We start from the raw sequence: 60948 nt of genomic DNA, 5'->3' as shown, positions 1-60948 counted from the left end.
AATTTGGTGTTGATCCGAATTAGGATTGTTCACCCTTGGCGGAGGTCTGCTCGCCACCCAGGACCATTTTGATTACTTATTCCCTTCCCCCCTGGCAAATTTTCTGGCTTTGAGACTTGCCCATTCCTCCCCCAAAAGATGCTGAGATTTTCCATTGAACTCAGTATTTATTGGATTGCGTAGTTATGTTGTTGTTAATGCATATTGGTCAAGCTTACAGACATTTTGATAAGTTGTACATGGAAGCAGCACAATATGTGAGCTTGCTGACAGGGTGGACAATGACAAAGTGGTGGGCCTTGACTAAGCAAGGTCAGTTATCGAGCTCACTCTGAAACTGTTTCACAAATATAGTTTGAATTTCTGAAAGGTTTTTATATCAATTAATATTTCACTGTGACAGAGTGGCCGTGTTGAGGGTGACAACATCCAACGACAACCATAATATGATGAAAAGTATGAAATATAAATATAAATATTTATTTTGCAAGACAAAATGGTGGTAGTGATTTCCTTGAAACCATCAGAGAGTGCCATAAAGGGGGAGTTATCCCATAATGACAGGGTACACAGCAATTTCAGATACACATGCAAAATGTTCCGTATAATTATGAAAATGCAAAATGACTTGCTGTGGGTAATAATACAATTGTTTTTGTCTTAATTTTGTGCCATTTAGCCACCTATTACACACACTGTATAGTTAACAGAGTGCTGTGTTTGTGGGACATGCCAAAATAATCATCAGTTTTAAAAAGAAATGTATACAACGAAGGAAATACATTTTGAGAGGCGTATCATTGTATTGGTATGTACGCAAATGTTTGGCTCGATCTCGGATTTCCATTTTTCTGCTGCATTTTGATGATAACTGAGAGATTCTGATGAGGACACCGAATCAATTTAGTGCAGAGCCAAATTACAGGGTTGGCGTTGGTGGAGGCCTGTGATCCGTTGGGTGCCATCCTGGTTGGCTTGAAGGCGTCAGTCTTGCTCAGCCAATCAGAAGTCTTGTTTTGGTGCTCAGAAAGAGAGCGAGAGAGAGAGGATGTGAGCCAGCAAGCAGAGGGTAAACTCAGCTGGAGCTTCTTTTCTCTCTCTCTCCTCAGTCCTCCTCAGCTCTCATCCCGCAACGTTGCAAGCGCTGCACACCGAGTGGACTTTTTTTTTTTTTTTTTTTTTCCCCCCCCAAGTTTTTTTTTTTTCCACTTCAGTCATGTTTTGCTGTCTTTGGGTCATCCTGGTTTTGGCGTCAGCGGACGCGCAAACTTCCAGCCGCTTCGCGGTGGGCTGCCCGGCGCGGTGCGACAAGTCCATGTGCCCCCGATCTCCATTGTCCGACTGCCCGGCGGGACAGACCCTCGACGTCTGCCAGTGTTGCCAGGTGTGCGCGTCCGGCGAGGGCGAGGCGTGCAGCGGCAGCGGCAAGCTCGGCGACCCGGTGTGCGGAGAGGGTCTGGAGTGCTCGGTGTCCGGCGGCGTCGGTTACACGGCCACCGTGCGCCGGAGGAGCAAGAGCGGCGTCTGCGCGTGCAAAGCCGCGGAGCCGGTGTGCGGCAGCGACGGAGTGTCTTACCGGAACATCTGCGAGCTGAAGCGGGTCAGCCGCCGGGCGCAGAAGCTCCAGCAGCCGCCGGTGATCTTCATTCAGCGCGGGGCCTGCGGGAAAGGTGAGGTCTCATCAAAGGGATGGGCAAAGTTGGGCCCGCGGGCCAATGCGGCCCACTCGGGTTTTTTTTTTTTTTTTTTTTTTTTTAGTCCAGCCCGGCAAGAGTCCTGCAAAATGTGTTGCATGGAGTTAGCCATTTTCTTCTTCTGGAAATGAATTAATTGTAATTTATTCCTCTCATTAAATCATTGGGTAATTGACTTATTGTCAATGAAAAAATACTAAAATATGACTAAAAACAATGCATTTATTTTTTACTTTTATTTAATGTTTAACTAATAACTTTTACAACTGTTATGCATATTCTATTATCCATATGTTCATAAAACAAAAAAAATATTTTTTTGCCCCTTTTTTTTGGGGGGGGGGGTTATTTTTTAAGATGCAGTGGCATGTACTTATGAACATGACTTTAAAAAACTGTGGATGGTAATTATTTACTCAAAATAAAAAATAAATGCAGTTTTCGACTTGGTGCATTTTAGGTAGCTCCGCACAATTTAATGACATTTCAATACAAGCGCAATATACAAAATATGACATTTTACAGAGGTCAGTAGAAAATCATGGGGTTAGGCTACTATAAGGTATCATTTAATTTAGATTTTGTACAATTCTCATCCAATATCATCTACGGCTTTTTGAGTAATGCCAAGTACTGTCATTGTCACATAATGCACAAATCCAACATCGGCCTGGCTCGAGTGAAGAAAAACACCCTCAGATGTCGTCCGGGTGACGTCCTGTCATGTCATTTCCCTTTCTTTAAATACACACAAAAGGCTGCCGAGTGTGACCTCATGAATGGACGTTTGTGGTTTGAACTGGAGTCAGTGACACACGGTGCCAGCTTGTCTTGGTTAGAACAACAAGCTCCTATTCTGTTGTTTTCCTGCACATGTTCTTCTAGTGCGCCGTTTCAACCTTTGACTGCGTGGATGAAGTCATGATGTAAAGCTCGATGCGGGCACGCTCATGACGCGACAGTCATGTGGACTTCATCTGCTTGATAGAAAACACACCGAATGGTGTACTAGTGGTTAACGTATCCGCCTCACAGTCAGGGGTTCCGGGTTTAAATAGGGCTATTCTGTTGGGAGTTTGCATGGTCTCCCCTGAGCTTGCGTGGGTTTTCTCCGGGTATTCCCGCCTCCTCCCACATTAAAAAAATAGGCGTATTACATTCATTGAAGACAAAATTGACCTTAGGCGTATATGTGAGTTAATGGGTGTTTGTCTGTGATGCGATTGGTTGTACAGGTGAGGCGAGGCGGCCTCGGCAAAATATCAGCAGCACATACATACATCAGTTCAGAAGTTTCCAACATGAGGATAAGTCACTGCTTTTGTATTGTATGAATGGACACCGCGTCTTTGGTAATGTTCAGCATGACTAATTCCACGATTGCCTTCCACCGGGCTGCTTTCCTGTCATGTGGGAAGCACACTGTGAAAATAAGGCTGCTCATGTAGTCTGTTTCTTTGCTGGAATTAAGGTCGACCGTCGCTTTAGTTGCTAGAGCCGCTAAATATAGTGACCAAATCGCTAAGTTGGCAACACTGACTGCGCTTTTGTAAACTCGCTCCTCTGTATTCGCAGCCATGTCATTAGAGGAAGCAGTGCACGTCAGCTATCGACGATGGATACATATTCAATTTAATTCAACTGGATTTGGTTCGTTTTCTCAGTCACAAAAACAACTGGAATGTTGTATATGTTCCTTTTAAAAAAAACAAAAAGTGTCTACTCCAAAGCACAACTGGCTTACAGAACAGCACGTCTACAAGCTGACATAAGTACGTAAACATCGTTAGCTAATTTAGCAACATTTTTTATTCACAGCTTACCACTGCTAGTTAGAATGTATTGCAATGTCCCCACAGGTCAAGGATATACATAGCATTCTCAATCGCTTTATTGAACAAATGATAACAAAATAAGCACATAAGCATTTGCATATACTAGCAACTACGGCCACAACCGATGCCCGGAGACTCAACGTGCAGGCTGACCATTTCCTGACTTCCATGTCACTCACCAGGCCAAGCCCCACCTTTTAAAGCAACACACACCCAAAGTCACAGATACTACTGTGTAGAACGTGAGGATGGCGACCCTAAGTGGACAATAATCATACCTGCCCCTCAGATAAATATGTTGTATAGTTGTTTGATAATGAAAGGTCAATTTTAATCTGATTCCTCGACTAGTCGATATTATATTCAGTAGAATACAAACACATGGCAAAGAAATTGAACTAGTGATGGCTCTTCACTCGAAAAACCCCAAAGTTGGGGCACTCTTAAGTCAAGATACCACTATAATTGCTAATCGCCATGGCATTTAGGGGTGCACATGGAAGTTAAGTTTAATTGACATTAAGATTATGACGTTGTTCCTTGGAAAAGGTTCTTTACCCTAAGGGGTCCCTGGAATCAAAAAGGTTGAAAAACGCTGCACTGGAGCGCTTACACATGTCGCCACGCTCACTAAACTGCACTGACATTGGTTTTACATGCTTGAGTCATTCCAGACTAGATGTACGAAGCAGGCACACTTCAGTGGCGGAAGTCCAACACCTGTCGTCTCCCACAGCGTAGAGAGTAGCCAAGGGCAGTCAGTCGTCCCTCTCCTTTCTGCCTGCTTCAACTTCTCAAGCTCTGGCGCTGCCCTCAAACCGTAAATCACTCTCGGCAGTCACATGACGGAACGTCTGCCTTTGATTGGAAGCCGCCGTCCCTCCTCGGGCAGACGGCACGAAGGAAAACACAAAATTAGCAACCTGTCATTTTGGGGGGAAGGCTGACACGCACATCAAAAAGATATGCGGGCGAAGCGGTTCGGACGGCCTGTCGTTTGTTTGTCACTCGTGAGCGAGGCGAAGGGTACGGTCTCGCAGGCTAGCCTGTGGCGAGGGCTACTGGTTTTCGCGAAGCTCCTGCAGCGAGAATTTCCACATCTGCAGTGGAACGAGGAACATTTTGTTTGGCAGCGGAATAAAAACGCGGCCCGACGCTGTAGCTACTCCCTCTCTGGAGATGGTCATGTTGAAAGAAAGTTTTAAAGCAAAGTAGGACAGTCCTGACCTAAATGAGCTCCCCCCTTACTCTCTTTATTAAGGTGCTCTGGAAAACAGAACCCACATGCAAAAGAAATGCATGATCTCACCTTCTGTCAGGGTGTTAATGTAAATGTAGAAAAGTATTGCTTTTGGCAGGATAACTAGGCCAAATGTTGCTCCTTCCCCGGGGATTACAGTCACTTTAAATTGGCCAACTTTGCTTTTACACACATTTGAAACACATTATGATGAGGAATGACGGTGATGTTAAATGAGGAAAATGGGCAATGGAGTGTTTTTCAGGAGAAAACTGAAGTCCAGACGCTGCAAATATTTTCGACAGAACGGCTGAAAATGCCAACATGAGGAATTTGTTTTGGATCTATTTGCATGCGGAGGATTTGCAGCCCCAATAATCACAAACAGTCCTTTATTTGGAGCAGATTTCTGAGCTAGATTATATTGCACAATGACCGCCACGACTTCTTCCTTCCATCTCTGGCTGAAAGCGAGTTTTTGTTTTCAGAATCCATGTTCTGTTCCCTGCTGCTTCTTTAAGAGAAAAACTGTGGTGAGGGTTAGTGTTTATGGGAGAAAGGGGGGGGGCTTCTTGTGTTTTTGGCTTAGACTTTACTGTCGATTAGTCACAAAGTATGAGAGGGGTTGATCCATGTATGACAAGAGGGAAGACAGGAAGAAGAATGGTTGGTTGATGAGTAGATGTTTGGATTAAAGTCCGATGGACAGAGGGTGGATAACAAATGGGAGGAAGCAAAGCTGGATAAAGTGATGAATGGGTGAATTGAAGGAAGGCTGGATGGATGGAAAGTGGGAAGAAAATAAGGATAAGTTAGATGAAGGATGGATAATGAAAGGAAGGAAGGATAAATTGATGAATGAAGTGACGTAAGGATGGGTGAATGATCGATAGAAGAAAATAAGTTTGGGTCCAAAGACTGACGGATGGGTGGATAAAAGGGCAGATGGATGCAGGGCGGATAATGAAAGATGGATGTGTTAATTGAAAGATTGATGAACAGATGAATGGCTAGAGCTAAGAAAATAAGGATTGATGAAAAGATGGGTGGATTAAAGGACCAATTGACGGTGGGTGGATAATGAATGGGACGAAGCAAAGATGGATAGATTAGACGCACATGTTGAAAGATGGATGGAAAGAAGAAAGAAAATAAGGATGAAAGGAAGACAATTTTGGCCATATACTATAGATGATGGACAGATTAATAATAGATGGTTGATAGAATGAAAGATGTATTGGCAGATTGATGGAAAGGTAGGAAGTCTGGATGGATGGATGATAGATGACTGACTCTTTAGTGTCAAATTGCTGCCAAAAGCCTCTCAGCCGGTCCAAAACGCTGCTAGTCAAGTGCCGACTCGAACTAGAAGACGAGAATGAAATTTCTCTCACACTATTTTCACCCTCTTTTACATTCAAAATTCAGGCAACATTGTACCTCAAAGACGTTGTGGTGCCTTACCTACCCTGGGTGGATGGATCAGTGAGTTCATACAAACATATAATTGTGTAGTCAGGTGAGAGTGATTTACACATCATAAACAAATTTATTTCCCCCTGCAGGCCCACGCTATTTCTGTTTAATTCTCATCTTTTACAACAGCATAACCTCCGTGCTTTCAAGTGCGACGTCCTGGGAGGCTTTTGACTCCAAATTCTTTCTTCTCCCGGGAGCCGTAATGACTGATATTTGCGAATCAAAGCAGCTTGTTCCGCGTCGAAGTTTTTGAGGAGAACGCTGCTAAAAGTGTCGACTGGGTACAGAGCTTAATTACCAGGTGTATCTCGCAACGTTTCCTGACTTGCCCAGGGCTGCGTGCATGAATGAGCGGTCGCTCGGTCGGTCGGTCGGTGGGCTGGGCTGGGCTGCGAAATTAGCAACCTGAATGTCTGTGAGGGCTACCAGGAGAAATGTAGACTATTTAAAACCAAGGTGGTGAGATTAAGGTGAAGGTGAGGAATGCCAGAGTTAAGTGTGTGTGTGTGTGTGTGTGGGAGTGTCACCATGTTGTCTGTATGTGTGGGTCTGCATGAGTACGTGTTGTGCGTGTGAATGTGAGTAAGTATATGTGAGTGTTTGTGAGCGCGTATGTATGTCAGACGTGAGCGAGACCATCCAAACCACACCAGAACTGTCATTTCCTTCCTTGTTATGACAAAGAGAAGTTGTTTGTATTCTTATGTCACTTAGCGTGTCGTCTTTTGACTTGTGTCTGTGTTTAATTGTCTCATATCCGACATGTGTGTGTGTGTGTGTGTGTGTGTGTGTGTGTGTGTCCTACTTTGCCTTTCCAGCACAGGACAATCCAGACAGCCCAAGACACAAGTACAATTTCATTGCCGACGTGGTGGAGAAAATTGCACCAGCTGTGGTTCACATTGAGCTCTACCGCAAGTAAGAAGCATGCACCTGAGTGTGAGTGTGTGTGTGTGTCTGTGTATTTTATTTTCTGAGTGTGTATGTGAGTGCTCTCAAATTTACAACCCACCCGTGTACTCAACCACCCGCTCACCAGAATGCAGAGCACTTTCCTCTACACACGTCTTTTTCATCATCCACCTTGCTGCTTCCTATTTTCTGCAACACCCAACACTTCCCTTTCGACACTGTCACCCGTGTTGCCCACCTCCTCCTGTAGCTTCTCCTGGTGTTGTTATTGTACTGCGACGTGTCTCGAGTCGGAATCATCCCACTTGAATCTGTCTTTCATTTAAAGTGCCGCTGCTTTTGTTTGACTTGACACCAGAGTTGCAAAGGGGGGGTTTTCTGGTCAGTGTCCAGGAACTTTCCGCAAACTTTCCACTGGGAAGCTTTTCTGGGTTTATTCATTTGGTTCTGCAATAAGCAGACAGTCATGCAAACAAATGTACATTAGAAAAGTCATATTTCTGACTTGAATAGTAGAAATCATAAGAAAAAAAAAACCATCCGAGTTACACACGGTGTCCCTCAAGGCTCGCTGCTCGGTCCCGTTGTGTTCATCGTCTGCATGCTACCCTCACAGTTTCATTGCAAAAATCTTTCACCCACTTCCCTGGACTTTTACCGTTTACACTGTTTTAGCCAAGCATGAGAAGTTTCATACCGAAAGCTACTACACATAACGTTTTATGAAAACATTTTTCTATTGTAATTTTAGCATGGATCAATTTGACCCACAACATAACATGTTGAGTAATAAAGCTATGCTGCTTCCCCCCCCCTCTCTTTTTCACCATTCCTGGTAAGGATGACGTACTCCAAACGCGAGGTAGCTGTGGCTAGTGGCTCAGGCTTCGTGGTGGCCGAGGACGGACAAATCGTGACCAACGCGCACGTGGTGGCCAACAAGCACCGCGTCAAGGTGGAGCTCAAGAGCGGCGCCATCTACGATGCCAAAATCAAGGACGTGGACGAGCGCTCCGACATCGCCCTCATCAAGATCGAAGCGCCGGTGAGTAGTTATGACACTCTAGTCGTGGGTTAATCCACTTGTCGATTGGAAGGCAGGATATTTTTCCAGACACCCGTAGGTGAAAATCTGTGGTATAGAGAGACCAGACAAAAACTTTTTTTTATATATATATTTGAACCCGCCCACATTTTCTGAACACATTTAAACTTATTAAAAAACATTAAAAAATATATTTATATATCCCTTAGCACCTGTTCACTTGCTCACATACAGTAGCTTTCCAAATAAGAGTCAAAGCGTGCTCGCTTCAAGATGTGTATTTGTCACTCCCAGTTGAGGTTTACTGTAAAACTGACACATAAAACAAAAGAAAATTAAACATTGTCAATTCAAACAACAAAATGTTAACCTAAACATTGTAATTTTGCCTAATGAAAGTCATCTAGCTTAATGCTAACATATAATGTGAAGCGCTGTAGATGGGCTTACAGAAATTAGCACAAATCTTACTGTTATGGTAGTTATTTTCACTTGTTACTTTCAAATAAACTACTGCTACTGTAACACAAACAGAGCAGTAGTGCCTATAAATGTCTAGACATTTTCTAAACCGTACCTGTTTTTTATCAGTTGTCCCTTAAAGGTTAAGTTCCAAACCTCCACACAACTCTATGTCTGTATCATGTGATTATTACCAAGGAAGCTAGACTTTCATGTGCAGGACTATCAAATTGCCACTTTTCGCTGCACTCAAACGAATCAACATGTGGTCTCACACTGCTGTGTCGTTCCTTATTTTAACTGCATCGGTGGTTGTCTGGTGGTGGTAAATCACTATTATGCAGACGGAGGGTAAAGTGTCAATGCAGGTAGAGCCAAAAATAATATATTGGCTCAGGAGCTTTTTGAGGCTCACTCATTACAATCCTAACATGACTGTACTCTAGACTGTACTTTTTATTCCTAGTACAGACATTCCTGTTATTTTGTAATTGGTTTGGTTTCCACCAAAATCAGTCAAACATCATAAAAGCTTTATTAACTGTTCAGGCAAGGTTTTTATAAGTAACAACATTCCTAATGCTCATACAAGTGTAAAAATAGGTTAACCACATTAAATTGTCAACGCAATAAACCACTCATTGTTTAATGACAAAGACTTAATGTTTTTTTTTTTTTTAAGATTATTAACTGTCGCACAAGTGCAAATTAAGTTATCCACGCTTGATAAGACAATAAAACTAAAGTATTACATTTAAAAGGGGCATATTACAGAAAATTTACTTCACTTTCTGAAAATGTGTCTGTGAGCGAGAGTTTCCAATTTTGCCAAATTGTGCCATAAATGTCGGAGGATTATGGGTAAATTAGCCAGTGGTGGCCGAATGCAAGCAGCGTTCATTTGCAGTCTGGACGCTCCTGCTTTCCAGAAGTCTCCAAGGACACCACAAAAGCGATCGATTTATAGATCGTCACTTTTGGGGGGAAAAGATCCACGAGAGGGATCGGAAAAGTCGCTGATGTAGCGTCAAAGTCAATAAGTTTTCAACACATTGTAACACCCTTGCCACGCCTCCAGTCGTCATGCTAAGAAAAGTCATATTCAGCTTTAGCATTAGACAGAACTGCCCCTCCCCCCCAAACCGAGTGATTTGAATCCATGTGACGTTGATGTTAATGTTACTGTGAAGCACTTTCTTTTGAAATTAGTTTTCACGTACAAAACAAGCAATTAATTATTTGTGTGATGTAATGCATTGCGGCTGTGCGAATTGCCAAGTTTCGTGCAACTTTGGAAGCTTTTTTTGCCAATAAACCCAAGTGTCTGTATGTGTATATCCGTCAGCACGGTACCCAGGTGGCCTCACAGTTCTGAAATTCAGGGTTTGAAACTCTAATTATGCCAGGAGTCAGCAAGCATAAAGACTCGACATTTTGACCGTCTCCCTTATAAAAACAAAAAACATCAGGAGCAACAAGACCATTTTGACATCTAAAATGAGGATAACACTCCATAGGTGTGAATGTGACTGTTAATGTTTGGTATGCTAGGCTGAACGCTATAGAAAATGAACTGATGGATGTTTACGTCAGTGTTTATGTAAATACTGAAGATAATTTAGAGTCTTGGGTGAACCTAGCATGTTTTTTGGAAGCTGGAGAAGTCACACAAGCACAGGGGCAAAACATGAAAATTCAGCACAGGAAGGCCCCGTGCCAACACTCGAAGCCAGTGGTTGTTACGAGGCGGCAGCGCCTAACCACTCAGCAAGCGTAATGTCACAGGCTTACACTTGTGTGTCAAAAGGACTGGTGGGAAAAAAGAGTATTAAAACAACAATGCATAGACTTTGCGCTAGCCCTCTTTCTATCCCTCTCTATCTCTCTATCACTCTCTATCCCTCTCTATCTGTCTGTGTTTATTTCTCCGTCTGCTGGACGTGAGGCATCCCCGCTACATGCTAATGCCTACATGCAGGAATGCGTGGCGGCAGGCCAAGGTCTTCTGCGGGGTACACATGTACCCATTTTTAAGATTTTAACCGATTTCTAAAATGCTAGAGCCCCCCCCCCCCTCCCCCCCCCACACACACACACACACACATGTTGAGGAAAAAAAAGTAACGTGAGTGCTTATAGTACGTGGTGTACTCAAGATGACACCACACACATAACCATATCTCTCGTAGTACCAAGACTGACCTGTGAGAGGCAGAATCCAGACTGCCAGAAAATACGAAGAAGGAATAGTAGTAGTAGAAGAAAAAAAACTAGCTATGGCTAACTGTGAGCTGAACTTCACTGCAGTTGCAAACTCGTCTCTAGCGCAAGCTTCGGGTCTCTTCCTGATTGGCTATCGTTCCGATTCAGAAGAGAGAATTTTAGTTGGGAAATTGTAGAAAATCTTAAGTACAGCGACAATTTAGTTGGAAATTGTCCAAAATGAGGGACATTTTAGTTAGCAACTGTAAAAAAAACAAAAACAAAAAACAAGTCAAGCACAATGGAAAATGTTGTTATTAATTGTACATATTTTAGGCAAGCAAGATAAGTCAATAGGAAGTTGTGCAATTTTTTTAGCATTACGGAGAATTTAGATGGAAATTGTACAAAATGTTAGAAGTTGTACATGTTAAGCATGAGGGAATATTTTGTTGGTATTTGTATATAATGTAAAGCACTAGGGAGAATTTATTTGGAAACTGTTCAAAATGTTAACTATGAAGGGGAATTTAGTTAGAAACTGGATAAAATGTTAAGTACAAGTATAAATTCAGTTGGAAATTGTTTATAATGTTAAGTATAAGAGAGAATGCAGTAGAAAATTGTAAAACCTCTTCAGCATGAGGGAGAAATTAGCAGCTGTACAAAATGTTTAGAACAAGGGAAAATGTAGTTACAAAAGCTGAAGCACGGGGGACAATTCAATTGGAATTTGTACTAAAACTCTAAGTACGGGGGAGGATTTTGTTGGCAATTCTACACTTTTTTAAGCACTGGGGTTGGGGGGGGGGGGGTAATCAGTCGGAAATTGTTCAAAAATGTTTAGAACGAGGGAGAATCTGACAATCGGGCCTTTGCTTACTTTAATGGCAAGGGAGTGAATATGCTCAAATTCGTCCCCATTGTAGCTACAGTATGTTTACAGATGTTCATGACAGCGACTGTACACAAACACGGCATGACCTTTTGAGTGTCGTGTTCTGCGACAGAGCGGCTTTCTTGCCTTTGTTTTTTTGTTTGTTTTTTCTACGTCTCGTCCTGTAATGAAGGCCAGCAGCCAAGGCGCTTGATGACAGGCTTTTCCCACTGGGGGGTTTCCTGCTCAGGTCATCTTGCATGAGACGCTGTGCCGCGGCGTCGGTGCTGTCATTATGTTTGTTTTTGTTGTGGAGCCACGATGATGAAGATGATCATGGTGTGTGTCCTCGCTAATCTAAAAAATAATTGATGTTGCATTTGACTGCTGCTGCATTCCAATGCATGACTTAACTAGTCACTAAACAGTGTAATTTTTGAAATGCCCCATAACTATAATGGGATGATTCTGATCAATGTTTTCCTTGTTTTAGCACTTTTAATCCCATATATCAGAGAGACTGAAAGAATATATTTTATTGATTATCAGAGTCTGAAAGAAGTTTTAATTTGAAAGTATCATGTGATAGGGCTGCACGATATTTTGTTTGAGCAATGGTATCGTGATTGTGTGCAACATCACATCGAAGGGTCTGCTGCGATGTTGGTGTACTGTACAAGATTTTCCTCATGTTTTTGAGATTTTAGGGTGAAAGCTGCAGCTGGCTACTAGTGTGAGCTGAATGAGTGGCATCAATAGGGAAATTAAATGCCAATATTTTGAGGGTAACAGCCCATCAGCAACATAATGAAAAAAACTTGAAAATTATGAACTATGACCTGAACTAGTTCATTTTAAGAATTTTGAACTGAACTTTGAACTAGTTCGTGTACAAAATGAACTTTCCCAACACTGATCCTGTATTATTTCACACTGCAATATATATTGCAGTGTGCAGCCCTATATCGTGCAGCCCTTGTGTGTCAATATATATATATTGGCGGCACGGTGGACGACTGGTTAGAGCGTCAGCCTCACAGTTGTGAGGACCTGGTTTCAATCCCCGGCCCCGCCTGTGTGGAGTTTGCATGTTCTCCCCGTGCCTGCGTGGGTTTTCTCCGGGCACTCCGGTTTCCTCCCACATCCCAAAAACATGCATCAATTGGAGACTCTAAATTGCCCGTAGGCGTGACTGTGAGTGCGAATGGTTGTTTGTTTCTATGTGCCCTGCGATTGGCTGGCAACCAGTTCGGGGTGTACCCCGCCTCCTGCCCGATGACAGCTGGGATAGGCTCCAGCACGCCCGCGACCCTAGTGAGGAGAAGCGGCTCAGAAAATGGATGGATGGATGGATGGAAGACTTGTAAGTCATAAATAAAAAACAATGCAATGAAAAGCAGTATGTATGATGGTAACTGAGCGTGCCTTTTTGTGCGTGACTATGCGTTGTTACCCTTTTGCCTAACCTAGTTTATTGCGCCCCATCCGTAACCTCAACTATTGGGACCGTCGTAAACTGAGAACCCCCTGTAGTACGCAAAGAGTTCTTTGTCTCATCCTCCATTGGTAAATGTGGATTTTATTCCATTCCCGAGGTTTGCGGTCAAGCCCTTAAACTCTGGGGAATACATTACGTCTGGAACTTTAGAGGATACGGGAATAAGGGGAGGGGTGGATGGTTGTTTTTTTGGGGGGGGGGGATGGGTTTAGAAAAAGGGGACAGGGAGGGAAAGGGAGCAATGCGGTCAACTGGCCTAGAAAAAGGATGGTCTGTGTCGTCTTTGAGGCTACTGTGAGCACTGTGGCACGTGGCAATGCACAATAAAGATGCACAATAAAGACTCGTACCATATCATTATTTCAGTCAAAGTGAATACATTCACTATCTTAGCAGCTTGGAATTGATTCATGTGTAATGGAAGCCCTGAAAATCTCGAAAACCTAAATTTATAATCCTGTGGAAGAGCATTTCACAGGCTGGCTTTTGTAGCATAGCTTAGCTTTTCTCACCGTGAAGGCCAAACATGGTTTTACTAGAGGAATAAAGCCGCAGATTCTTGGCCAGGACAGTACACATGTTCAAAGAACTCTCTTGAGTACAGGGAAAAAAAACATGAATAAAGAGATGATGAACTGGCATGTTTGCTTGCTCTTGTCAGCTAACATTAGCTTATGTGCATGGTTCTTAGTTCAGCATTAGCATCAACTGGTAACGTATGGTGTATATTGTAAAAAATGTAATAAAATTTAAAAAGACTAACTCATGAGTATTTTATGTTTATTGGTACAAGGATTATGCTGGAATAATGCTGAAATCCGGTGAAAGTGAGAAAGCCTGCTAGCAGCTAAAAGGCTAGCTAAACCAATGCAATTGTATTCCTCGGTATTTGGGATTTGTTTCTCTTCAAAGTGAGCTATAGAAAGTATATAGTAGGGAAAAATGATCTGTTCTGCTGCTCTTGCCAGCTAACATTATCTTAGCTGCCTTGCATGTTGATTAGCGCAGCCCTAGCATCAACTGATGACTTTATTTGAAGAAGAATAGGATCTCCGCATTTTTAAAAATAAAGAGAGAGACAATGTACGCTATAGTGTATTTTATATTTTGGATATGAGGGATTATGCTGAAATCCAGTGGAAGTGAGTATGGTCGCTGGCGGCTAAACGCTAGCTAAACTCAGTTGAATTTTATTCCTTTTTCTTTGAAATTTGCTTCTTTCAACGGTGAATGAAGTGTCCAAAAGTAAAAGCATTATAGACTGATATAGGAAGACCAACATAAATAATGTGGTGATTAAACACTGTTTTCCCACTTCTATTGGCTAAAATCAGCTTAGCTAGCTGGCGTACTGCTTAGCCCGATGCTAAAAAAATAATAATAATTTTGTCATTATAGAGTATTGTTTGTAGAATTTTGAGACGAAGGAAATGAATTCCAATTTGGAATAAGGCTGTAACAGCAAAATGTGGGGAAAGTAAAGCTCTGGGAATACTACAGATTTGCTTTAAAAGAGAGCAAACCAGCAGTCAATTACTAACATCCAATTATCAATGCCTCATCTTTGCATTGCAGTGCCTACAGGAACTTCACAGTGTGTTTCTACCCATTAATATAAACCTAACATTCTCTGTGGGAAATTTGCCTAGCGCTGGTTTTGTTTTTCGAGACGCTTTAGGAAACATGTCTGCGTTTATTTGTCGAAAAAAAAAAAAAAAAAAAAAGATCCTGTGTCCGTATATGCAACGTGCTCCGGCCATTATCTCGTAATCTGCGACATCGGGTAAACGTTTCCTCAGGAAATACGAGATTCCGACATCGCATCCCTGGATAATCAGTGGCTGCGGACAAAAATATGTGGATATTGTATGTGCGTGTGAGTGGAAGACGACTCAGCAGGGACATGGAAACCTGCAAGTGTGTTTGCCAGTGGAAAGACCTTCATAGACAGGCCAAGGAGAATGAATCACTTCAATTTCTCCCTCTGTGTGACCCCACCTTTGCTCATCTCCTCATCTCTTGTCCGAGTAAACTAAAGTGCTTCTAAAAAAAATAAAAAGAGGAAAAATAATGACTAAATTTAACACTCACGCTTTCTGTGTGGGTCCGATTCAAGTTTCTCACTTTCCAGGCGACAGGATGGCCTTAACGAAAGGGGTGCCCTGGTTATATACACTTAACTGGCCTTAAGAAACTGCTATTAGTCATTGAATAACAAGTTACCTTACATCTCGCCAAATAGTGAGCCGACCTACTGTTCATTCACTCAACTGCAGAGAGTACCGTTTATCTGAAGGAGGCATCAAGTTTCACCCAAATCCAAATTCTTGGCCCGCTGTCCAAAGACTGGTCGGAAGAGAATTGTTACAAGGGCAAAGTAAATGCATGACTGCCTAGCTGTTATTTATATTGTGTAAATGCTTTCGTACGGGGGACACTGCTGTCCATTGATTGGTCTACAGCAGGGCTGTCAAACATACGGCCACCGGGCCAAAACCGGCCCGCAATGGGGTCTAATCAGGCCTACGGATGAATTTGAAAGTGAAAAAATACAAAAGACATTGTGGTGGTGGGGACTAAGGATAATTTTGAGAATTATTATGCTTCTGTAAAAAATGGAATGGTAATAATTCCTTGTTCTTCATAAATGGATTAAATTTTAAAGGGCAATAGGAGGTTTTACGGTTCTGAATACCTGTGACTTAAGTACAATCACTGTGATCAGTTATTATGCGCACATTGTAGATGACAAACTGAAGCAGAATATTAAGAAATCTGAGGATGTTTTGTAAAATGATTTTTAAAAAATCATTAAATATAATGATTTTACTAATGTATTTGTTTTGCATTCAAACAAAGAGAAAAAAAATATTCTTATATCAGGTATGTTAGCGGCAGGGTGACTGACTGGTTAGAGCGTCTGCCTCACAGTTCTGGGGACCGGGGTTCAATCCCCGGCCCCGCCTGTGTGGAGTTTGCATGTTCTCCCCGTGCCTGCGTGGGTTTTCTCCGGACGCATCCCGAAAACATGGGTGGTAGGTTAATTGACAACTCTAAATTGCCCGTAGGTGTGAATGTGAGTGCGAATGGTTGTTTATGTGTATATGCCCTGCGATTGGCTGGCAACCAGTTCAGGGTGGACCCCGCCTCCTGCCCTATGATAGCTGGGATAGGCTCCAGCACTCCCACGACCCTAGTGAGGATAAGCGGCTCAGAAAATGGATGGATGGATGGATGGATCAGGTATGTTTGGATTTTAGTTGTCCCGTCCCTTTGACATCAAATTAGGTTTTATGTGGCCCTGAACTACAATGAGTTTGACGCCCCTGGTCTACAGTGAATGGTAACAATGGGAAATGGAATCGAGTGGTAAAAAGTGTGTCTCTACAAACTGGTCTTCAAATACAGGACTGGTGGCCGTCTTGCTTTTAAACTGACACGCGAGCCCCCTTTCTGAGTTTATAACAAATCCCAGCATGTAGCGCCATCCCACAAAGATGCTTCTCAAGTACATTATGATCAGGCGTATAACATTTCTCTCCCAGCCATTACTCATGCTGAGACATGTGTGCATACACATGTCCACATATCCATATCCACATACAGTATCCGCCCATGCTCAAGGTCACATGCGGCCGGTCAGCACCACTTAAGTGGTCCGCATAAGTATACGTTTGACTGTAAAGAAAATGGCCACACCATGCCTCATCTCCTTCTCATCATTGTGATTTGGGAAGTTCAAAGGGTTTCCTTTGCGGCGTCTCACCAGAGCTTAGACAACTTCAAACGCATATGTTTGCTCTTATGTGAACTGCTGGACGTTTAGCAGCTCCACAGGAAGGAGGCCCAAGTGCTTTTATGCGCCCGTGTCAAGAGCATAAGCGTGGCCGGGCTAACGGGATGTAGCGTAGCTGTGTGACCGCGGTGTGACGGCGGCTTTGACTAACACCTGCGATGTTTGGTTTGTTGTTCTAAGACACATTAATATACATTTAGCCTCATATACATTGTACTTTGTACTTCTAACTAAATAGATTGCCGATACATAATGGCCATATGTTTAGTGCAGTTTAGAACAAAAGAGTTCATCCCAGTTAGGACAAGTGGGTCCAGTCCAGTTTAGGACAACAGAGTCCAGTTCTGAGCAACAGATTGCAATCCAATTTATTTTATTGATTTGGTTGCTCATACGCGGCACAGTGAATGACTGATTAGCACATCTGCCTCACAGTTCTGAGGACTTGGGTTCAAATCTGACCTCGCCTGTGTGGAGTTGGCGTGTTCACCCCGTGCCTGCGTGGGTCATATTGTACTGAGCAGACAGACCATATCCCCCATGTCGCCAAGTTCAATTTGCTGTTCTATGGTTATTGTTACGCTTTTCCTTGCCATCGCAAATTGTCCAGTGGTATTTATTTTTAGTTGAGTTTGGTGTGGAAGAACACACCCATCAAGGGAAAAATCCAAAACAGTTTTTCTGGTCATTTCCATGATAACTGGTAGCCGTTATGCTTTCAGCTGCATGCCATTTACGTTAGCATCGGTGCACTAAAGTTAGTCTGTGTAAGCAACTGACGTCTAATTGACTGTAATATAAGCAGACAGACTCTTTCCTATTGTCTTCAAGTTCCATTTCCTGTTCTATGGTTATTGTTACACTTCCATAACCATGGGGAAAAAAACTATTAGCAAGCTTCTCTGGTCATTTACATGCTAGTTCCTACCCACTATGCTTTTATTTACATGCTAATTATCAATTTCCTGCTCTATGGTATGTGTTACAATTATCTTTCCCTCTTTTGTTGCAGTACTTTTGTCTCCGTCACGCAGTCTACTGAAACATGGTTGCAGCATTTGCCATTTGTTGCGCATTGACAATGATGTAGCATTTTCACCTGGCTTCCATTAAACGTAAGTTATGTAGTTGCTTTTGATGGTGCCTTGAAGCCACCAAGCCAATAAACCTTCCAAAACTGATGCTCTTCTTTCCATGGCAGCTGTTAATCTGCAGAGGACGAAGTAACTCACATATGTGCAAAGTCTCAAGTCTTAACCTTCAAATCCCGAGTTACTTTAGCAAAACTCACGTGTACACACTAGCTTTCAAGCAAGTCGAGTTAAGTCATTACTTGGGTTAAGCAAGTCATGAGTCAAGTCATACAGTCTTGCTCAGTCAAAACTTATTTAGAGTCGCACACGAGACACTTTGCGCTCAGTGTTTGTACTTGCGTTAGTTAGGCATACTAACACATTCACAATCACAAATCTTCAATTGTCCAAAATCAGTCTTTGTATTGTCAATTAGTTTCTTGTCTTCTCAATTAAACGCATAAAGCATAAACATAAAGATGTATTCATGTTTGACCAGCGACTCTTATAAACGCTTTCTATACTCTTAAATACTTTTTAAACTGTTAAACGTAAGATGTAATGCACAGTCGTACTGTACACTACGTACATTTTATTCCTTGTAATGTGTTTTATTGAATTTATTCATTTTTTTTTTAGCTTTGTTTTAGACTAGAAAGCATTTATCTAACCACCAAAAAACATTACAGTATGCACTCAAAATCCTGCGATAAGGCATATTTATTTTTACACTATGTATCTTGAAAATGAATATTTTAAAATGTAATAGGCAAGACTTGTCAAGTCATGGAGTTCAAGTCTAAGTCAAGCCGAGTCGCATGAATACCAAGTCGAAGTCAAATTGCGTCTCCGTCAAGTCTTAAATAATAAATACATTTTAGCCAAGCAAGTCCCATGTCCTCAAGTTGGCAAATGAAGTCTGACTCCTATCTCAGCTTATTTGTCCATCTGTCTCATTCCTTCAATATGTCCTTTTCTCCACGCTGTGGGAAAACGTGTGGGGTGCATCAAACGCGAGCTCCTCTGTGATTCACGCGCAACTTGCTCCCGCAGACGGAATAAATTAAAAATAAGTTAATGCCGACGCTGCTGTGACTCACCCCCGTGCGTTTTCTTATCATAGACTCTGCTTAGCCGTCATTTCCACGCAAAAAACTAAATCGTATGTGGACTTGACTCACATGTGTCACATTCGCTTCCTGTAATTTGTGGTCCCTATTGTTCCCATCTTGCCCTTTTATTGCAATCCCCTGCTTGTGTCTTTGGGTGAAAGGCGCGTGCACCCTGGCTTAAATAGCTGCAGTGAGTCACGGCTCTCTGTTTACCACAAGTTGTGGCAGTTTGCTGACTGGTCACGGCGATAATGTCGGAAAGACCTTCACACCTGAGTGCCGTCACGTTGCCGATAAACTGATGCATTTTCCACTATATTTGTCCATCTGTCTACTGGGGCTTTTTGTGGGTGTACATCACTACATTGCTCGCATTTTTTAAAATGTAACCTCCACGCAGGAGCTAATGTGTTTATTTGTGTCAATTTATCGTTCCTGACTTCAGCTCGTTGTCCACAAGTGTGTTTTGATTTATGGAGGTGGGGATCTTCTTCTTCTTCTTCTTATTATTATTTTTTTGTCGAGGGGTACCAGTGATAGCGAGACTGTCCGCCTGTCCATTCAACTGTGTATCCATCCATCCATCCATCCATCCATCCATCTGTCAATCCATCATGTAGTGGAAAGCGTCATGGCTAATGACTAGTTTAAAAATTACCATGAAAATAACTCCTGTGCCTTCAAATGGCAAGTAGTTTAACTATTTTAGTTGTCTTCAGCGATATTATGCAGTGTTTGATTTTTTTTTTCCATTTCTGTTTTCTAGATTTATAATTCGACTCCATTATTATTGTTATTATTTTCCATTTTCCTTGTTTAGAATGGGAAGTACAACGCGCGCGTGTGTGTGTGTAGCCATAGAGACGACAACTACTACTCATGTCAGGCGTCTGTTTGTGTTTGCACATGTCAAACACTACGGGCTACCTGGTTTATGCACACACACAACACAGACTGCGTGTACTAGTATCACGTTTGCTTTTCACACCGCAGTGTTGACCAGACAAACGCCACAATGTCCCGGCAGAGGTGGCGGTCTCTTACCTATGATGGTCACAGGTTTGATCCCCACTGCTGTGTAAGAATGATATTCAGTACACCGCTAACTCTGTGAGTTCGTCAAAATACAAGCTGTGGAATTTGGGTGAGTTGGCTGCTTCAAAACAAAAAGAATGGTTTAATGGTGAATCCTTGAAATGATCATCAAACTTTGACACCTTACTCTGCTCACATTGGAATGAATTAACTACTTGACAATTTATCGTCACCCATCTGTATCAAATACCTGCTGCCAGTTGGGGCTCCATTGGGCCCTGGAATATGCACAAAAAGAGCTGCTTCAAACCAAAATGGCAGACTTCATTAACTATTTCGGTCATGGGTCCTTGAGACCTTTTCGTGCATCCTGTTACGACCCAATTTTGTGTTCATTTGTGAAACTGGTAAATGTTTTCCTCAATGTAACCAGGATGGCTACTAAATTCTTTACATACTGTACATTTTCAACAGTATAGACCCGCTTTCGAAAATTGGTGCGTCGTGTAAACCTAGACAAGTGTCTATTTATGACTAGTTCCCATTGATTGTTTTTATTGTCTCTGCTTACTTTGAATCTTCCATTTATTCGCTCGAAGGGACACAAAAGTACTTATTATTATTCCTTTATGTGAGAAACGTGTGTCGGTAGAGTGGCAGCTGCATGATGATGTGGTTTGGCTGCAGCCTTCCCAGCAGTATGAGCTGATTTCACCAGCGTGGAGGGATAAATATAAACTTTCTCCGCGTGTCTGCTTCTGCAGTGCAAGCCACCATGCTCCTCGGTTTGTAACTTAGTTCGCCACACTGTCATTATTTACCTACACAAGGTTTTTATTTTGTATTATTATTTTTTTTAGCCACCCATCTGTTTTTACGCAAGTTCAGGAGTACAGAAATGCTTTGTCAGCGAGTCTTTTCGGTGCAACCCGTCATCTCGGCGGCTAACGTTTTAGCTTCGCTCGCTGGTTGCAGGGATGCTGTGGGGAAAGGGGTTATTGTTCTTCTATGGGAGTTTGAGTGGGATGAGCATAGTGGAGCCCCCCCACCAACACATGAAAAGTCATGATGACAAAGTCAGAGCTTCAAAAATGAACCGCTTGTAAATGTATCACAGATGACTGAATTGGGATCATCATAGAATACATAAAACTTTTTGGGAATTGTAAAAACAAAACAAAACAAACAAACAAACAAAAAAACCAAAAGGCTGTTTACGAAAACAACATATTTCACCCTATAATGGGTGGATGCATTTATTTTGTCAACTCCAGAGTACATAGGCTAAGGTGTTTATTAGGTGGAAGGCCTGTATTTATACAAATGTATTTTATAATATTAAACAATATTCTATGTGATTTATAATTTCTCCCACAAAAAAGATATGTATATTTACCTGTAAAATACGCATGTATTATTATAACATGATTTACTCAAACTGAACAATGTAAAATGATATTAAATTGTACAATATGATTTATGTTGTGATTATTGAATTAACTACAAAATGATTTAAAATAGTATATTATATAGGACATAGTTTCACATGATTAAGTGCACAACTGCAGAGTGTACTGTGTTTAATATTGGAAAGGCATTTATTGGGGTGGGCTTTATATGTACAAAAGCATTTTCATAATAAAGTAATATTAAACATTATATGTGGCTTACACAAATAAATTATAGTGTATATTAACATATTCCATACATTATAGCATCATTATTTAGGGTACACAACTCAAATATTTAAAATAATGAATATCAAAATATAAAAAATGTATTATAACACAATTATTTAATTAATTCAAATAAATAATTTGAAATAATATATTTCAAACACAAAATATAATGTGTATTCTAATATGACTATTCACTCAACTGAAGAGAGTACCACAAAATCAAATGGGGTTACAGTGTATATTGGGGGGAGGGAACTATAACATATAATTAGTCAATATTATATTACTACCTAAATTACTTACTTAAATTCCACTGTACACGTTACAGCTTTACAGATGCCACATCTATTCTGTAATTGGGTATGCTCCATAACCGCTTGCAATGCTCTCATTAAATGTCTCCTTAGTTTAAAAAAAACAATGTAAAATTTAAAATCCCACCTGAAGTGCATTCTGTTGCATTCCCCCCCCCCCACCTGCAGACCAAGCTCCCCGTGCTGCTGCTGGGCCGCTCGTCGGACCTGAGGCCGGGCGAGTTCGTGGTGGCCATCGGTAGCCCCTTCTCCCTGCAGAACACCGTCACCACGGGAATCGTCAGCACCACCCAGAGGGGAGGCAGGGAGCTGGGCCTGAGCAACTCCGACATGGACTACATCCAGACAGACGCTATTATCAATGTACGTAGTCTGTGCATTATCAACTTTTATACATAGTGAGACCCCAAAAATATTGACATAATTTTTTTTTTTTTCTTGACAGTATGGCAATTCCGGTGGACCTTTGGTCAATCTGGTAAGATTTTTTATTTTTTATATTTTTTTAAAGACTTCAAGTATGGAAAACCGTTTGAGGATTTATCGTAGTCGACATCGCATTGACCGATCCAAACCATTCGGACTTCGAGTCTCATGGCCTAGATTGAAATGATTCAATTCATTCCATAACATTTCGTTTCAGTGTGAGCTCTTCATCATTCACACGTAATTTCTACACAAATTTCATTCTCTATTTTTTATTGTGTTTGACACGTCTAGATCATGAAACATGTTCCACGTCAAATTGACCCAGGAACATTAAGTGCTTTTCCTGAAAAAGGAACGTTAACAACAGGAGCCTTTTAATCGTACTTTTAGGACGGTGAGGTGGTCGGAATCAACACGTTAAAGGTGACCGCCGGCATTTCTTTCGCCATTCCCTCGGACAAGATCCAGCAGTTCCTGGCGGAGTCCTATGACAGACAGTCCAGAGGTGAGTTGAAGTTCCCTTTTGGTGGCTGACACTTCATGAACAATGGTGTGTGTGTGTGTTTTTTAATAAACAATTTTAAAACAGCTCCTTGGTTTATTAATAACATACCTATGACATGCTTTATGTACGCATACAGTATGCCATCTATTTGAAGGAGGACTGAATTTACCCATGGGATTTAAAAAAAAAAAAAAAAAAAAAAAAAAAAAGGATCTACCTAATCTATCTTAATCCCTCTATGGGTGTGGCGTAAGAATCTTCCCCCAGCCTAGTTTCCAAGTCATGGGCGGAGAATCTCGGTCTGGGGGCGCTATTATGTTAAATTTGTCGGATTGTGACATCTTAATTTGCTCATAGAAAGATTTTCAGAAACAGGCAACTAACAAACTGGTTACTTGGTTGTTTAATTTCACACTTGAATGGGCGGGCAGACACTCTAGTGACCTAACTATTTGTATACAAGCTATTAAAAAGTAAATTTTCCGTGATATGTCCTCATTAACATGAACAAATACAGTGAGTTTGGCGAGTCCCGTGGTGTTGTAAAATTTAACAGCTTGCGTCAAGCTAAGAAAAACAACTAAGGAGATTGGTGGAGAACTGTCCAAGGCGTTTATTAAAAACCGGAAGGAAAGTGGTTAACCAGCATCTTCCAGTGAGGAATATGGTTGGGGGGCGGGAGGCGGGGGCTGTGTTTAGTAGTGACTGTTAAATTATTTCCACAAGCATGTTGTGAAGAGAACTGGTGGGATTACGATTTAACAGCTGTGTTGTCTTTAGGAAACCACTTGTCATCAGTGAAGCGAATTGGAGAGGGGGGGAAGGTGGCAGTTAAATGTTGATGATTGTGTTTGGCCCTGTTCTAAAGTGACGGGTGCATCGGATAACTTTAGTGAGGCCAAATGTCATGTTTAGTGCCAACTGTACAATGATCCTTCAGGTTGTAGTTTTATGCTCTGGACTGGTTTCAAAAAATCCAGTCAGATTCTTCAGATTATGCGAAGGCCAAAAATATGAGGTCAGCAGGATATACTAAATGTTCCAATATGCCAGCATAATGGCATGATGCAAACCCAAAGAGAATCTCTGGAAAATAATTTACGCAGTGTACCAATTCTCCCTTCATCAATAAGAATGCTTGTCCAAAAGAAATCACCGTAAGCATGGACAGAAATAAAATGCTCTATAAACGTCGGCATACATAACTCGACCTCCGAAAAGGTTTAAGTGAAGCATTAGCAAAAGGGGAAAACCATTTTTATGATTCGATCATGATTCAGATTCAAATACCCATTATCAATCCAACAATTGATCAGTGCAGATTTTACTCTTATTGTTAGACTACTAAATACTAAATAATGAATTAGAATGTCAGATTTGCCAGAAAATGTTGCTCATCATTGCAAATACCCGGAGAGGAAGGCCCGAACTGAGATCTGAACTGTTCTGCAAAGTTACAAATCCTTTTGACTAACTCACCAAGAAACAACCAGCAATCGAAACAATACCTCTCACCTTCTTGCTTGGTTGGTGGAGGTAATAAGACAGGTTGATAGGCGGCAGCCCGTCGAGCAGACTGAAGCTGACGTCGTTGTGTTCACGCCCTTCTGCAGGTACGGCAGCTCCCAAAAAGAAATACATCGGCGTGAGGATGATGACTCTCACTTCAGCGTACGTTACGCTCGCCTATACATCATACATTACCTGCATGATTGATGACTCTATTTTCTGCATAGTTCCTTTTTTATTCAATACATCTCTTTTCCTTTTTTTACGCATGTCTACAGAATGGCCAAAGAGCTGAAGAGCCGACATCGAGACTTCCCTGACATCACCTCTGGCGCTTACGTCATGGAAGTCATTGCGAAGACGCCAGCTGCAGTGTAAGTGATAGTTTTCACACATGCCTCCTGAAGGAATCAACACATTTTGGAGTAAAGAGTTCACAGAGCACTCATTGAAGTACATGTGCATGCAAAGTGACGTCAAGAGAGTTATGGGGGTACTTTAAATTGCAGTAAAATGAAAGCGACGGGGGTTGTCTTATTCTGTGCGTATGTTAGCAGGCTCCTTCCTAGTTCGACTGGACCGTACTATGTTTTATTATGGTTCAGGGGGAAAGTTTAATTGTGACTTGAATGCCAAAGGTTTACATTTTCAGGCCATGGATGGATGAAAAGATTCGAAAGATAAGATATATAGATCGATAGATTGATGGAGACATACATACATACATACAATTTATTCCCATGGGGAAATTCTGTCATCCTTCCATTAGCTCACATACACATAAAAAGACACTGGATGGATTGGATAGATGTATAGATGGACAGATAGATACACTGTATGTTATTTTGTGCAAAGTGGGACTTGAAAAACAGTGTTGTCTGGTTTTGTGTAAACGGTGGATAAATACCGGAGCTTCTGTTATGGCTTGAAACAGGCTAACGTGGGTCTTTGCTGATTGGCCAGATCATGTGACTCACTTAAGCAACCAAATACGGTTCTGAGCTCGATTAAAAACTAAAAACCCGTGGCTCCCACCAACAACAAACCACGGGTGTGAGCCCTCCCCTCTCGCCATGGCTGCCCCCGCCATTCCAGCAGATGGGGGTGGGGAGGGGGAGGAGGGGGTTTGACAGACGCTGAGATCAGCCGATTCCTCCAAAGCCTTATGCAGGAGGGCTCCTCTCCACGCTGCGGTTTGCTCGTCTCTGGCCTACCAGGCCCCATTAGTGTCTATTATCCACGCTTTTATGCACAATAACATATCTGTGGTGCACTTTGATGCTTTAAAAGAGGAGTGCGTGAGCTCACTGTAGAGAACCTTCTATTAGTCTGATGGGCTACAGAACAGGGTTGCAATAGCCTCGGAAGAGGCCTTTGGCACCACTAGTCAAGTCTCAAAATAACACTTAATGATATATAACGTAACTAAAGTAATGTATACCTACATAACGGCTCTAATTTGGATAAGTGAATTTAAAACAACCACTGTATTGCACAAAGATTACATCCCTACAGCTTATGCACACTTAACTCTCAGAATAGAATGGAAAAGAATAAAATAGAAAAGCCTTTATTGTTGTTGCATAGTGGACAATGAAATGGCTTGCTTTAGAAATAAATGTAGTCAATTAACTCAGTTTTAATGTCATAGAAACCCATTTAAATGTGCTACGATATGACAGCGTTGTGACGTAATATGAAATCCACCAAAGCTTCTAGTACACGTTTTAGAAATAAAATGCACAGATAAATGGTCATAAAGTAATTAAGAATAAACTTAATAAATAAAGGAAAATAAATACTACTGGGAACAACCTTATTTATGTATATATATATTTATTCAACCTCTATTTCACCAGGTAAAGCAATTGAGAATACAATGCCAACTTGACAGCAGGGCAAAACAAAAGTGCAAATAACACTGAAAAAAAGAGGCTCTTAATTTCCGGTTGCACATGATTAAAATGTGGTCATTATCCCCATCTTTCTTTTATAAAACTCAGTATATGATATATGTTAGGTTAACACATTTTAATCATGTGCAACCGATGTACGTGTTCAAATTAAGTCGATTCAAAGAGCTGTTTTTTGTGATACAAAAAAAGAACTGTACTGATGTACACAGTATATACACAAACCATAAAATAAAACATAAAAACATTGATGTTGAACGCTATTAAGAGATGAGAGAGAGGAGCAAGATAAAAATCTCCTTTGCCCAGTCGAGGTTGGCGGGATCATGGACGTTGCGGTCACAGCGTGCATGGCGTCACTCACGTTTGCGTCACGCGGAGTTTGACATCAAAGAAGCAACTGCAGTTTTCAAACAGCCAAAGGTTCTTCAGAGGACATGTTAATCCTCTAGATCATATATGTCAAACTCAGGCCTGGGGGCCAAATTTGGACCGCGATGCAATGATATTTGGCCCGCAAGACCATATTAAATGTGTATTAGAACTGGCCCGCCAGATAGCACATGTGCCACTATTGCAAATTCCAGAATGCTTTGCTAGTGTGTTGGCCCATCGGTCTCGGCCGGCGAGCGCCCCTTCCCTTTCTGTTGCAGTCGTTAGCAACTATGCTACCAGTCTCCTCGAGGAAATTTACACTTCCCCTTCCCAAAAATGGCCAAACGAAAGATGGAAAACAGTTCACTTCCAAGACAGGTGGGAGGCAGATTGTCTGTTCACTAAAGTAAAAGACATGTGCGGAGCAACGTGGCTGTAACACAGAATATAACAATTTAATTAATGTTTTTTTGAATGCCTTTTATCAACTCCTAGGAAGGGACTGTTAATAGTTTGAGGTTTGGATTATTATTGAAGGACATTCGTATTTTTTTGGGTTGTTTTGTTGTTGGCCTTTGAAGAAAGATTTACATAAAAAAGAAAGGTAGTTGGAGATAGATAAATAGAAGATAGAGAGACAGAAGAATTCATGTTATCTATTTAAATAAAAAACAACAAACAAATACCACTGATGTCTTTTATTGCAAATGTGATTTCTCGTGATTATAATATTAGAGTTTGTTTATTCCAGATTCAGTGTTTAAGCAAAATTTCAGTTTGTTGTCATATGCTAAACTTTAACGCTGCATTTCCGCAGAAAAGGGAAAAATACATATCGCAGTGATTTTTCATTAAATATTGAGTTTGGCCCGCGACGTTGTCCCAATTTTAAATTTTGGCTCACAGTGAATTTGAGTTTGACAGCCCTGCTCTAGACCAAAACATGAGTGGATAAATGGATCCATGGATGAGCAAAACAATACATCAACCTCATGTTTTTACCCATTAGAAATAAGGGGGGAAATCTTGCTCATAAATCATCATCATAATAATCATCATTATTGCAAAATTAAAAATACACAGAAGATGTCTATCCCTCATTCGTAGCTAATAATAACTAGAGTAGTGGTTACTGTACTGTGCTTCATACTTTATATGTAGTACAGAGTGAAATGTCTATTGTTCAACCTTAGAAATTACACAATTAAAAAAAGAATAGATTTTCCCTTAAATTTAAATTATCATACAATTAAAATAAACCAATATAAACTCTACAATCAATACAGAGTTGTGGTTGATGTGTATAAGATGATAATAAAAATACACAATCAAAGAATGATTGAATTTCAAAATTTGTTTATTTAATGATTAAAATAGTTATCAAATTAAAAGATCAACAAACTTGTATTTTCCCCTTTATACATAATACAGAGTCAAATAGAATTTCTTTTACTACACCATTCAGTAAAACCATTGAGTTTTAATCGAAACCAGTATGGTAAACAGCTGACGGTCATTGCCCATCCAAGATAATGAGCTTCTGTCCATCGTGGACAATCCACAGCATCTACTGCACAGCACTGTCTCCAGGCCATCTATCCATCCATCCATCGCCAAGAAATGTGAAAAACGTCCGCGGAGCCACACTGACTGCCAGCTTCCTTCTCTGTCTTCCAGCGGCGGCCTCAAAGAACACGACGTGATCATCTCCATCAACGGCAAGCGGATCTCCACGGCCAATGACGTCAGCGCCGCCGTCAAAAAGGACAAAAGCCTCAAAGTGGTGGTGCGCCGCGGAAACGAGGACGCCATCCTCACCGTCGTTCCCGTGGAGATCGACCCTTGACCTTCACTCCAGTTAAAAATGTAGCCAGGTTTTACTCATCACCAGTGGACTACCTGGTGGTAGTGGGGGGTGGGGGTGGGGGATCCTATGGACACGCCATCCTCCTGTGAGTTGCCAGGTTCTGGAACATTCTGGCGATATGCCTTGAAAATGAGCGACTGTACGGATTGCTGTAAAAAGCCATGCTGTACTTCCTGTGTGTGTGTGTGTGTGTGTGTGTGTGTGTGTGTGTGTGTGTGTGCGTGCGTGCGTGTTGTGTGGGTTGTTTGGTTTTAATTTTTCTACTCTTTTTGGGTCACCACCAACAAATGAGAAGCTATTGTTGTCTGTCGACTCTCTTTTTAATATTATTGCTCAGTCAGGCCTTCCTCTGCACTTTTGTAGCTATTTAGAGACTCGCTGAGCACATCTACAGTAACGTGTATAATTATTGTGTTCTAACCTTTTTTTATTGAAAAAAAAAAAAAAAAGTACTGTAGAATATTTTGTTGATTACGTGACGTTTGATGGAAATAAATGGTTTCGCCTTTGGTTTTTGAAGCAGTTTGCTTTCAATTGAATTCACATGTAAAATGTCATGAATTAAAGTAAAATAAACTACTGTCTAATATAAAATCATTTTTTTATTATTTTAAAAAATGACTAAAAATAGTATACAAATATATAAATACTAAAAATGGAACAATTTAAGGAAGAATAATGAACAAAACCCAAAACAACCAAAATAAGATGAAATAAATATCCCAGAACAACTATTATTTATTGTTATATAATATTATTATTACAAATAAATCAAATTAAAAGAAATACAAATAAAATCTACCCATAACAACCACAATTATAACTAATAAAATTAAATTAAAATTAAAGAAAATATACCCAGAATAACCAAAGATTTTTTTTAAATAAAATCTCATCAGCACAATTTAAATAATTATAATTTAATTGTATTCAATACAAATCAGATCTTCCCATAACAAGCTCAGTAATGACTACAAGATAAAATATCATTTAAATTGAGGAAATAAAATTTACTCAGAAGGAAAAAAATTAATAACAAAATTAAATAAAAGTTATAAATAAATAAACATTAAACCAAAGAACATGCCAAATATTTATTTTAATGTAATTAAATAAAATAAATACAAATAAAATGATGTTCACCCAAAACGACCTCAGTAATAACTTCAACTTCAATTTCAATAAAATAAATCACATTTTGCCAGAACAACCAAAATATTCATTATAGTGTAATAAAATAAAATAATAATAAAGAAATAAAATATAATCTACCCAGAACCACCAAAATAAAATTAAAAATAAAGAAATAAAATTAAATCTACTCAGAATAACCTAAAAATTATTCTAATAAAATAAAATAAATAAAAATGTCCCCATAGTTTGATTGTGCACAAATTAAACCCATCACAATATGCCCTGAACTGAATTTCATGGCCTTCATACAGGTCTACATGGACCCACCAAATTCTTATTTTGTCAATTATGTTATTATATATAATAATTTATATATATAATTATATTATTTGATGAAAAACATTATTTGAGTGTTTGCCACTGCCTTCGCATTCAATTTGGATATCACAAAGCCATGAAATGAAACTTTCCGACCTTTGTATGGTCTTGCTTTGCTCCTCGCCTCGGTGTACATGTTGGTCGAGGGGCTCTGCAACAAAAGAGTCAAACCAAAGCTCCCTCCACCCAATTCAACGTTTTTTCGCTGACCGCACACATTTGGATGACCTTCCGATCACCACTACATACTGTATTCCTTTCCGTCCACAAAGAAAAATACTTTATAGATGTTTTAAGTGGCCCATAGGCATGTGTCATAAGCTTTAGTATTTAAGATATTTGTGGTTTGAAACTGGAAGGCAACAGCAAGAAGATGATTTGGTGCGTTTGCTGCCATTACATGGTTTACAGATGTAACTGCATCCGAATAATAATAATAATAATAATAATAATAATAATTACATAAGCACACAAAGTATGGAAAGCCATTCCAATTTATGGTGCATGTACTAGTACACTCTTTGTCCTCACCAGTATGACAATTTAGTATACTAGTAAAATAACTAAGGTGCACTAGTAGAAGAACTGTCTTACTAGTAATGTTTTTCCACTGGTAGTACCACTTTTGTCCTACTATTACCCAATTTAACTAGTATACTAGTAAACTACTGGGCTGTTCTAGTAACACTACTAGGCTGAACTTGTATACTGTATAAATATTTACATATATCATATGTACTTGAAATAGTCATTCCTATATTAGTTTGCCCCCCCGAGTTTAACTACCTTCCTGTAGTGATCTTGAGAAAGAAAAGTGGTTCAACCTACCCCAAGCTCTACCAGTAGGACAACATGTTACTAGCAAGGCAAAACTACTAGAGGACATTTTGGTGCTACTAGCAGTGTCCAGGAGGCCACTAGTGTGTGACACATGCCGAGCAGTTACGCCTAGTAGAACGACTAGTACGCACTAGTAGAAAAACTTAATAGTAACGTTTTTCCACTGCCTTCCATTACTGTATGTCATTTTTGCACGCCAGCCATACAACTTTGACATACTAGTAGGACAACTACATTTATTGGCGAGGCACAACTAGTGAGTTGTCTTACTAGTGAGGATTAGTAGTACTGGACATCGAGTAAGTCTTTTCATACACAAAGACAATCCAACAGTGAAATTATAGTTAAAAAATAAATCTACTGAAAATAGAACACGAGAAAGAGCAATATAAGTAACAAAACGTGGAGCGTGACAAATAACAAGTCATAAACACTTCAATATTAATATAATATTACTTTGAACGCTGCAGAGTGACGAGTTTCAGAAGGTTATCATTCAAATGCACGTCAGCTGAATTTCAAGTTTTCACACGGTCCTTTAGCGCCCCCTATCGAGTATTTATGGTCCAAGTTTCCTTCAAACCAATCAGATTCGAGTTCACTGCATTGCGAGGAAATATCCGCGCGGCTGATTGGCTATTCCCCGTCCCGGAGCACCACATTACATGTCGCTTGTGCTGCTTGCCTGGCCAAACCGAGGAGGGGAGGGGATGTTTCAATGGCCGCCACTGGCGCTTCAAAATGCGAAAGTCGGCAGTATTTACTATAGTTAAACCGCGTTTGAACACGCGAGCTTAGTTTCTTCGCTCACCGGCCATTCCCTGGGAGCGTTTATCGCTCGGGGGACGTGTTTCCTGAGCTGTTTCCACTCCGCGAGACGGACTTTACGCGCTTGGTTTGGGGGATCAGGCCTAGCCGGCTGGCTAACAAACAAGCCTTCGCCGGAGTTGAAAGGTAACACAGAGCACTTGCCAAACTGCTTATTTTAACACCATTGTTGTCACTTCAACTCATGTCGGTCTTTGGTCTTATTTATTATCCACGCTGCGTTTCGAACATAACATTTGCGATGGTTTGTGCGGCCAAATACGAAGTGTAAACTAGTTGTTAGCACGCAAGGCTAACAGCTATCGGCTAACTTTATGTGAACTTTACAACCTGCTGGCCCGCACGCAGGCTTGCTGCATTGTTAACTGGACCAAAGTTTATTTGAGCTTCTCTGTGAGTTTAGTCTTACTAAAGTGCATCTAAATGACGTGTTTTTAATGAGTCAGCTATGAGAAGAGTGACGGAAACGTGTTGAAAGCTGTGTCAATTAGCAGCTGAGCTTGGCTAACTTGCTGTCACTCACAACGATCAACGATAAGATTGGTTTTAATGTAACCCCCCCCCCCCCCCCGCGCGTTACCTTGCGCCAGCTTCCATAGAAGTAATATAAATGCATATTTATTTATTACAGTAAATGTGAAAATAAGTCAAGTTTTAGCCCTGGATTCAAAATGAGACTGAGGCGATGCGTGCCATTCTGATCATGGGCATAGGTCATATACGCTGGCTTAAACCTTTCCTGTGATGCACTTGCATGCATTTTATTCTTTAACATTTTCTTAAAAACACTTCTCGCCACCTCACCTTAAAAATTACATGCTGCTGTCTTTCACGCAGAAGGTGCAGGTTCGATTCGTGGTCAGTGCACCAATTCGCAGCCACTGCCCGTCCCAAGTCCGGATAAAAATGGGTGGGTTTCATTGGGGGAAAAAAACATTGCCAGACAAATCGAGTGACTTGCTGTGATGTCCTCTGACAGGGAAAAGCTGGATGTCGCTTCTTCTTCTTTGTAAAGCCAAAAGCACAAGTCACTTGTTTAGAAATACTTTTTTTTGTTTTTCCCCCCTGCAGCATCAGATGTACTTGGTTTCAAAAGAAACAATACTTACCTAAAAATCCACAAAATCATTTCACTCACTGGTAGTAGCAAATAAAATCCGTTGATGGTTTTTGGTGTGTCTTCTAACTGTTTCCAATACAGCGTGACACCGACTATCTCAATTGTAGTTTAAAAATAACCTAGTTAGTGAAATGCTGGTGGGATAATAAGTTTTCATGATGTCAGAACTTTTAGAGCCAGAGGTGGAGATCTACATATTGTCTATGCAAGAAAAAAAGAAAGCGCTTCCTGTTGGGGAGGGGGAAATAAAAAGTTCCTTGAATTAATCAGCCGGCCTTAGCCGCTCCTACTGATTTTGACTTGTACAACTATTCAGTATACATTATTCATCACTTAACTATTGCATGTCGTCAACTAGGGATGAGGTATCGGGTACTCGTGAAGGCTACCCATACCAGCCACCGATACTTGGGGGGGGGGGGACGACATCTGACATAGAGTAAATGCCTTCTTATAATCCTGCGCTTGCGTGGCCGACAATGCCCGCATTGTATTACGTGACCGACGACTTGGTCCGCGCGGCCCCTCTGCGTAGCTTGACGAGCATACGGCAAAAATTGTTGCTGTACGTAGAATGCCGTGGAGAAGAGCTCTCGTGATTGGTCCATTTTAGTCACATGCTATAATTACGTACTCCGCGTGCCCCTTGGTTCTACATACCATCTACGCCGCAGCCTTCTTGATCGATTTTGCAGCATAATTAAATTTATCATCTCGTCATCTAGGTCCATTTGTTCCAGGGTCGCCATTGTTGTTGCTTTGGTCCTTGTTACGGAAAGTAAAGTAAAAACGGGTCCCGGAAATGGCCCAAAAATGCAGAGGAAACTCCATCCTGTGGCGTCCTAGCCAATACCATCTGTAGCAAAACACCCCTGACTTGGAGGATAACTGCAGTACATTTTCAAAACTGCGTGCGTGAGTTGCGCTCGAGTATAAAGGCAAACTGCGTGCGGGATAGCTGCAGTGACGTCAGCGTGGTCGCCGCCCGCGCGAGTATAAAGAAGCCTTCAATCCTCCTCGCCAGTAGTTGCAGCTACACTGCGGCCCCATGACACATCGGCGAATCATCATGTGCATTTGAAGGACTTTTTTTTTCCCACAGTTATCTTGTCGTTGTGTTAATAGAAATATTACGTATAAAAAATACTAGTGGTATTCAGTACTCTGTATCGGTGAGAGTACTCAAAAGTAAATACTCATACTGGTATCAGTCTAAAAAAAAAAGTGGTATCGAACATGCCTAACATCAACTTTGTATGTTTCAGTTCACAGGTAATATGTGACATAAAACAACCACTATGACATCCAGATTTGGTAAAACGTACAACCGCAAGGGAGGCGAGGCCAATTCCAAGTTCGAAGAAGTCTTCTCGAACAGGAAGCCCACCCTCACTACCAAATGGGGCGAGACCACCTACAAGGCCCAGCTGGGGTCCAAAAGGCCTCACTTAAAGGCTGACGAGCTGTCCAAGAGGCCCCGGCTGGAGGAGAGTGACAGCGGGGACGATCCGTTTGGGTTCGACAGTGACAACGAGTCCATAAGCGTCGACGAGGGCGGCGTGACCGGAACGGTTGGTGAAAATGTCGCTGTGGTGACATCTGCTGCGGACAGTACGGCGAGTGCAATGGCCAATATTTCAAGTAAGTCCAGTAAACGATTTATGCTATGAATAGAAAAAGCTATAGATAGAAATATAATTGAAAAAAAAGGGTAATCAATAGTAATGGTTTAAAATGCAAAGACAACTCAAAATATGATCCCAATCTTACATCGCCACCATTAAAAATCAATGGCTGACATGTAATTTGATTTAGAAAGATAAAAACAAGTACCAGAAGTGTTCGTGTGCATACAGCGAAGACTCTCTGTAAATTCACAAACAACCCAGGCTAAACTTAGCCCCCCCACCATACAAAGATATTAATACCTCAGTCGAGATGTCACTTCAACATACTTCCTTGACACCAATTACTACTTCCCTTTGCTGCTTTAGCCATATTGTACTGAGCTGTAAGAACTGAGACGCACGAACCACTGTCCTGCATCGTAATTTGACGGCAGCACCAAAAAGCCAAAGAAAAAGCTTGACGTGGAGTTAATACTTACAATCCTCACAGAGTGGAATTCTCATGTCATCCTTGGACATTTGTGTTACTTCAAGGAGACGTGTGCATTTTTTTTACTGTTTCAAGCAGTACGCAGGTGTCTTTAATCACAGGTCTCTGGCAATCTTCTGCTAAAACACACAAGGATAAATCATTACAGGACACTTAACATCCACTTGTAACACTGGTGGAAATCACTCAGTTCTGGGAGGGGTGATTCTGTCTTATGCAAATGCAGAGAACGACTTCTGTTAGTATGACAATGTGGGGCAGAGCTGTTGAGACAACACAAGAGCTTAGCAGTTTTCCCAACTTAATGACTTCATGACCCCTCTAGCGACTATTTTTTTTTTAAAAAAGGGATAAGCAAAAATGTAGCCATTTTTCTGTGATATTGGAGATTTATGGAAACTCTTGAGAATCCCTCCAGAGCAGGAGATGTTTACCTTTCTGTGTCCACACCACAAATAAATCGGGTCAGTGCAAATTCATCACTGCTTCATATGACCCTTTAAGAGGTGTATTTTTTCAAAAAGTCTTTCAGTTATGATGTCCCAATTGTAATGTTCCTTTGCGTTATCTGTTCACAGGCAAGCCAGCAGTTGACACGAAGGCTGTTCATAATAACAATAACAAGCCGTGGTACAAAAGTGAGAGCAACCAGACGCCGGCATCCATGAAGTCTTTGTCAACCACAACAGCCCCCATGGCTCACAACTCCTCAGGGACCTATAGGACCATCTCCGCTCCTCAAACCGCCGTTGCGCAGTCTGCTGATGTTCCAGGCGGCAGCGCAGATTTCCAGACCACCTCCTCGTCTAATCATGATGCACCACCGTCAGCAGAAGAAAGTCCCGAGCAGGTGCCTCCTCCGGAGCCAGTGGACAACATCCGCCCTTCCCCGTTCACTCTCAGAGCTTCAAACTGCAAGAAATACCAGCCACGCAGTCGGTCTAACAAACTATTCGCAGAAGATAACGCAGACGTGACCCCCGAAGTGGAAAGTGCTCCCGAGAAATCCAACAGTGTCGTTTCTGCCTCGGCGAGCAACAAAACTGCCAACACAAAGGCGACGACGGCGAAGCCAGCGGGCAGGGGAGGCGGGAGGGTCCGTGACTACACGGTTCTACACCCCTCCTGCGTGTCTGTGTGTAATGTCACCATCCAGGACTCCATTGAGCGCACCGTGGAAGAGCTAGTGACTCCGGCCACACCTGCGGACCTTGGAGAGGCGGGACAGATGAAGAAGAAGTCAGATGTGCAGCCTAAACCTCCAAGGTAAGTGAGTAGAAATTAGCATTTACTGTACAGTCCCTTGATTTACAAGGTCCCCAACAATTTTTCGAGTTATAAGTCGTTCCTTGGTTGTTGTTGTTTTTTGAGCTAAATGTGAGATTGAGCCAGCTTCAGATACGCCATCGCTTAAATGAAGTAAAAAAAATAAATAAATGAATTATTGAATGGGACATGCACGAATATAAAATGAGAACACTTGTAAGGAGATGCTTTACTCCAGTTGCTGATGTCACTCACTAGGCCACACCCCTTAAAGGCACACATTCACATTCAACATCTCCTCGTGATACATTTTTCAGCCATGTCGCCCAGCCCTAACATCAACGATGAACCGTGATCTAGTGAAGGGATACTATAATATTCATGTGGAAAAAAAATACACCAAATGCCCAGAGCTTTTGTGGCAATGAAACTTTACTGTTTCTTGTAGATTCAGAACCACTCATGTCAAGGTCAAGAAAACCAAGGCCGAGTCGAAACTGGAGTTCTTCGGCTTCGAGGACGCGGAGGCCCAGGAGGGCGACGGGACTTCTGAAGGCCCCGGTGGAGGGAAGAGCAGCTACAAGATCAAGTATTTTGGCTTCGACGACCTCAGTGAGAGCGACAGCGACGACGAGAGCTCCCACGTCAAGGAGAAGAAGGCCAGGACGTCTGCAACAGCGTTGGCCGCGCTCTGCTCCGGCGTGGACAGCCCCCACACCAGTGACTCCCAGGACAGCCAGGCCAGCAGCAATACAGGTGAACTACGACTCTAGATTTATCATGATGTGAAGCCATATTATGGAAAACGGACTTTTCAATTGCTTGTATACAAATACGAAACACACCCAAGTGTGAAATTATATCAATCCATTTTCCATAGCGCTCTTCCTCATTCAGGTCAGGTGAGCTGGAGCCTATCCTAGCTGACTTTTGGCTAGAGGCACGGTACGCGCTGGATTGCCAGCAAATCGCAGAGACAAACATTGACACCAACGGAGAGCTTAGTCCTAAATGTACCGAACATGCATGTTTTTGGAATGCGGGACGAAGCTGGAGAAAACCTGCTAAGCACGGGGAGAACATTCAAACTCCACACACAGCTAGGTCGGAGCCAAGATCTGAAAATCTGAACCTCAGAACTCTGAGGCAGATGTGCTACCCACTGCACACAAATTCATACATGAGAGGTAAAACGCATAATAAATGTCTTATCTTCAAGTTCAGCTGGTTTGGGCTTTACAGCACATGGGGCAGTCCATGGACTTAAACGTGTTCATTGTGCTCGTGAGAGGAACCGCTACTTTCTGGTTCACTAAGAATGATGTTACCGATTGATGGGATCGTGTCATTGTCTTTTAAAGTTCCAGATTCAAACGCTGAACCTCAGAACTGTGTTGCAGACTTGCACTGTACTGCTTTGTGAAATTACACAACCAATTTTTTTGTGAGCTCCCAGTGGCAGGAAATGTCTTTGTAGAGCCAACCATTTACCACAGAACCACTATCCACTAAGCAGAGCTGCAGTGTTGTTGGATACACAAATTAGGTCCCACTCTGGTTCAAACCTACATGGCTCTGCTTTCTTTAGTCATTTGCATGGAATTTACAGTTATTTTAAGACATCTGTGAATTGTTTTAATTCGTAGAAAAATTACTTCTCCTTTACAATCTGTTATTACCACATAGAAGACAATGTCCTCCATATTAATGTGCTACTGGGGCTCATGTCACATGACTGTGCTTAATGTCACTCTCAATCATGGCTGTTGTTCCTCCTGCAGACACTTTTGACTTCTGTGACGACTCCAGTCCGGGGGGCACGGAGGGCCAAAAAGGACGCTCAGGGAAGCAAAGCGAAAAGTCCAAGGACCCCAGCAGCGGATACAAGAAGATCTTCAGTGGGCCCAAAAAGGTCTGTATGTCATGTTGTGATATCTGGCCTCATCTAATTGGTGAGGGCATGGCTTTAACCCATTACAGCTGCATGATGAAGAATCGGTTAAGCATGTGCATTGCTAAAATTATCCTATGGACAGCCTCATCTGAATTATTCTGCTCCAGTTTTCCGTGTTGCATTCACGGTACAGCCTGTTTATCTTTATTATGCTCTGCAGTGGCTTTGGGTTGTATTTTTTTGTGGTCTGTCTTCTTTTATTCTGTGTCTCCGCTACGCCTCACACGCGCACACTAAAACCCACAGTGCTGTTGTTATATAATTGCACACCGCTCTGTCATTTTCAGGAAGTGCTTTGTCTCCGGAGCTCGGGGGGGAATTGCGCACCAAGCCGCCATCGTCTCCCGCCAGTTGTCCTGATTGCGTTGTACAATATTTGTGTTCGCTTTGTGTTAATTTACAACAATAGAGCTTACGTTCAGTGCTACAGCCCTTTATTTAGATGAACGAGAAGTCCAGTTTCTTCTACAGGCTACTTTGCTGCATCTGTAGCGTTGTTTGTGGAAATTCTGAAATTGAACGCAGTCCCTTCCAGGACCCCGTCGAGCACGATTTACTTTGACTTTACAATGAGGTTTTGCCATTGAAAATAAAGGAAATTTAAATATAGTGAACCTCTGTTTATCTCAGGGGATACATTCCAGACCCACCAAACAATATGTGAAAATCCATTGTATAGAAAGACCATTTTATAGTTTTACACCTCCCTCCCACACGCTTCGAAACACATTAAAAATTGTTAAAGCTTTTTAAACACATTATTATTTTTTTTTCCACAACAGCAAGGGTGTCAAATTATTTTTTGTCACATTGTGGTTATGGTAAGTTTGGACACCGTATGGTTTCTTATGTAATAGCATAAGAAAGTGTGTTCAAACCCTTGACTGGTGGTGTATGATTTTAAGAACAAATTGAATTTGAAATCAAAAGTCAATAGTGGTAAATAAACAATTCAGTATTGACTTTTGTTAAGGGCTTTGATGGAAGTAAATGCTTGTAAAACCAGTTAAAGTAAAGAAATGAAATGAAATTAAAAGGACACATCCATTTAGCAAAAAAGAAAATAGACACAACACTGTATTTTCTTTAATGGGCCACCTAAAATTATGTGGTGGGCTGGATCTGACCTCCTGGCCTCAAGTTTGACACTCATGCTGTACTTTATAGATCAGTGCGGTGTGCCGCAAATACCCATGGATGGCAGTAATGCTAAGGTATGGAGTTTCATAGAGGGTTATGTTCAGAGTTGACACCGACCTTCTAGTCTGCTGTTGTCAATGCAACAGATGCGAAGTGAAAAAAATCTAACTACACATCTGAATGTAGTTAAATTCTTACTGAACTGAAGTTAGACAGAATACTGATCTTGCTCTTCTGTGATGTCATGTTTGACACACAGAGCATTTATGTTTTTGAAATTTGAGTTCTCAATTGTACAATTGAGGATATTTGACTTGAGATTTCCACTATGATGTATTGCCATGCAGCAATGCAGTTTTATTGAAAATAACACACCAATTCTTCTATTTCAGTCCCCTGCCAAAGCGGTCTACAACGCTCGACACTGGAACCAACCGGAGCCCGAAGAGATCCCGACGCCGCCCCTCTCGAGATCCCAAACGGCCCCGGTAAGGTGCCGCCGCGCAACAAATTGAGTTTGGCTCCCGTTTTTTCTACGTCGAGCATTAATCACATGGCACTTAGAGTGCCATTAAGATGAAGATGCACGTGCCTTTGTTTAGCGCACAACGCACGCCGCATTATGGAATCATTACAATTTGTTACACAATTCCCCGTTGGCCTTCGTGAGCATAAGACGGAATATTGTTTATTGGTCTCTCAAGTAGTCAACAGTCCTGCTTTTAATTGCTCTAATTAGTCTCTTTTGCTTCAAGTGAAATTGTTTGCCCTGACATTGAACTTCCATTTACAAAAATGCAGTGTTTAAATCTCCCCTCCTCATCCACGTGAGTCACTGTTTGCTTAGGAACTAGCAAATTGCACTCTGTCAACTGAGATTTTCGAAAGTTGCCCTCAACTTTGCACTACCTCGTCTGTTGAAAACACTTAAGGACTTGTTTGTTTCACGGACTATTCAGCTGCGTTAAATTGTCAGGACATGTCATTAAACCAATTTTATGGCTTTCCTCCTCCCCAGGCCACTTTATCGAGTGGTGGAAGCAGCAGCAGCGGCGGCAGTGGCAGCAGCAAGGACAGCAACTCCCATAAAGATGACAACTTGTTCAAAGCCCCTCCGCCCCCGCCCAAAGTCATTAAATCAGAGACCATCCCCACGCGACCCTACCAGGACATCGTCACAGCTCTCAAGTGCAGGAAGGAGCACAAAGAGGTGAGTTGTAACCCATTGCATGGCATACGTTGGTCTTATTGAAGTGGAACGTCGGGTAATTTGTTCAGTGACCCCGTTCTCAAAATGAAACATTTGTAAACCGGTGTAATGTTTTCCATAGGTTCAACAATTAATATTCAAGTACTTGCCCTCTTTGTGGTTGCTACACGCCCACTCATCTTAAGATAACTGGCTAAGTGACAACTCTGCTGCGTCAGGTGCAAAGCTTGCATCACCAAACTCAGATGAGTTAAGGAATAAGTGGCTTCAATTTATTTTTAGAGGAATTACAAAGAATTTCGGAACTAGAATTGTGCTGTGTTCGGGCCTATTTCGTGGAGGATGACTTCGTAAAACAAGCGTTCATACTGTTGAACGGTGCATTTCTGGGTTTGGAGCGAGCGACCCAGCTCGGCAGCCGCTGCCAAGCCTTGCAAATACAATATATAAAAGCATACGTGTCGCGGTTTACAACAATACTTAACTATATTTATCATTTATAATGTAACTGTCGATTTAATAATGAAGCTTGTGGTCATTGTCGCCAAAACATTAGCGAGCCGATTATGTTGAAGTGGTTGAATGGGACCCACCTTTCATAATATCCTCTCTTTGTTTTTTTATTTTTTCCACCCACACCCCCTTCTCTGTGGGGTTGTGACTAGTGGGCAAAAATCCAACGCTTGGTGAATTCTGCTTCACGATTATAGTAAGACCCCACATCGAATGATCCAAACACAATGCAATGTCGCTATGAATGCTTGCCCCCTGAGATTTCGCCAACGGCCAATCAAAGCGAAATATATATTTTTTTTTTTCTCCATGAATCGAAAAGGATTAGCAATCCAATCAGAGCAAACCTTACTTACATACCACGTATTTATGAGAAATGCAGCTCTCAATTGCTAGATGTTAAAGACCAACCAGAATGGCAAGAAAAAGGTTAGTCTGAGCATTTCCAACACAAATTATCTTATAAAAGGACATCAGAGATGATTTAAACAAAATAAATAAATACAAATGAATGGCATGGAACCTTTGTTTATATTTTAAAATAAAGGGCTATTTTCTTTAAGTCCATGTTCCAGTTGTTTAGTAGTCATTTCAATGGAGAAAATTTATTTTCTATACAAGTAAATTGTTATTCCCAGAATGAATCAAACGTGCAAGTCAAGGTATCACGATTACACTATTACTAGTGCTTTTCAGCAGAGCAATGAGCAGATTTAGCATATTTTTGTGGTGTTATTAGGGTCACCTGGAGACTCGTGAGACTCCATCCAGAACAGATGTTCATGCCTCAGTGTCCACACTGCTAATTGAATGGCTTGCACAAAGACACCCCTGGAAAACCCAACCATACATTCTGTTTTTATCATATATTTAATTGAATATACAATGTGCTACAGGTAAAAGTAGGCAGGTGACTGATCAACACTCAAAAGCAATAGGGATTCAAAAAAGAAAACCATTAATGACAAGGTATTCTAAATATCCATCTATTTTCTTTGCTGCCTTTCCTCCTTAAGGTTGCGAGTGAGCTCAAGTCTGTACCTGTTCGCTTGGTGAGAGGCTGAGTACACCCTGGACACATAGACAAACAAGCATTCACATTTACTTTATTTCATTGGATAGTTTAGACACAGGATTCGAACACCAAACCTCAGACCTGTGAGGTAGACATGTTAACCGCCAGTCATATGAATACTGATTCTTAAAAACATGCCCCCTATAGGTGCTTGCAAAAGGCTCAAATTGAATATTAAAGTGCTTGGAACGTTCCAGATGGTGGATGCATTATGAAAGTTAAAACTCTGCTATTATGAAGCAGATTTCTGCCTGTTTACATATTTATGCCTTCTCTTTTTATGTCATGTTCAAATAATCATCTCAACTATGCATTTGTTTGTATAAAACGGTGCCGTAGAAGCTTGAAAAGATCCACAAATATATTTCACTCACACAATCAAAAAGTGCATGAGCCATAAAAGTATCTTGACTTCAGTGACTAGTTGGCAATTAGTGCCTTTTAAAACCCTCCTGTATCTGTTGGTTCAAGCCAAAGAAAGCAAGCACAGTGCTAATTAAACAATTAAAAGTGAAGTAAATCAATCACATTTGACACCACGTGCACCCTTGCCCACTCACCCCGAATGCCATAAGGTGTGTTACCTCCACCGTTTCCGCTAATGGTGCCATTAGATAGGAAAAAGACAGGGAATAAGTGTTTCCCTGAGAGCTGATGGTGCGCCTGGGCAGATGCCCCTGCTTTGCCAATTAGCTGTAATTAACCTAATTTCCCTTCTTCTGCCAGCTGTACACGGTAGTGCAGCACGTCAAGCACTTCAATGACGTGGTGGAGTTTGGGGAGAATCAAGAGTTCACTGACGACTTCGAGTACCTGGAGACGGGCTTAAAGAGCAGTCAGCCGCTCAACACAAGATGCCTTAGGTAAGCAGAGTAAAACATGTATTTCTCGGTTATGATGAGTTTGCCTTCACAGGGTTTTTTTTTTAAATTTTTTGGGGGGTTTTTGGTCCCCTCGCCTGTGACACGTTACTGCTACTGTTTAGTAGCAGTGCCAAGTAGCTCATTTAATTGATTGAACGGTACAAACGATTTTCACTTAACATTTGTCAGCGTCGTTGCGTAGTATCCAATATAGAAAGTGACCCGCGCTTTTCACCAAAGCTCATAACCTTCGAGTCTCGCTGCTTCATTGCATCTTGGAAACGCTCCCAAGTTTTTTGAAAGTGCTTTCAGGAGTAAAATAATTTCACCAGCTTGAGAGCGAATGACCCTGGTTTTGGAGTGGCACCAAAAACATACCCGACTCCTGCATGTGCTTTTATATTGCTGTCATTAACATTCATGCTGGGAAGCTCAAAAATGTCAACGATTGCCCTGACAAAAATGTAATGGGTCGGAGGAGACGCATGGTGCATTTTTCACAACTTGAAACAGTTCCTGGGGGTGTTGATAACATGTCTGTAACATACTTTTATCAAAGTACCCCACCGATCCAGAATCCTGTCTTGCTGAAATTAGCCTTTTTGTAATTATGGCCTTCATTACTACAACCTGAGATGGAGCTCGGACGTTGCGATGAGCCGAGGAAATTTAAAATGCAGCAGCAGAGCCCAAAAAAAGTGTTAAGTCAAAGTTTTTTTTTTATAAAATCCAAATCAATGATTGATCGAAAAAATAATCGACATATTAATCGGTTATTAAAATAATCGTTAGTTGCAGCCCTATTACCCAGTTTAAGAGGACCGTCACTATAAAATACTATATGTAAACCCGGTTATGTGCTTGTAACAGTATTTCTTCAAAGAAGGTGAAGAAATGGTTTGTTTCATGTCATTCCTCTCTCTTTGTTCCAGTATAATCAGCCTGGCCACGCGGTGTGCCATGCCCAGCTTCAGGATGCATCTGCGGGCCAGAGGCAAGGTGGCGCAGGTCTTCAAAATGCTCAGTGACTCAGCGCAGCACCCGGTCAGTAGCGAGTCCTGTCGGCTTTCCTGTCTCCCCCAGGTTACTATGTTTATGCCCTTTATTTCGCTGTCAATCCTTCAGAACCTCGCCCTGTGCACGGCGGCACTCATGTACATACTGAGCCGCGACCGCCTCAACATGGACCTGGACCGCGCCTGCCTAGAGCTGATGATCAAGCTGCTGGAGCTCGACCAGGACTACTCGGCTCACCAGGACCAGCTCACTGCCAAGGAGGTGGCCAAGGTCAAGGAGAAGATCAGGAAGCTGTGTGAGACGGTGCACAACAAACACCTGGACCTGGAAAATATCACAGTGCGTTAGAGCAAGTCTCTGAAAATTAAGCCAAATGTATAGAAAGGTCTTGGACTGATTTTGATGGCTTTTGTTTTGTTTTTCTTTTCCCCTTTTCATTTTTTTATTTTTTATTTTTTTTTTTAAAAAAGACGGGCCACCTTGCAATGGAAACGTTGCTCTCTCTGACGTCCAAAAGAGCAGGTGATTGGTTCAAGGAAGAACTGAGACTCCTGGGAGGTTTGGACCACATTGTAGACAAAGGTACATAAAGTTTTCACGGTGTTGTACATTAGGCTGGACCCTCTATGCTTCAAGTGACACATAAATGTGACACATAAATAAATGTGTCACGGCAGTCTAAAGAGAAAAAAATGGCTGGAATTTGATATCTTCAGATTGGAATCAGGACTCTTGCAAATGAGGATAAAAATCAAATGCTTATCAAATACGTTCCAATGCACCATATCAGATAAACCTGGTCAATGCATGCTTGACTTCATCAAAATTCAGTAAGCCCCGCGATTCATGGGGGATAGGATGGAGGCTCTGCTGAGAATAGCGAAAAACTGCAGGTAATTGACACTCCTCCAAAATGTTTATAATTGCCTGTAATATTTAAAACCATAATTCTACGAAAAATATGATTCCAAAACTCTTTTTACATTACCCTTAAAAATAAATTTGCAGATTTAATCTAAAAAAAAAAAAAAAAAAAAAAAGCACCTTTGTAACTTCTTCCACTGATAACTCAGGCCAAATTTAGCTACTCCCTGACATGCAATGCTCAGTCTCTCATTTGAGATATATCACTTCAACATAGTTCCTTGAGACCAATGACCATTAAATCGGAGCTCGGCACTTGGGCCTGCAGTGTAAATCCAGCCTAAATGCTACTATTCAGTGTGAGTTATTCCAGCTGCTAACTTGGCTGCGCCAATCATGTTGTCATTCTTCACTGTGTTGCTTCTGCAGTGAAAGAGTGCGTGGAAAACCTGAGCCAAGATGACGACAAGGAGAGCCTCGTAGCGTCTTTATGGGGAGCCGAACGATGTCTGAGAGTGCTCGAAAGTGTAAGTGGCAGGTCTCTTGTCAAGCTTCATCCTCAAAGCCAAATTGATTGCTAAAACCATGCATGGTTGGTTGGTTTTTATCCAGCTGATGATTGCCAGTCCCATCAAAGTCTGCTTTTCACCTTTACAGTAGATGCTTTGAATCCTCTCCTTGTACTTACTCTTAATTGATATTCTTTCTTTCACCTCTGGGGACCAACAGGTGACCGTGCAGAATCCGGAAAACCAAGGTTACTTAATTGCCTACAAGGACTCGCAGCTCATAGTTTCCTCTGCAAGGTGAGGACCAAAACTGTCAGCAGTCATTTGAAAGCCTCTTCACATTCGAAAAATAATATTTTTCACACTTTTATGCGCGTCTCTACCCGTGTTTAGAGCGCTGTGCTACTGCGAGGAGATGATCCAGCGGTACAGCAGAGCGTTGAACAACAGCTCCTTGTCGGCGGAGTCGGACCCCACGCTGCCCCACTGTAGCTTCAGCAACGTGGGCAAGGCGGTGGAGGACTGCATGAGGGCCGTCATCGGCGTGCTGCTCAACCTCACCCACGACAACGGTAAATATTGTAGTAGATATTATAGATTGTATAGCTGGGCGCCCCAAGTGAGGAGAAGCGGCTCAGAAAATGGATGGATATACAGCCTTTTCCTAAAACTCCTTGCCGGTTCAGTTGGGTCTTTTTAAACTTTAAAAATGAAAGAGAAATAATTTTCAAAATGCCCAAAAAAAAAAAGGGGGGGGGGGTAAAACATCCTCTACTGGACTTTTACCACTGGCCACTATATTAGGAATTAGGGTATTTTAACTTATAATGTAAAAAATCGATTTTTTTTTTGTCTTTTCCCCTTCAGAGTGGGGAAGTACGAAGACGGGCGAGCAGAAAGAGCTCATTGTTACGGCGTTAAATTGTGTTCTCCGGGTTCCACGCTTCATCCCCCAGGAACAGCGCTTCGACATACGAGTGCTGGTAAGGGGTTTAAAGTTCATATGTAGTGATCTCAACCTACCTGTACCTTTTAAATGCATGCATCCTGCATCATCAGGGTCTGGGCCTGCTCATCAATTTGGTTGAGTATAGCTCCAGAAACCGCCACTATCTAGTGGACATGGAGTACAACATGGATGACTTCTGTCTGGAAGACAGCCTGACGCAGCCTGCCGACACGACGCTAGGAGATGCGTCGGCCGAGTCGGCGCCGTCAAACGTGGCCGAGACTCAGGAAGGCGGCGCGGAGAAGCCAAAGGCCTCTGGTGCTTTGGCTGCCCTGGTGAAGGTAGGGAAAATATTTAGGCAGTGAATTTTCAAAGTGTGGTATGCAGGTGGCCTTTAATTGTACACTAAAGAATAATGGCTAAATACAGTTCAGTTGTATTTCACTTTTAAGTTCCACATCAATAAGTATTGTCCTATACCAGTGTTAATGTTCAAATTGTGTGTAGTGTTACAGTGGCTTACAGTAATATTCTTTTAAGGAATAAAACCTCTGTCTTGTTTTTGATGAACACGTAGGCCCATATGCCAATGAAATTTAATGATGGTAGTTCTTGGAGAGCTAAAACATTTTTTACTTGGTGTACAAAGTTTTAGAACTGGATTAAGTCTTAATCAAACTCCCCAATATTGACTAGTTTGTCTAGGTTTATCCTTACATCGCTTCCCTTCCCAGCTCTTCCTGGAGAGAGAACGAGCTGCTATCCTGGCCGAGGCCAAAACGGACGACCTCATCAGCGAGGCACCCAAGCCCCAAGACCAGAGCGGCGAGTGGAAGGAGACCATGGGAGAGATTCAGTGGGTGGCGGCCGAGCCCAACGACAACCAGCCTGAACCGGAAAATCCAAAGAAAGAGGAGGAGGATGAAGAGTTGGACCTAAACAAAGGTAGTTTATTTTTTATTTGTTATTTTTTAATTTTATTTTATTTATTTATTGATTTATTTAATATAAACTTGGGGGTTTTGAGAGGTTGAGAGATTCTTGAGGTTTTTTGTCCTAAAACGGAGTACACACACAGACAATTGCATCCATTTATAGTTCAAACCGTAAATGTACCAAACTCATCTTACCACATTACCCTTAATATTGAATGGCTTACAGATGATTTTGAAATAATGAATGTATAAAACAATCGTCAAATATAAAATGAGGCTTAAATCGTGAAAAGCTGAGACCACCTCCAAGCTGTCGGATGCTGTGGGCTGTGTCCGCTCAATGCGCTGAAAACACCCCCCGCTTGGCTTTCACCTCTCACTCAAGTAAAGGTTCAGTATATGCTCAAATGTCTAAAGTGTGAGCCACAGGCTGAATAACGTGTGCCGCTGGGTTTAATAAACAGTTAACTTTCTCTGAAGCGTGTCTGTACAGCACAAAATCAAGTGGAGTGGTGACTTCTTGGACGATGCCGGTCCGCAGGCTCGCGAGTGCTAGTTTGCGAGTCCACTAGCCTGCGATTTCGCTAGAGCGTGGACCGGCGGCGGAATCCAATAAGTCACCGCCTCACTTGGTTATGTGTCATTTACGGGTCCACATAACATAGCGGGCTAGCGAACAGACCGGCAGTTGGGTTGCCTGGAATGATGGCGCTCAGTACTTATACTGTATAATAGGGAGGATTGACTCAAGTGCTTGGGTGTGGTTTTAGCCACGCCCCAAAAATCTGGACAACTCCAATGGTGAAAATTAACTCAACAGTTCAGTACTTAGTTTTTCTCATTCTTTGCACATGTTTTCAGCACTTATTTTCAGACATTTAATGTATTCAGAAATAAATCACAGAAATCACTTTAAAGGCTTTTGATGTTAAAAATTAGTAATTTGTGTACTCCGCTCAACTAATGAAAGTTCGGTCTTTCTGAGGTTGAATTTTGTTGGGAAAAAGTCATCAATTCACCGATTTCTGACAGCAAACATTTCTCCTGTTGCTGAAATAGTCCACTAATGACTTGGTACCATTCCCACTTGACACTTGTGTAGAAAGGTTGTAGAATTGCTCAATTGTTCCATTCATGCTTCCCCTGCAATTTAATCATTTTAACCAATGTGTGGAATTGCTCTTCTCTGTTGCATGTGGGCGAAGTGGTGCGGTTGGTAAATAGTATATTTTTTTAATGTTATTTTTTAATTTATTTTTTTCTGCTTTGCTGAAGCTTTGCAGCATGCCGGCAAGCACATGGAGGACAGCATTGTGGCCTCCTACACGGCTCTGCTACTGGGATGCCTCTGCCAAGGCAGTCAGGTACATGTGCACAAACGCACGCACACAGTTGTTTGCAGAAACAGTGGAATCTTTGGAGTCAAACCCAATCTGCTCCAGGATGCTGTTTAACCCTTTTCTCAAATGTAAAACAATGAAGTAAAGGAAATAATGGTATCAACTTTATCTGCCATTTGAAGTATGTTTATCACTAGCTTTTCTATCCCACAGGTGAACGTGACTACTGTGAGAGAACACCTCCCCAAAGGAGACTTCTCCATCATGACTGAGATGCTCAAGAAGTTCTTGAGCTTCATGAACCTCACCGTGAGTACCAAAGTTGTCATCTGTGGTGGATTTTATTGATTAATTTTGATAATTTCATCTAACATTTTAGCAACTAACGTGGTTTGAAGCACGTCCCCGCTGACATGGACTGCCTCCACTAACGATGCAGTTGTGAACAGAGTGTCACTAGTAGTTTACAAAGACATACTCATTGTTGCCAACTTGGCGACTTTTCCGACCCATTTTCCAAAAAGCTACTAATGCGTTAATTCAGTTAAGCAACAGACATGAGCGGAATCATTTTCACATTTTTTTCCGTATTCTATGAGCAAAATAATAATAAATAAAAAAAAGTTGAAATCATAAGTCAGGATTTTTTTTTTTTTTTAATTTTTTTTTTTTTGAAGAACAACTAAACCAACTTGATTTTATGTTAAGGCCCAGCACCGCTGGCACCCTTCAGTTGTTGTCAAGTTCCCATCTGAACGTGCGCTGTGGTTTCTGTCTCACAGTGTGCAGTGGGCACCACGGGGCAGAAGTCTATCTCCCGGGTCATCGACTATTTGGAGCACTGCTAACAGCGGACGCCAAGACTAACATGTCGACCGCACACCCTAAGGGGACGTTCCAGGTCGTCTGCCCAGAACCACGTGGCGGTGGGAAGGGGTACTTCCCTGAACCCGGCGAGTCACACACAACAGAACCAAAGCCAGCGATCGCCGTCGAGATTGGCCCCTCAGCCCACAATGGGCGGGAATGTCGGGAAGAGGAAATTAATGAAATTTAATGGATTGTTCCCGTTTTCATTTTTTAATCGTCAAAAGCCAAGAGTGAAATCGCTGACCAGCATGAAGAAACAATCACTTCCATGCATGTCGCAATGATGTCTCCATGCATTTACCGGCCCTCATGTTTGCAGGTGAATGTCAAGGGGGTCTTTATGTATTTTGGAATTTCTCACATTGCCCTTTTTTTTTTTTTTTTTTTCCTCATTCACCTTTTGAGGACCTTTTATTTGTTTTATGAATTAGGAATCAGTTTTTAATTAAATCTGGACTGTTCTGAGTGATAATGGCTCAATCTGGATGTTTTAGCGTGTGTGTATTTTAGATTATTTAAATCCAACTACACAGTACATAGCTTCACAATGACTTTTAACCTTGCAGATGTGAATTTCTGTGTGCATCCTGTTTTAATTATTTGTAATCATGTTTTTAAGTTAATTCTCGCTCATTTTTACTGTAGCGTTTAAAAATTCAGATTTTTAATGTCATTGGACAGCACAGTGGCTGGACATACTTTAGACATAATGGACTCAAAATGACACATTAAAATGCAACAGTTATACTTAAATTACGGTAGACTGTAGATATTTAGCCACTCATTAGTAACGTCATTCTCCATGAACGAGAAAGTCGTGGTTCCTCTTGTGAGCACAATTAATACATATTTAGGTCAATGAACTGCAACGTCATGTAAAACCCAAACCAGCTCAACTAGAATGTGACGTTTATCTCAAGTTTGATCTGTCATGTATGAATTAATTTGGATGTGATCAGAGTGAACTGTTTGTTAGCACATCTGCCTTGCAGTCAGGGGTTCCGGGTCGGAATCTGGGTGTGCGCAAGCTTTCGCCCATATCCCCCAAAAACCTGGATTTCAGAATAATTGAAGACTAAATTGTCTTTAGGTTTGAATGTTAACACTTGTCTATAAGTGCCCTGTGGTTGGCACCGTCAGGATAAGAAAATGGATGAAAATTTAGTTGCTTATCTGCTATTATGTAAGGAAAATTATTAGTTTTAAAACGTGGTGTCTGCATGTCCAGCCATATGTCCACAATCTTCCCCCACTACACATATTTATATTCCCCCCACCTGTTGTCATTCTAGCCATGTCTGTCTAGGTGGACGTCATCCGCTCTGCCCATGGGCCGCTACCCCTCAGTTATGAACTTTGACCTTGCAAAAGTCTGCTCTGTATGGAATTGTAGAATGTAAATACTGGTGTACATAGGTGATTGATGAACATTGACAAAGATGCTTAGACTACTTTTTGCTTCCCTTCTACCGCCTTTTCACCTACACCCCCCCCCCCCCCCCCCCCCCTTTGCTTACCTTGAAGCTGATATTTTTATTTTATACAATATTTCTGTCATTTGGAAAAAGAAAAAAAAGGAGTGAGGAAAAATAAAATGTTTGTACCCGTTTCTGTGTAAATAGTTTTGGAAAAAGGTTTTAAAAAACAAAAGACATGGCATTATCAATCTTTCATTTCCTCAGCTTGACTCACTTCACAGAAAGCAACAATTCCTCAAAAAAGCCTTCAGGATGTTTAATGCCATTCCCAATTAGGTTTACTGTCTAATTAAATGCAAAACAAAAGAGAATTACAACAACCAAACAAATTTGCCTCTAGAATGTCTCTGCTAGCGTAAAGCTAACACATCATGGAAAACGCTATTGACGGCCTAACACGGTCGATAGTTGCTGTGTTACAACCCCTTAACCAACAGATATATGAACACAAACGTTGGAGCAACATAGACAATTTCACAATACTCATAGGCATACATTTTTTAAAAAATCCTCTGCGGAAAACAAAGCAACATGACTATTGCCCCCTGGTGGGTAAAGCAGGCACACCATAAGGAGCTGCACAATGAATTCAAATGAAACAAATCATGACGCACAAACTGTTTCGAGCTATTTTTCTTATGAAAAAAAAAACCAAAACTCCGTCATCTCCTTCTTTGCCAACACTGGTCGCCTTCTTTAGGAAGTGTCAATGGAATCTCGTGGGAGTCTTCCCCTCTCGCCCGGTTTAACAGAATTTATACGAGATGTCAGGCTCTCAAAATTGAGCGAGCGAGGGGAGCACAGAGAGGGAAGATGAGGTACAATGATGCCGCCGCCACCACAGGATTAATTTGGAAGCTGTCAATCAAAATGTCTCACCAGCATCCATGCTGCATTCACATCTGTCTTTACCACACAGGCACGGCATGGTCGAGCCTACAGGTGTTTTATGCTCCCTAGATACCGCTGGGGGGCGTTAGTGCTCTGCAATGACCTCGGATTTTTTAATGTTTTTTTTAAATTGGTATTTTATTTATTAGTTTTTTGGGGGGCACACACCTCATCACCGGCGTTGCTTGCTGATTTGCCCTCAAGCTTATACAGACCGCTGAAATGTGCACAGACACATAGTCAGTCGATCTTTACTTTCACAGAATTCCATAAATCATTTTAAAAACATTTAAATTAATTAATTTATGATTTTTTTGTAGAGCATATCACAGCTGACTTTTGGACGAGAGGCAGTTTACATCCTGGACTGGTTGCCGGTCAATCTCAGGGCACAACGGCAAATTAATACTTACATTCACACTAGGGCTTTGGGAAAAAAAATCAACTAAGTCGACCAGAAAAAGTTACTCGACGCAAAAATGTCTGCCTCCAGTCAATACAAAATATTAATATTTGCGCCGCCCGGAAACATTTATCCACTGTCCATGTTTACCACACGAACATTTGTTGCAGACAGACGCACTGTTGGGCGAAAGAAAAACGTTCCCAAAAGCGACAGAGAAGCGTCTGTAAGTGATTTTTAAGACACTATTAAATGTGAAGTGTACGTATAACATGATGTAATAATTAGCTGAATGGTACTTAGCGGGTTTTTGTTTCCCTAAAAGGCTAATCTCTAGCGTGCTAATGCTAAACGCGAATGCTAAGTGTTTAGCAAAGGCTATGTTTGTTGTCCCAAATTCTGTACAGTTTATTCCATACACTTAGTACAAACATATGCTTTTTCAGGATAAAAGTCCCGCCCTCATAAATGAGAATAAAATGCATGTTAATATTAAAAAACAGAAAAAAAAAGAAAATGGATTTTTTTTTGTGTGTGGAATTTATTTATGTATTTATTTTTTAAATGAACAAGTCATTTAAATAGACACATTGCTCCATCTTGTGAATGGATCAGTGATCGTTTAGCGTTTTTTTAAAACTTGCTGATCGGTGAACGGCCCCCAAAATCCTGATCATGTAAAGCCTACTAATTAATAGCATCAATAGTTGCCATGTTATAACCCTGAAGCAATGGATGGTGGAGCAACACATGTAGACAAACAATGTCACTATTCTCACAAGCATATATTCTTTCTCCTATGTGAATAATAGTATTGCAACTGGTGTGGATTGTGTGTAGTGGTGACACTTCTTCGTTTGTGTCTGTATGACTGTATTTTACAGCCCCTCCGGTGTTATGTAATTTTAAGAAATATTAAATGTCTTTGAAATTGCATGTCTTTTGAATATTCATATTTTATTATCTAAAATAAATTAAAAAACGAAAACCACAAAAAATTGCCACCAGAAGGCAAAATTGTCAACACTGACTCTGCTTTTGTAAACGCTTCTTTGTTCGCATCCACTTTGTTTGTTGTCATCGCTCACATTGTAGACTGGCAGGTGAAGAAGACAGTCCGGACTGTCTGTATTCTGCCGTGTGCGTGACTCGCACGCCAACGGTCTGGCTGGGCTTCTTTGTCCACAGGCGAGCCAGATGAAGAGCAGAGTGAGCGCTGTTGAGCATCACCATGCTCGGCCTTTCGCCTCCCTCCACCTCGGGCGATGGGCCGCTTTCCTCCGGCAGCAGGCTGTGGAGGCTGCTTGGTGGGGTCAGTGTGCTGGATGCATGTACGTGTGTGAGAGTGAGAGGGTTATGTCCAGCTGTGTGTTTTCCTGTGTATTGGTAATAGTGTGTGTGTGTGTGTGTGTGTGTGTGTGTGTGTACAGACACAGAGTTTTTTCTGATGCAAAAAAAGTTACTACCTCAAGGAAAATGGGAGGCGTTAATTGTTTGAAGTCGATGATGCACCTGTAGATGACGGGAAGTGTCTATTGGAATGCAATAACCTGTGACCCCACACATTAATTAATCTAAAACTATTTTTACATTTACAGTCCCCTCCAAAAATATTTGAACGGCAAGGTAAATTCTTTAGTTTTTGTTATATACTGAAGGTTCAAGGTGCTTTTATTTTATATAATTCTTCTACATGCATAACACATACAGAGGATTGAAATTGAGTACCGTCAAGTACCGTTAAGGGCCCGCGGTGCTACAAAAGACAGTACAAATAATAACATCAATATAATAAGCTAAATAAAACTATGGTATATACAGTATAAAAAGTATTAATTGAATGTGCACATATCAAAGATCAGGTGTTGTGTGAAACATAGTCAAGGTCAGAGAACCAAGGCAAATAAGACATATAAATTAGATGACAAAACCCCAATGCCCGTACAATGGCTGGTGCGACCCTAAGTCTGGTGTGTGTGTGTGTGTGTGTGTGCACGCGTATGCATGTTTGTGGGGCGTCAGAGTTCAGGTGGGCAGAGGACAGAAGAGGTAGAGAATTCAGATTCCTGACAGATGATGAATAATTTGAGTCGGCTAGTCCTGGCCCGCAGACTCCCCAGTCTCCTCCCTGATGGCAGGAGACTGAAGAGGCTGTTTGATGGATGGGTGGCATCCCCTGCTATGCGGAGGGCCTTGCGGGTGAGGCGGGTGCTGTAAATGTCCTGCAGGGAGGGAAGAGAGGTTCTGATGATCTTCTCAGCTGCCCTCGCTCTGCGGTGGAGAGCAATGTTCCCTCTAATTTTTTATGTGTCTGAGCAAACACACTAAGCCCCTGAGCGGTCCCTTAGATCACTGTGGTCATGTCAGTGTCACTTCCATTGAAGTAACATGGCTTATTAAAATATTCAGATTACAGCATTTGCTTTCCCATCAGAACATTTTATTTAAGTGTTTTTGCAAACTTACAATGAAAATTTCAACAAACGTCAAAGGTACATCTTTCCACGCATCATCAATGCCCAGGTCCTCTCTGAGGGCCACACAGTGTTGTTCAGTAAGGTGTGATATTTGTCGCTTCAATAAAGCTGCAACTCCGTTGTGTTTTCCTAGCATTACTGAGGTGCCATCGGAGGTCAGAATCACCGTTCTCTGTAAGTCCAGTTCATGCTTAGTGTAAAACTGAATTATTGCCTGCACAATATTTTTAGCAGTGCATGCTGACAGCTGATTGATGCTGCCAAACACAGTTTTATGTTGAACGTTATTTTCCTCCCTGTATTTAAAATACAGAACTAGCATTTTGTGCACTGTAATGTCTGTGCTTTCATCTATGATGAGGGTGTGCCAAGGTGCATTTTTAACATTACACACCGTCTCTTCCTGCACTATTTGATTGATTTAATAAAAAAAAAAAATCAAAGTCATAATGTTTTCTACGCCAGCTTTCTGGTATACTCAGGTACTTTGCCATGTGATTGTGAATTTGTTGAACCGACAGCAGAGATGCATTCATGTTGATGGCTAGGAGAATATAATCGAGGAGAATTTTAACTTGCTCTGGGTTCGATTTGTTTACCAGTGTCAGCTCGTTCCTCTTCTCTCTGTCTTTGGCGCTCTCCCCCAACAATGTAACGATCCCCATTCCCATCTTACATCTGCGTACAATTCCAACTGATTTCAAATGACTTGTGTGCTGAATGTGACGCTTGAGGTAGTCCAGTTTCCATACTGTCCACACTTTTCCAATCCGAAAAACTCGCTTGCTACTTTGACTTCGCAACACGTTTTGCAGACCAGACCTTTCTCGCTCGAAAAAGAGCAAATCTCGTCGAGTTTCACCTCTTTTTCTTCTATTTGCACAAAATCCGACAGCCATTCCATCTTAAAAGAACAGCATTTCTTTTTTACTTTGGTTGGGTTTGAGGATATGTCACTGCCCATTCGTTTCGCCATTATTATCGAGGGTAAACATAAGCAGCGTGTCTCGCACGTCTTCGCCCTACATTGACCAGACCGCTTTCTTAGCTAAAACACTGGCGGCGGGCGGCGCATAAGGACGCTGTCATTGTCAACGTTGACAGGCTGCATAAGTACGTATGTGAATTTTGCCATTGGATGTAGCAGCCAGTCGCCCCTCACTCATTGAATCACATTGCAAAATAACACAAACTGAATAGTTGTATGTTATACTTTCAAGTTCAGGTTGGAACTCTCTCTTCTGGGTCCTCTTGTTTTGTGCAACCCAGTTAATTGATGCTGCTCACATGCATGAGATTTCTCGGAGCCCCTCGCAGAGACGTTCTCGCTCGCAGCATCTGTTTCCGCGCACCGACCCCCAGATAATACGATTCAAGATGGTGATGGAGAGAAGTTTGTCCAACATGCTAATGAGACATGTAAGAATCGGTCACCAGGGCAGGCGCTTGACTTTTATTTTGGTAATGATGTGAAAGATGACAGATCTCTCTACGCCGTAGAGTCTACGGTATCTACAAAGAGCAGTTTGTCATTCAAATGGTGTATCCATTCCCTCTGTGATCTGTTGTGATGATGTCACTCGCTTTATTTTTGTGTCTCATGGCTCCTCTTTTTTGTCCTCCCATGGACCACCTGTTAATGCTTTTCTTTTTTTCCACTGCATGTGAATTGGAGATACAAATTCTGTCTGCAATATGGTTTTAAATAGATGGATTGTGTCATTTAGAAGCATGGATTATTCAGTGCAAAATTAATGAGCGAAATGGTGAGAAGTCTCCAGCTTGCAGTTTTTTTTTCTAATCAAATAAAATTAAATCACATAAAATTGTTGGCGTCTCCTAAAGATGGGTATGAAAATTGGTAGTTATTTAACAATTAGATTTAATAGTTGTGAAGAAAGTGAGGTGTAAATGTAATATTCGTTTGTCCGTCCGTCCATCCATCCATCCATCCATTTTCTATACCGCTTATCTTCATTAGGATCACAGGTGAGCTGAGCCGATCCCAGCTGGTTTTGGATGAGAGTCGGGGTACACCCGAGATTGGTGGTTAGCCAATCGCAGTATCAATATTTCATTTAATAAAATTAAATGTAATACTTATAATTTAATACAAGGTTTGATGGCTTTTAGGTGTAATTGTTAAACAGAATTCCCTTCAAGGATTAAAATAAAATAAAAATGTAAATAACTAAAATAATAAATTCATCCATCCATCCATTTTCTGAGCCGCTTCTCCTCACTCGGGTCGCGGGCGTGCTGGAGCCTATCCCAGCTGTCATCGGGCAGGAGGCGGGGTACACCACAAACTGGTTTCCAGCCAATCGCAGGGCACATACAAACAAACAAGCATTCGCACTCACATTCACACCTACGGGCAATTTTAGAGTCTCCAATTCATGCATGTTTTTGGGGATGTGGGAGGAAACCGAAGTGCCCGGAGAAAACCCACGCAGGCACGGGGAGAACATGCAAACTCCACACAGGCGGGGCCGGGGATTGAACCCCGGTCCTCAGAACTGTGAGGCTGACGCTCTAACCAGTCGTCCACCGTGCCCATAATAAATTAATAATAATAATAATAATTGGTATTATATTTTCATTACGGTAACTATTGAGTACATACAGTATTTATGTTTTTGTTGATTTTATTTAAATGTAATAATAGTCTATAATATAAATGTGCTATAAATTTGTGTACTAAAATTCATTACAAAAGTACAATAAAAACACAAATTTAACAAAAAATAAAATGAAATAAAAATAACATAAATAATAAAAAATGTGAATTATAACATTAAAAATGTGTAAAAATAACTAATGTTCCTAATTTGTGTTATTAAAAAACAATAAACTGATAGTCAATTTCTTGGCCTGCATGCCTCACTCAGCCACAAAAAGTATTAATTTAAGATTTTTATTTTTGTTAATGCACATACGAACTACAATGGCAGCCAAAATAGTATTCCCTGTTTCAGTGTGAATGACTTTTGTATGTGTTTATTGTGGGTGTAGTTTGCAGCCTGGGTTATTTATTCTGCAGTGCAGGTGTACACCACTGCAAATTCGAACCAAAATACTAAACACATTGGTAAAATAACATTCCAAATAATGTATACGCTGTGACAGTTATTTCTTTACTAGACGTTGCCACTCTCGTCCCCCCCTCGCTCTTGCGTTGTACCTCACCCGACCTCGGCGCTCTGTTGTGGGGCTTGTGAGTGATTAACTGCCACTGGGCAGCATCGGCAGGCGAGCCAATCCAACTAACAGGGCCTCCCTGTGGCTTCACAAAAGCAAAGCATCAGTGGCACACGCGGGCCACTAAACGAAGACCTTTTATTTTTTTATTTTTCTCAACATTTAATGGTCTCTGTGAAGCTTCCCCCCTCGGGGCTGACGTTGACTCAGACTAAACTTCCAATAAAGAAAACGGGGGTTTTTGTTACTCAAGTTAGTTGCAAGAGACACCACTTATGCCAACAACACTGAAGGCTCTATTTACGTACACAGCCCATGTGCGGCGGGGCGCAAATGCCGGCAGATTCTGATTTCGTGCAAGCGCGGTTCGCTGCTGCACACGTTTGTCAATTTGGCAGACTGGTCTTCCCCGTTCTGGTCGTTCCGGCACAAGCAATAGTGTGTCCTTGGATATGCGCCTGGCGGAGTGATAATTTGGTGGCAGAAAGTCAGTCTAAACCTAGGCCTGCTCAGACCACATCTAACTGCCCGCGCAGGCTGGACCGCTGGTCTAACGCGATTTTGGTGACCGGAGCACAGGCAGAAAGATATTGAGCTCTGCGGACATATTTAAGTCTGCTCCTTCTGTATACCTCCGAACATTGTCTGTTGCCACACCATGGCTAGAGAAGTGACAATGCTCCACTGACGCACGGATCGTTGCAATTACGCACCGTCCTCCATCGTGCATCACATTTAAAAGGAATGGCAGGAGCCACTTCCATTGGCACCTGTAAACACTCCCACAGTGGTGCAGCCTGCCCACCTGCGGATCCGCCAGGCTGCCCTGGTCCACAAAATTACCAACAGCGTTCTAACCCTCCCCTGGCACACAGTTGTGCCGCCCGCTGCGCCAGATTTATGTATTCACGAAAATAGCACCCACAGACCCAAGCTGTGGCGGTCCTAGCTTGAACCTCGCACTGACAATAGAGTAGGCCTACTAACTTGCTCTTACTTTAATGTAATCTCGATAAGTAGCTTCTTAGCTCCTGGCACAAATAGAGATCTTTGAACAACGAAAATGTCATCATTTCTTGACATCAATAACCTCTCACTTGATGTTTTACTCGCAAAATCTTTACAGAAATACCTATGTCTCCACAAGGGGGCGCAAATTCTCCATATAAACGTCGAACATGATGCCGCTCGAAAACTACCTTGTGAAGCTTTTTTTTTCAATCGGTCAATCAATCAATCAGTCTTTATTTGGAAGTGCTTTTCATTTAAATGAATGCAACAAGAGGCCCTTTACTTCTATTCAAATATAAAAATAAAACACACAAGGACACAGACCACCACCAAGGAGAATAAGGAAGAGCTTCTATAGGATCTGCAGCTGTCACAATTGGAAGAGGATGACCGGCACCTTGCACAGTAGAAATACAGCGAACACTAGTGCACAAAATACGTAATGCAAAAAGTTGCATATAATGTGATTTCTCTTCTATTTATTAATGATAACCGCCACGAGATATGAGTTTAATTTGTCCCGTGATCATGATTGTAACTCAAAACACTGCACGTATCTCAAATCTTTCCCCGTTGAGTTTAACAAAAATGCCATTAATCCATACCAGCCTGTAAAAAAACAACAAAAATGTGTGTAGTGTTTTTTAATAAGAAATAAACCCCCACTATATATTGACTTTATAAAACCTATAGTAATAACACGAAATAGTTTATCATCATATATATAATTCACTGTGACTCCTGGTGTGTGCGACTTGGCCACCAGGGGTCAGTATAATACTGTTATGCAGACAATCGAAGAAGACGTTCTCAACTACTGTAAGTGACTCAGTAAGTTGCAACAATAGTTCTTGTTTTTTGCAGAGGAAAAAGAGAATAGGCCTGGGTGTATTGTTACATTATCCGTCTCCTTGTGTTGATGCACTGTTTCTGGTCAAATATCTGCTTAAAGGGTTATAACACCATCATTAACTGTGTTAACATGAGCCAATCTATGGCGTTTTGCAATGTATGTTAGTATTGACCTAGCGAAAGGCAAAGTTGTGTGTTTTTTTTAAATATATGCAATGTGTAATTTGCTTTGTTTTATGTTTAGTTTGACAGTAAATAACTGGCAGTGGAAATAAATAGCTTAAAGCCTCTTTTTGAAAAATTGTCAACTATCTGCCAAACTGCTACTTGTTGTGAAGTTGAGTTGCGTTCAATGCTCATACATTGCTCATACATTGCTCGTGTCTCAAATTTTTGCTTGCAAGTCAAAACAAAAAATCGGCCGAACGACAGCTTGTGTCATGAAAAACCCGTAAGGAATGTCACTCGTATCTCAAGGCACCATTGTAAACAAAAAGACTAAAAAAAAAAAAGTCCAGGGCATGCTCGGTCACACATGGGTATGTGTCATGATGAGTGCCATCACTCCTTTTGCCAGTTAGTCACCATAACTGCTGCCTTGCACAATAGAACTAAACAGAATGCATTTTGTGGCCTAGTGTGACCACGTCCAAAATAATTGCCATAAAAATAATGCAAATGTTAGTGTAACAATGAAAAGCAGGTAGAGGCCCCATTTTTACATTATTCCTTAATAGTTTATTTCACAATCACTCCTGAGATGTTACTAAGGAGCAACAAGGGGGGAAGCTGTGAACCATTTTAAAGTTAAGAAATAAAAATAAGTATAGTTTGCTCCCTAAGGGTGAGTGAAAACTTTCC

General features: G+C 41.5%; 2 protein-coding genes across 2 annotated transcripts; both read left to right on the top strand.

Moving 5' to 3' along the window:
* Window positions 1–1080: 1080 nt before the first annotated feature.
* LOC133410040 (serine protease HTRA1A-like) lies at window positions 1081–29361 on the top strand. The gene is made up of 9 exons (XM_061690764.1): window positions 1081–1670; window positions 7067–7166; window positions 8001–8205; window positions 22422–22616; window positions 22699–22731; window positions 23073–23187; window positions 24801–24858; window positions 24975–25070; window positions 28662–29361. Exons 1-9 carry the CDS (start codon window positions 1217–1219, stop codon window positions 28828–28830), a joined length of 1425 nt encoding a protein of 474 aa, XP_061546748.1. The 5' UTR covers window positions 1081–1216; the 3' UTR covers window positions 28831–29361.
* A 2536-nt stretch (window positions 29362–31897) lies between these two features.
* wapla (WAPL cohesin release factor a) lies at window positions 31898–51382 on the top strand. Its single transcript, XM_061690690.1, has 20 exons — window positions 31898–32157; window positions 34417–34792; window positions 35848–36535; window positions 36984–37291; window positions 38317–38447; window positions 40022–40117; window positions 40648–40839; window positions 43154–43290; window positions 44223–44334; window positions 44416–44646; window positions 44778–44889; window positions 45601–45698; window positions 45901–45977; window positions 46074–46252; window positions 46548–46663; window positions 46740–46970; window positions 47364–47574; window positions 48840–48928; window positions 49118–49213; window positions 49687–51382. Exons 2-20 carry the CDS (start codon window positions 34450–34452, stop codon window positions 49750–49752), a joined length of 3513 nt encoding a protein of 1170 aa, XP_061546674.1. The 5' UTR covers window positions 31898–32157; window positions 34417–34449; the 3' UTR covers window positions 49753–51382.
* The last annotated feature ends 9566 nt before the right edge of the window (window positions 51383–60948 follow it).

Source organism: Phycodurus eques, chromosome 11, assembly GCF_024500275.1.
Source record: "Phycodurus eques isolate BA_2022a chromosome 11, UOR_Pequ_1.1, whole genome shotgun sequence".
NCBI classification, from domain to species: Eukaryota; Metazoa; Chordata; class Actinopteri; order Syngnathiformes; family Syngnathidae; genus Phycodurus; species Phycodurus eques.
Note: the sequence above shows the minus strand (reverse complement) of the source record. Positions and strands in the feature narration are given on the sequence as shown.

What these genes read in the sequence shown, in the direction of transcription:
- LOC133410040 (XM_061690764.1), top strand. Translation starts at nt 1,217, where the DNA reads ATGTTTTGCTGTCTTTGGGTCATCCTGGTTTTGGCGTCAGCGGACGCG. An exon ending in GCGCGGGGCCTGCGGGAAAG is followed by an intron (nt 1,671 to 7,066) that starts GTGAGGTCTCAT and finishes TTGCCTTTCCAG; the next exon opens with CACAGGACAATCCAGACAGC. An exon ending in TCATCAAGATCGAAGCGCCG is followed by an intron (nt 8,206 to 22,421) that starts GTGAGTAGTTAT and finishes CCCCACCTGCAG; the next exon opens with ACCAAGCTCCCCGTGCTGCT.
- wapla (XM_061690690.1), top strand. Translation starts at nt 34,450, where the DNA reads ATGACATCCAGATTTGGTAAAACGTACAACCGCAAGGGAGGCGAGGCC. An exon ending in TGGACCTGGAAAATATCACA is followed by an intron (nt 44,647 to 44,777) that starts GTGCGTTAGAGC and finishes TTTTTAAAAAAG; the next exon opens with ACGGGCCACCTTGCAATGGA. An exon ending in AGAGTTGGACCTAAACAAAG is followed by an intron (nt 47,575 to 48,839) that starts GTAGTTTATTTT and finishes GCTTTGCTGAAG; the next exon opens with CTTTGCAGCATGCCGGCAAG.